This window comes from Danaus plexippus, assembly GCF_018135715.1.
Source record: "Danaus plexippus chromosome 18 unlocalized genomic scaffold, MEX_DaPlex mxdp_35, whole genome shotgun sequence".
Lineage (NCBI taxonomy): Eukaryota > Metazoa > Arthropoda > Insecta > Lepidoptera > Nymphalidae > Danaus > Danaus plexippus.
In genome coordinates this window covers 550,464-608,393 of record NW_026869854.1, presented here as the reverse complement: position 1 = coordinate 608,393, position 57,930 = coordinate 550,464, and the positions used below count along the sequence as shown (strand labels likewise).

The following is a 57,930-nucleotide window of genomic DNA, read 5'->3' as shown; positions in this document are numbered from 1 at the left end:
TTTTAAAATAGTTAACCCGATAAAGCTCACTTTATGGTCATTACTTTGAAGCATGAAATGAAGATGGCGCTCAATACAAAGGACCACCCAAAACCAAAGAGATTTTTCATGTACGTGTTGTACTCTATATGGTCATAATTACTGCCGAGCCGAATAAGACAAAAATATCATTACTTTGATATTTATTTGCTGCTGTAATCATTATTGTTATTTATATCTGTTTTCATGTGTATTTTTTGTCATGAAGATAAAGGCTTTTATTAATCAAAATGTAAAAAATTATACTTTGTTCGGCTGAAAAACGATATATATACCGTACCTTATAAGGTACGGGAAATTGAAGGATTTTAATATTTTTTAAATATTTTAACTGGACTCTAATTACGAATGTAGTTTTTTGACTATTCGAAAACCTACTTAAATCGCTATTACATTCAGAATTTTTCAAATAAATAATCTTCAGGGTAACATTTTCTCTTTAAAAGAATTAGACGTTAGAAAGGGTATTTAGCTATTAATGCTATGGATTCTGGCATATTGGCACTACAGTAATTAATAACGAAGTGTCTAGTTACATATTATGGAATTTCTCATCTCGTTTTCTTACATCAAATCCTCTGGAAGATTTTGATTGCCATCAAACATTTATTTGCGATTAGTAAAGCAGAACATTTTAATAAAAATTGGACGAAATGGGTTGTTTTAGCTTTTTTTTGTCATGTAATTTTTTTTGTCATTTATTTGTCATGTCATATTTTTGAACCATTTTCGGAAGCTTAAAACGCAAAAATTATTGTTTAGCTTAGAATAAAAATACGAAATACAAAAATATTATTAACATAAACTATATTTCAACTCGTCTTTAAATAAATCAAAACTAATTACCTAAAAACATTTCAGTAAAATTATTATATAAATTACATAATGAGTCTATATAATTAAGTCTATTTTTTTTTAGCCCTTCCACCCTTTTTCTTAGAAACTCTATATGGGCCGAGTTGACGACGGACCAAGAGTCCTCTCCACCAGGCCTGAACCATTATAGCGGACTTGGTCATCTTCTCTCTGTAAGCGCGAATCTTTTCACGTTCCACTTTGAACTCGATCCACTCTTTCATCAGCTGGTCGTGTTTTTCGATCTGTTTATAGATTTTATTTTAATAATGGTCTGTCATTTATATAATTTTCGTGAAGAATTTTAATTAATGAGCATTGTATACATATACTGTATAGTTTAGAGTGATCAGGTCGGTCATGATATAGATAAGATGGCTGAAGAGATTGAAGGTGAAGAGTTGGAGGTTGTTAAGTAATTAAGTAGCCAGCTAAGTTAATATATAAATTATATAAATGTGTGTACTAATAAAATAAAAAGTGATATGTTCTAACCGTTTCTTCTAAATTGATTCTCTTATCAAGCATGTCGTAGTAATCATTCTTCTTAATTTGTATCTTTAAATCTATGTTCTCCATATCCTTATCGTATTTTGCCATCCATTGGTCTACTTTTTCGAGAGTTTCCTGTAACAAGAAACCACATTAATGTAGATTAATTACTAATACAAAGTTCACATATTAAATGTAAATTCACATTAATTGAAATGCTAAAAAGTAGTTCAACTTCCGCGTGAACCCGTTGTTCACTGTCAGTTCTGTGCTTGTAGTACTCTATGACGCTGGAAGGTGCAGCTTCCTTGTCGTGGATGGCCTGATGATGTTGTTCAGTTCGAGCGACTTGCCAGCGGTCTACATAACGACTGCATATCTCAGCGTGTAGTGTCGCATCCTATACAAAAGAAAATGTCAATCAATCGATTGATTGATCCACCAATTAACGATTAATATTTTATGTCTGCACAGGTCACGTCTAGTGACCAAAAGGTTTGTAATTATCAAAAGATATAAATATGAAAGAAAGAAAGATACTACCTAGATATATATTTATAAAAAATCAATATTCTTTTAGTGTCCCTAAAATACAAACTTCGACTTTCAAATTGAGTTCCTCAATAACAGCATCTGTGTCGTAAATAACAGTTTTCATGTGATTCCGTTGTTGCCTCAATTGTTTGTTCAATTCTTTTCGCATTCTGTGGATTATGAAACTTTAAATTTATTCTTATTATTGAAATAACCGTGCTGTAAATAATTAGTTAGAATGATCACCGACATTCTATTTCTCGTCTCCTCCTCCGCGAGCTCTAGTCTATAGTCATCAATGCCAAGAACACCGTTCACGTGATCCTCTAGGGCTACATAATTCTTGTTCTCTATCAAATTCTTGTAGGTTGCTATTATTACATTAATTACAGTCGACCTGTATTAAAAAAAAATGCTGGATTATCCAATCTAATCATGAGAATTTAATGTAGGAATACGAGGAGAAAAGTCATTGGAATCTTTGTTCTCTCATGTCATTTATCAATTTAATTCTTTTCATTAATATCACGTAATGCATGGTACACAACCGGCGGATGATAGTCAATTGAATTCGTAATTATAATGAAAAAGGATCACTAGGTAGATTCCATTGAATTTGCTGCAATAGTTGGAGCATGTACCTGTCACTGTCTAGTTTGTCTAATTTGTATTTATCTATTTCTAGATTGTGGGGATCTATGTCTTCTAGTTCATCAGTAACGTCCGGTTGCTTTATACAGAACTTTATTCTCAAGAGAATCGCCATGTCGGACTCGGCCTTTTTAGCACGCAACTCGTTATTACATTCGACTAAAAAGAAATTGCACAATATTTTACTTATGCTTTTCATAAATTTCGTATTATATTGTAAATATATTATATGAAAATTCTTTAGTAGTTATCTTACGCAATATACGCATTTCCGTTACACTATCTTCTAAAATTGTCGCGAATAGAGAAGATTGTAAGTATGTCAAACTGAAATAGAATTAATATTATAAAGTATATGCAATTCATAATGGCACAAACATAATTTATAATATTGCACTAATTCAATTGCAATTCAATTGCACTTCAGTGTAGTCAATTTTAAATTACTACTTCACTGACACCAGGTAAGCTTAGCATAACTTCGCACCGTCACCCTAAATATGAAGCGGGAAACGTTTTTCACTCAATAAACTACGTTAATACTATAATGTGAGGAGATTTATGAACATAAAATTGCAAGCGATCCGTACGTAGGATTTAACATGGGTTAAGCAATGCAGCAAAGCAAGATATCTTATGCCATGACTTCACACGAGATATCACAGATACGGAGCTTCGTAAAGATATTTTAAGTAAGTAATCTTAATAGAAACAAAAAATAATACTGAATTAACATCGTATTTTCTTAAGTAACTAAAAACTGCTATTTGATAGTCCAAACTCCAATGGCCTTAATTTGAACGACGTAACTAATTAATAATTTCCGTTTTATTTTGATTTATTTACTTTTTTAAAGAACTATATTTTTACCATTTTTTCTCTCCGTTGCTGACTTTAAAATTACTCTCGTATTCTTCATTCTCGTCGAATTCTTTTGAGACGTAGCTCTTCTGAAATAAAATAAATATTTTTTAAACTATACTATTAATTCAGGGCTATTTTATGTTATTATATGAATGTAGGCAGGTAGAGATTTTTTTTTGATGCTTCTTAATCTATATATTTACGTAAGTTTATAGTTAAAATAGCTTATTACCAACAGGAACTAAATTGAATACAATGTTCGTAAAAGGATTCCGAAAAATGTTTCTATTGTGATTCAAAATAATGACACAAGAATAAACCTTCTATTTCCTTCACCAATCACCAGAATCTACTTAACTTGTACACCACCTATGAAATGTTCCATAGGTGTATTAAAATAGACATACAATATTATAATATAAGAAGGCACCTTTTTTTGGAATCCATTCTCGTACTTATCAGTATTCGAACCGAAACTCCTAGTTTTATTTGGAATACTTAAACTCGGCATTGTAAAAAAACTTAAACAATCAACAAAAATCAGACGTCATTTGAGTCAGAATCGCAAAACAGCCAGTGTTAGCCAGCCAGAGCGATTTAATTTTAACAATAGAACTTTTCTACAATTATAGATTAGAGACAAGTTAGAGCCTTAGAGGTATTGTTTTTAATTTTTATTAAAAATTAAAAATAATTAGAGATTTCTATCAATATGCGTTTTATTTATTTAATTTCAAGTAACATTAATAATTCTCTGCGGTAGGCTTTTTTTAAAAAAATATGGCAATTCGTTCGAAAACTGAAATAATGAACGAATTGAAGCAAATTGGATGCTCATATTTTTATCCTATTTTGTCGGTCATAATTGTGTAAGGTCCTGAAGACGACTAAAGCCACAGTTTGACTTTTCTATAACATTATTTAAATACTTTATGATGTATCCGATAAAATAAACACAGATGATAGTTTAAAAAATCAATTTATTAAAATAAAATAAAATACAACAGTAGTCTAATATTTTTGTCTATTTTTTTAATCTTTAAGTTTATTTATTTAATTCCATTGAAGAATTTCTTAAAAAAAAATATATAATAATTATAATACAAATATATCAAATTTTTATAAAAATAAATCTAAATATACATAAGAATAAGCCATTTATAAAAAATAATTTAAGTAACATATAAAAATCTTCAATTGCGCAAAATCTATTTCTTCTTTTTTTCCTTCTCCGGTTTCTTCCTCAACACGACTTTGTAGGGTCCGAGCTGGTTCCTCACCAGAAGTCCTCTCCACCATGCTTGTATCGTGATGGCTGATTTTTGCATCTTTTCGTGATACTGCCGAGCGGCTTCACGCTCGTCCTTGAATTGTGTCCAATTCTTCGCAAGCTCTTCATGAACCACGAGCTACAAGAAATTATTAACGATTGATTTTGGGTAGAAATAAAAAAATAATAAGTATGTACTGGTTCATTTGAGATTTCTGTTTGATCCGTACAAAAACCTTTCGGTTATGATAAAATTAATGGATATTTTTTACCGTTTTTTCAAGTCGCAGTCTCCTCTCGTAAGTATTTTCGTGAAGGTTCCTAATTTTTTGTATTTTCAAATCAATTTTCTCTATGTCCGTGTCGTATTTCTTCATCCACGTCTCTACTTTTTCAATGACTTCCTAAAACATATATTTTTTTTGTAACCTTGATACCTTTAACCTTGCTCTTAAAGCACCTTATCTATATGCGAGAGCGAGTAGGATCCTCGTGGAACTGAGGCCAAGAAAGTCTTCCTACCCTAGTCCTTAGAAAAACTTTCGAGTCTGGCCGTTGAGTACCGATGACGATGGACGCGTTTCCATTTTGAAGCAAAGATAGTCTTTACTCAAAATGATACTTGTTTATTGCTAACAAATTCTTACAATGAATGTCAAGAATTACAAGAAAGATAGCAGAGATTCCACCACTGTGGCTCCTAAGAGCGACCAATGTAGAATGAATTAAATAGACCGAGGTCATCTCGGACCCCCCAAAGGGGGGGTAAGGGTTAGCTTTTCAGGGCGTAGGTCCCCTGAGCTAGCTGCGACTCCGCCGTACGTATAGTTCAAGGAGGCTTATATTAATTACTTGAATCTTAATATTAAACAGCAGTTCAATTTCCGAATGTACGTGTTGTTCCTGTTCAATCTTCATCTTGTATTCTTGTATTTTATTAGTCGGTGGCGTTTCCTTGTCTATAATAGTCTGGTCGTGTTGTTCGGAGCGCGATCGTTGCCAGCCCTCGACGTAGCGACTACGGGTTGCCGCTACTATTTCTGCGTCCTTGAATAGTAAAGAAAATCTTAAATTACTTGTTAACTTTATAACTAATAAGCATTTGGTAAAATATAAGAAATAGGTCCTAATTCGTAGGTACATTATGTTGTCTAACTCGATAAATTTGACAATGTATTGGCTGGTTTGAACAGGAATGAGATCGGAGGTAATTTTGACAAGAGCTGATACTCTTACACCGCTGGACTGATTTTAATCAAATATAGATAAGAACCAACTCCAGGATACTAGCTTACAAATGGAAAATCTTTATCAAAAACGGTCAATTCTTTTGAGTCCTACGATGTCACAGGCAGACACACAGATATCGACGTGAAACTTACAACAATCCTCTTTCTACATGAGGGTTAAATATGAAAATTTTAGTCGATTTTCAACGTTTTTATAGAATGCCAAAATTTTACCTACCTTTATTATACGTACTTACTTGTAGAGACGTTTTGAGGACATCTATGGCGTTGTTTTTATCATAAGTTACTGATTTGAAATGATTACGTTGCTGGCGAAGTTGGCGATTCAAATCTCGACAGAGCCTTAAAAAATAAAATATTTTGCAGTTATAAAAGCCAAATTATCTAGTTTTTTTTTTTCTAGCTATAATTCTCTCATTACACGACAGCAATGAGAGAAATATAGCTCAGAAGTAAGAAGATTTCATTAACGAAAGCCTCATTAGAGACCAATACATGTATTGCGCAAAATAGTTCGAGGATAAGGAGTATATATTAATTTGATTAAAAGCTTTACTTTGATTTTACTTCAAATTATTTATTTCTAGATATGAATACGTCATATTTATGTGAAATAACAATAACCCTTTATTTTTGGCCTCCTCCGTTATCAGATAGCTCAGTCGGTCGCGTCGCTCTTCGAACATAAACACGGACTGTGTTAGGTTGTCGAAGCTATTTTTTGTTGTTAAATTGAAGTACGTGTCGTTCAGAACCTTCATCGTTAGTTCCCTGTAGGATATTATATTGATAGACGAAGCACCAAAGCGATTGGAATCAAATGCAAGAAGCTGTTTTAGCTGTTCTATAGGAAACCAGCAACTTGAGTGTGTAACTGCTAACAACATGTTTGCATTTAATTGTCTTAATACTACTTCTTTAAGTGGCAATGCTTTCACAAATCCATTTTGAGTTGTTTATGCTTGTACTAGTTATTATGGTGACAGTAAAGGAATGTACCGTAAATTATTTAAACATATACATATATTTTATAACAGGACTTATTTCCGTGGTAGTTTTAAATTGTTCATAATATATATATTTTTTATATATAAATAAACAATAATAAATCAATATTTAATTTTAAAAATTATTACGTTTTCGTTTGGAAAGTATGTAATACATATATATTTTGAAAAATTATGATACTCTCCCTTTTTGGTACATTCTTTTACTGTGTAAAAATATATGTATTGATTTTGAGAAAAATATACAGACATATAAATATTGAATACCTATCCGCTTTAAGTTTGTTCAGACTATATTCAAGACAGCCGAGTCTCTTGGGATCTATTCCATCGAGCTCGTCCTTCAACGCTGGTTTTTCAACGTTATATTTGTTTGAAAGTAAATTAATCATGTCTAACATAACTTTTGTAAGCTTAAGTTCAGTGTTACATTCATCTATAAGATAACGAATATTACTTTATTATAGTTATCATCATTATTTATACAATTCTATATTAATCGTTAATCACCAAATATTCTCATTTGAGTGATGGCGTCTTCCAAAATGGTGGCGAATAAAAATGTTCTGAAATGCGGCAACCTGCGGCGGATGCGTCCATGAATTATCAATTAGTGACTTTTAAATGCATTTTGTAAATATAATATGGATCTTACTTAGACTCGTCTTCCATCGACTGCTGGTCCTATGATTTCATAATAGTTAGTTAGTTAGCATTATAGCTATAAGTATGGAGGTAGCATTTATATAGTTTAAAAATATAGGAGAGTTTCTGAACAAAAGTAAAGTAAGCAAATAGATAGTGTAATAATTTTATAAAAGAAAGGAATTGATATCGTTCTTAATATGAAACGGTCAAGAATAATATCTAAGATTGTAGTTTACACATTTAAAATGAAACTAAGTTTTTGGATGTTTACGCGATTGCATTATATTATTTTTACAGTTACCCCAAATTTCGATTACTTTCCAACCGTGATTCACGTATGGTAACGTCTGTCAGTGAGTCTATCTAAGATGATTCGTGATTTCTCAGATGATTCGGCCTAAGAGTGTACGTTACATTCGAGCATCATTTGGAAATTAGGTCAGCGTAACTTACTTCATATTCCGAGGTCTGGTATTGACTGGCCCGTCCCCAGTAAGCGCTGGCGGCGCTATACCGCGCCCCAGGTGGTGATGTCATTTTCATAGAATTTTATAAAAAAAACAAAATAAAATATTAGTTAGAAAACATTAAATGCGTACAAAAAAAAAACCTTTAACAATTAATTGTCACATTCGTGTCATTTAAAAGTGATTTCAGAAAATACTTATCAGGGTGAGTTTAAAAACAAAAAAGGTCCAACGTTACTTTCGTTGTCCGGAGATCACTTCGATTTTGATGAAGATAAAACTATTAAAAAAAAAACAACAAATTTCTGCGTTACGGGAAACTCGGTGGAAGCGATAATTTAAACTTTTGTGTAACTTAAAAAAAAAAATTACGTTGTTACTTAAACTTTATGTACATTAAATTGATAATCTGTTTTTGAAGAAATCGAATATAACTTGAAACACGTTAGCCGCATGCGTGTAATGCTAATGCTGTATGTGAGAGAAAGGGAAACCAGACTCAGAGGCGTTACGCGTTACGTTACGGAGCGGTGACCCTCCATGGGAAGTTATATTTATTAGAACTGTTTATATCTTTTATAATAAAACCATTCACTTACATGAATTACTTGACAAAAGATCTATGTACAGTCCAATATATAAGGGTTTAAATGAAAGATGGTTTATATAAGAGAAATTTATTGCCAGTTTCGTCCACATGAAACGGAATTCGTCTTAAGTCAAATAAATAGCTTCGGGGACATCATTTCAGATAACGGGTTATAAAATCATAGAAATAAAAAAAAACCGCTTTCAATACAAAGCAGGGGTTCACATCATAATACATCCCATACATCAATACAGCAATAGTATTTTTTTTTCAATTTAATTATACATATATGTAGCTAACTACAGACGTTATTTACATAATTACATTTATAAATTATTTTATCTATGATAAAAAAAAAACATAAATTTTGAACACACGTATAATCTGTATCGACAAAAATTAAGTATAAAAAAAATAATAATAATAATGATATAATAATGACTCGATTACCATAAAGTCATGTCCACATTCAACTGGCAACATTGAATTATAAACTAATTAAATACTGGCGTTGAGCTTTACTGGTAATGAGGCGAATAAATACAATAAATATATATACAGAGATATAGTCTTTATGATATTGAAATGTCATCAGTCTTCAATAAAACGACGCCCACTGACGCTAATACATATAGGATTTAAACAAAGAAACAGCAGAGTGAGTGAGATAAGGAAAACAAGATAACATCAGTGAACAACAGAAACTATAGAATAACATAATACTTTTAACATCTATGACTTTCAGAACTTATGTACAATAAGAGTGAAAACTATACCACATTCATATTGATTGGACACGGATGAGTAATTTTTCTAATTAATGTCAATATGAACTGTACACGAATGAGTAATATATATTTTTTTTAAACTTGCATGTCTCTCAGCCGTTTGTCGATATAGTTCATCATCTCGTAGATTATACACATAGCTATGAGATGTATAACTGTGTTTAAAATTTGTATACAAAGAGGTGAGATTGTGTACAAGTGACATGCAAGTACACGGTTGAGCAGTATCTGCTCGGAGGCCCGATATCACTTGCTTGATGAGGGCTGACCGCGTTCTGTTGATAAATATAAAAAAGCGTTGAATTAAATAAAGAAAAAAATAAAATACAAGTTATATAATATTTTGAAATTATAGACTATGTTTGAGTTTCTTTCTACGTGTTTAATGTCATTTTACCAAAAAAAACTTACTGAAATTCCTAAGGGCTTCTTCACGTTCTTGAGAGTCGAAATACCACAATGTGATCGCATATCTGTGAAGAAATACAAGAAAGATTTAGTAATCTGTGAATAAAATGCGAGATTATTAATACAATATCACAAGGTCGTTAGCATTGTACAATCAAAAAGCATCTTTTATTGTCTACAACACACCTCGTTGAGTAAGCAGGTTGCACTTCGTGAGGATTTCTTCGATCTGACCAGAAGAACAGCATCCTATCGAAGATGGGCGCGATGTCAGCCACCTGGTTGGTTCCTTCGGGGAAAACCCTGGAAATTAGAAAGATATGTTGGTCTTACATGTTATTTATGTAATGGAAATCCCCATAACTAAAACAAAGATATTTTTTCTTCACCAAAAATTTTAAGTACTTTTAAGCTAATAATAAGAGTACGTATAAAGGATAATTTAAATACAAGCGACTGTACCAATAATTGGTAATAACAAAACATTCGCTTTTAGATAATCTTATAATGACATTAGAAATTATTATTTTTTATTTTATTCTGATTTTATTTTAAAACGTGTTTTCTGTCGGGTACCAAAACTCTGTAATTTCTCTCAATGTGTTCTTCTTGTCAGCATTCCTACAATTAGTTATAATCAGAATTGTTCGAAATCATTATTTTTACTGATCAAAAAAAGGTATGAGTACATTAAAGTATTACTTCAAAGATTTTATAAAAAAATAAGACTAGACGGAATGGAACAGTACACGGAACGTGGAACCCAAGATTACATCTGTTTGAAACAAAAACATACATCACAGATAACGAAAATTCAAATAATATGTTTAATTATTTTTTATAAACTGTACAATAAAATACCACAGCCATACTAACGTATTGACGTTACGAATGTAATCTTAGAGATATTGATTATGATTAAAACTGATTTTATGCATAAGTTACAAATGTCACGTCCACAAATAACACAACAGTATCTCCTGAAAGTCGGTAAATCAGTTTTCTACTTAAGTGGACACAATGAAGCTTACATCATACAAGATGAAATTGTAACATATGCATATTTAATATATCAAAAACAAAAATATGGCGCAATTACTTTTATTTGAATAATCAATAATTGAGAGTAGATGAAATTATCAGGCGTCACTCGGATAACCACCTGCGTTGGTATAAATAGAGGCGAGAGTACAGATAACAGGGAGTTCCGCTGGAGCCGTTGCAAGAATCGGACCTCTTTGAACTAAGATGTTCTTCAAATCGTCTACGAGTTTACCTTCAATAGTCTGAGAGCCCGATGTCAATCAAGAATAATGTCATCGGTGACGTCAGTGATGCTGACGTCACTCTTTTAAAAAACGACAAAGTGCTTCTTACTCCGACAAATATTATTCGTTTAAATTTTTAAAATCATATTAAATTTGAATACGTCTTTTTTATAGTACAGTATTATCAAAATAAAACATCAACTATTGAATTGAAACTACCCTCACATTCACATCAATGTAAATAGGTATTTTGTTGTACACACCTGAGCAGACCCCCACATCTCTTGACATCCCAGTCGAGATTCAAGTAGTAAATTGCTGTGATGCAGCGGCCATCTTTATTCGGATTGTCCACGTGTTTGACGTAGTGACTTCCGGAACCAGGATAACATGCTACCATCGCCTGAAGGATATTAAGTTAGTGATACACAAATTAAATAAACAATAGTGAATATAAGAATCTAATCACACATTCTATATATAAAGCCCTACATAATTTTCGTATTTTTTTCATAATTTCGCAAATTAAATTATCAACGTTGGTTCTTGAATGACAAATGGAAAACGCTCTGTATGTAGTGGAGACGCAAACTTGTGCTAAGCACAATGTTATTATAATTCAACATACTCGTACACTATTTTATCAGATAAATGTCATGTTCCAAGAAGCTAAGACAATACAAAACACTCAATTGTACACCGCCGAGCAACATTATCATAATAAAATATTACGTTGCAAAATTAAGTAGTCGCATTTTTTAAGGTTATTATTGCACATTTTCCTGTAGACAAGTAATAAAACGATTGTGAAATTTTCTAGACGAAGCTCGCGGGTTTTTCCCTTTGAGTACACACATCCGCCGGCTCCCTTCACACGCGTTCCTTGACACACATGTTTGTTTTCATTATTTTCCTTGTAATTTTTTATTTACAATATTATCAATATTTAGTATAGAAGGATAACTCACAAATTAGATAAACTCCCGGTAATGTTTTGGGACGACTTTTAAGATGATAGAAATTAAAATATTTAATTATATACATAAATGAAATTGACTATGCTTTGTTTTAAGACTCTAATAATTTAATAGTGTTCGACTCACATTTATACAACACAGTTAAGTAAGAACGACCACAATCAAGAAGGACTACATCAAAAAAATCATGGAAATCGGTCGATCCGTTTAAGAGCTACCATGACACTTACACACACACATAAAAAGATTTCACACAACTAATCCTTTAAAGCCATTTACGTAAAAATATGCTTACACTTAACTTTACGTAATAAAATATAATGCAAATAGATTTCATTAATACAAAAATAAACATTAAATTGATGTGGATAGAGTTTGAATTGCGGTGGCTTGATAGTTGTAATTACTTGACTTACTAGCTGTTATATAAATTAGTGGTTTGTTTGTAAACATTAATTATAATTAATTAAATTTATATGTATAGATATGACATAATATGACTTTAACAATGAAGCAAGTTTAAATAGTTCTTGTATTAGAATTTAGAAGTATTGTATGCCAACATTATTACCTATATCAATCAAAAACCGTTTATTTGACGAAGCTATTTAAGGGAGTTTTTTTTTTAATTTTTGACTATGACGTAAGCGTTCAAGTATTTTTTACTCAATATAGATCATTATAAGCCAGACTGAATTGAGTAAATCGAAAATTATAACCTTATTGTGAATATTTCTTTAATATAAAATTATTATTTTTATTAAGCTATTAAAGATCAGATTACATTAACAACATAACACGTAGTTAATCTTCATTTTATTTGTTAATGCTTATTCAAACTTAATAAAAAATTAAGAAGTCCCATTACAAAATAAATGAGAGCAAGGTCGTTCGAAAATAAAAATAATAAGGAGAAAGTTTTACTGTTTACATGTTTGAATTTAGAATATACCTTTATATTAAATAGGAGCATGTTATGTAAACAGACTTAGGTATATACTAGTAAGTTGAAGCAAAAGTTAAAATTGTTCAAATAAATTCATTGCTAACATAAAAATAAATGCTTGCATTTTATTAACGTTATGTAAACAAACATACTGGAAAATGTTTTTTCCCTTTCAAACTCAAACAATACGAGACTGCACTTCAAATACTTATTACGTTTGTATAAACGATAGAAGCCAAGTTTTATATCTGTATAGTGTGTGTTGTATTTTGTTCGAACAGTGATTAAAAACCTTGTTATATAATTTTTTTTTCATACACAAATCGTTTAATTCTAAAATATTTTCACTTGAATGTAGCTGGCAGGCAATATATGACATTATCACAGTGAGCATTATATAAAAATTTAAGTCACATTCACATCGGTTATACCAAAGTGTTACCACAACGATTATCCATTACAATTTTGAAACAAGAACAGTGTTTGTTGTGTGACGATTGACGCCTCAACGTTTGTAAACAGAAGGGGCGCGTGTGTTCCCCCCACGCCCTCGCCCCCCGCGGCCGCCATGACTCTGATCACGTACGCCGCTACGAGCACGGCGCATGCGCACGCCCTTATCAATACAATCCCTAACGATACATTTTTCGCACAGATAACGTTTAGAAATACACCTAGATTAAATACGGCGCCAAATTAGTGCGTCTCATTGACGGTAGCAATTATAATTTAATTGTACGTATCTGACCGGTTCCAACAAGGTTTTACAACACTATCCGAGTCTAGAAAACATAAAGCCGGCAGCCGGCCCTTCACAACATAACTAGATCTGCGTCCTTGCAAGGACATTACATTCCATTGTAAATATTTATAAAATTCCGTACTTACACACACCGATTTAAATTACAAATTATTGATGAATCGTTTTGGTATTATTTACGATTCGTTATAGAATTAAATAATACCCTCATTATATTGTTTGTTTAATGACTTCTTATTTAAGTTAGAAGTCGACCGAATAAAATTGATTTACACACATACATCAGCACGAAGTTTTAACCTGAAATACCTATGTTATAGAAAAAAAAAATTTATTAACATAATTTCAATAAAAACACAAGGCCTTTCTTGTAGCACAGACGACAAGAATAATAACGATATTTTCATAATAACGTGCTTTTGTCACTCTGACAATGGATTTTTATATTTCACTGTGTTCTCTAATAATTTTCAAAGAGCACATTCATACGGATATCTTCGAGACCACACGAGCTCGGTGACGTGATACTAATTGGCATTATCTATTAATTAACAGAAGCCGAAGTAGATTATGGAGACGTGAGAGATTAGAAATAACACAAGCCTCGGTAGAAATACGTTTGTATCGGAATTTATCTAAATAAATATTTTTCGTTATGATTAGCGCGTGTTTGAATCGTACAACATACGAAGCGTTTCCAGTCTGTCACTGAATAACCTACGTTAATACTGTAACGTGCGAGGATTTACATATATATGAAAAAATGTTGACGATCCCGTTGTTAGGCCATAAACGGATTTTTATTATTAAATCGTGATTTAACGGACAAACGTATATGTTTATCTATATAAAATGTAAATCTTAACTATTATAGATTTTAGATTATTCTTTACAAACTCCAAACCATAATATCACTGTGTGAATTTTCTGTAAACCACAACATTGACGGTATTTCCGTTAACAATACGATCTTGTACTGTGCTCGTGACGAAATAAAATCAGAAATAGATTAAATGGAGTCGCAAATAACTTGCTTTTAGGTTGTTTATTGAGTGTATTATAACAAAACCTTTAGGTGTACGATAACGTTCGTATATGCATAGTTGAACCCATTTATAATTTACGAAATAAACTCAGACTAAGCATTCTGGACGTGCATATAACTAGTTATATTATTAACCCGTACCTTACCATCAGTTTAAAACTAAACACGGATGGTTATCAGTTTATCATTCATAAATCGTTTCATACTATAGTATTGACATGTTTATGTGAATGCACTGTATACCGTCTGTAATACGTTCGACGTTACGAACGCGTGGTAAATTATTCTGGAAAACTATATTCTAAAAACGTATTTTATTTAATATTTATATTATAATTTACCTTCGTCCTGCCATTGATGATGTAGTTCCCCATCTTCCCGTTGTTGGACATTTTGTTAGCTTTCAGTATTATACTGTCCACCTGGAAATTTAAATTGCAAAAATTAAGTCTATTTTGTACAGTTACATCGGTGATTTTTTTTTTTAAAAGGATTGCATCATATTTTTCACTTTCTATTATATAAAAAAAAAAACATAACAAAAAGGTAACATAATAGTAGCCCAAGAACTGTGAAATTATTACTGACTAATAAGTTGTTCAAGATTATCAGCGGCTGGTGCTATCCTAAGACTAAGAAAAATTCGTGATAGTCTAATTTAATTCTTAATCACACTAATACTTGTATTAGTTCGTTCATAAAATAAAATTGTAAGCATTCTAATTGAACGTGACCCTTCGTTACATCTATCGCGGAAGGTGAAGCCGCGTTGTATTATAATAATGTCCGTGAGTTAGTGAATGGGCGAACTGTCCACAGTCACGTCTGCATCTGAAGGGCTCAAGGTTATGTAACGCCATTAGTTAACGTAGACGTTGACCCAAATCATACACTTTCTAAATGGGACATCGTCGGATGTTCCGCATCACTTTCTATATTTGATTCTCAATATATATGTTAATACAAACTGTAAAATATTTTTCTTTAAGTCTCCAAGATTTTCGCGAGTACACATTCAATTGAATTATGTTTTTCGATAACTATCCGATTTTATTTTTATATTTTTTCGAAGTTTCTATTACTTTCCAGTTTACAGCAAGCTGCACTTTAAAGTGATCACGGGCGGAGATGAAAGATTTTTTTTTTAGTTTCGACTTGTCCGCAGCTGTTAGCCCTAGGCTTTGTCAGCGTAACCGGGAGCGAGATGAAAGTGTGACACACGAAGACATTTATCTAAGATATAACAATAAAAGCGCGTAACCATGTCGAAAGATTAGTTGCATTTAAAATTTCCTTTTTTTCTTGGGGTCTTTTAGTCTCTACGTCCAGTACGTATGTATATCAGAATGACGAAGCCCACTGAATTAAATTGAAGGCGTTCGAACTGCAGATTAATTTTATTAAAAAAATTCAACATAATCGATATATCATTTCCAAAGAGTATTAAAATGAAATTAATCAGCGAATATTTTTTCAACGAATATTTTTTAAACCGAGGAATTCGAAAAACAAAAATATTTATATACGAAATAAAACAGTATTTGTTTGTATTGAAATCATTTGTTTACTTTCATGACATTTAAACTCGTATGGAAGGTGACGCAAACGAAAACGTGTTCACACCAAGAGAATTTATGTAATAGAATGTGCGAAAAAATAATCTGAATTAAGAAAATTCAGCAAAAACTTCATATATATAACATAAGTTGAACATAATAAATTAATTGACCGCCGATGAGCACGCTGCGTATGGGAATTCCTTTGAATAACCGGCGTCAGTGTTATCTCTTATCTTTATTATCTTACAATCTCGTCTACATATTCTGAAGTTTAAAATACAATTCAAACTATCACTGATATAACCTTATTTCAATATAAACAATTCCTTATTAATACCTACCTTCATTTATATTATAAAAAATATTACGCAATAACAACACCCCCCCCCCTCATCACTGTTTTAGAATTCATATCTCAAATAAGGTATATCATTTGTCAATACGTGTGAATATTTCGACCCCATTCTTAAATAATAATATTTTATAAACACTGTCGTATCCAAAAGAGACGAGATTCGACAGAAACATGAAGAAGCTTAGGGCTTGGGTCTTGTATAATTTTAACAGTATTCTTTAAACATCAACATTATATGAAGAATAATGTTCAGGAATAAATTAAATATATTATTTTTGCATCTGTAGTAAATAAATAAATATTCTCATTCGTTTCATTCGTTAAGAAAATGCCATTAATATAAACGTATATATTAAATAGCTTGCCTAAGTTCTTTTGCTGTGACAGAAGATATGGTTAAGTAAATAAATTTTAAATCAAATATTCTACACAATGATCTGCTTCCATAACTTGTTTTGATACGGCAAACAAAGTGTAAGCGACATTCCTAAACAAAAACCGCACACATTAACATAGATACGCAATGCTCGCTGAATTAATGCGATGTTTTCAAACAACCAGCAACTGTCAGGTTCAACAGACACTAGCGTGGGTCGCAGACTGTAAATAGGACATCTAGGTTCGATATACGTTAGAATTATTCGTAGGCAAATTATAAAGGAGGTAGAATTGTAAAATATATCTGTACATATTAAAGTAAATTTCGTCTTCCATTACGATGAGGTGACCACCGTCTTTGACAACGGTAAACCAACATCCTTGTCGCGTATGTATTGGCGATTTGGTTTGCAATAAGTTTGGGGTATCGAGGTCACGATAAGAATATTTTTTTGTGTTCTTGACATAATTTGTGTCAACATTTATGTTAAAAAAAATATATTGTACTGTAAATAAATACGCGAAAATATTTAACACACACACAGTATTCATTTGACTAGAGCATTTTCTTTGCAAATAATCAAATTTTGCAATAAAATGTTTATATTGTTGGTCGTTGAGAAATATTTCCTTCCAGTATATCTGTAGGTAGACAAGTTTTTGGAATTTAGAATTGGACACGAATAAAACAACAATATGTCCAAATAATAGATAAAGTAAGCAACTAACTGGGAAGTCTAGTGTATATCATATCCCAATATCTTACTGAATTTACTGTAAAGTTACATCAAAATCGTTCAAGTATTTGTTTCATGAAAGAGCAACAAACATCAAGACATACTACATCCAAACTTACAAACTTTCTCATATATGCAATATCAATACTGTTAACTTCTTGCGGGTATTTTTAGAATTGTGAAATAAAATATACATTGTGATAATTACTTGTGATATTAATTGTCCTATGTGATGGCATTGAGGCTCCTTGCCGTCGATCCATGTTATTCTGTCCGATCTAATTGTCTGTGCTTCTGTGCTTCCAGGGCTAGAAACCAATTGACCTGCCTACAATTAGCACATGTAAAATTATTAACACCTTCAATCAATACTTTAATGCTAGTTACAAAAATAAGAGAATTAAATGACAATGTGAAAAATATTTGTACACAGTAATGATAGAATATTAATTGTGTGTGTTTATAAAAAATGAAGCAATTTAAATGAAAACAAAAATTCCTTTAACATTTCAACGTCTCATATCAACAATAACTATAACTGATTTTATAAAAATTCTCTATATATATATTGTTTATTTTAATATAAATGGAAGTATTATTTTAAAAAACCAGTTGTAAAATATCCTAAGGAGATATTTTTTATATATTAATGTTTAAGAACAATCTATGAAATTGAAAAACTCACCGTAAATATCCCCGATCTGTACATTTCCAGCACTTCATTCAATACAAGATGTCCCCGTTCTTTACCAAGGAAATTGTTTATAACGCACACACCATATTGTGTCATGTCTCTGATAACTCTCTGGCAGATCTCATAGGATGGATCACTGGGATCCATAAAGTAACTGTTCATTGTGGTATTAAATGGAGCCCCGCTACCTTTTAGTGAGGCCTCGGGGTACTCCTTCATTCTAGTTGACTGTTCAATAGGTACAGGTGGCATTTTCACATCAGCTCTGTTAATTGTTTTTAAAACATTTGAAGTGCTTGCACTCGCGAAATCAACGCTGCTCAACTGCTGAGCCTTTTCATTTAATATCTCCTGTTCCGACGAACCTTCGTAAGTTATGGCACTTATCTTATTTACGTCTTTATTAGAGTAAACTACGCTTGAAAATACACTTTTGTCCTTTAAATCGACTTTAACACTTGCTGTGCTTTCATTATTATTTTCTATAATCTGAGAGATATTTTTGTTATCACTAATAGTGTCACTACCCTCTTTCTTGGCAGTTTTCTTTTTAGATTTTTTCAAACGTCTAGTTTCACTACCCACTTGTAACACTTCTTTATTATTATTCACTACAGATGAGGTTATTAATTGTTCTTTTTTGGTTTCTTTCTTTTTCTCTTCTTCGTGGATAGATGATTTAATATTTTTTTCAATTCGCGAACCCTGTTCCTGTAACTTAGGTGCACAATTGATTTTATGCCTTTTCCAATCTTGTCTTTGATGTTCTGTGTTACAATAATAAACACTAAAACAACGACCACATCTCCTTTGGGTTTGCTGATTGCAAACGGCGCAACTCGCGAGTACGCCTTCTTGATTCATTCTGATTCTAAAATAATTTCCCACTAGACCGGCCCTTCTGAACTTACAACAGCTGTCATTGTAGAAAGAAACGTCATCTAATTTTCTTTTATCCATATTATGGATTGGAATCTGTGACTTTGAGGTGCATTATATATTATTTATCAAGATTTATAAATAATATTAAAATTTTATTGGTTTTATTATTTATAATTTAATTAGTCTTTAAACTTTTCTTTTCCAACAGTAAATTATGAATTATTGGGGAATTACATAATGTAATAGTTGTTTAGATAGGACACACTGTTTTAACCAGTTATATTTATTGTTTATAGCTTTACCAGTTTTGTTTCACAAATTAATCTAGATAACCAATCATTCCAAAAATACGATATTATTAATGTATTTTAATTAATAATTGATAAATAAATCTAAGATTTGAACAGCCTACTGAAAATAAATTGATTACAAAATGAAAAAATATTTTTCTTTAAGTATTTATTTCTTTAGGTTACAAATTGTTTTCAAATGAAACAAGGAGGTGTAAAATTAGATCTTTATTTTACATAAAACATAATACTTTATATTTAATTTCATATATTTTTAAACTACACTTATATATTATAACTGGAAAAATCTGTAATAATAAGTACATATAGAAATTATTGTGAAATAAATAATGTTAATATCTGAAATTATTTACAAGAAAGTGAATTTGAATTAATTACTTTTGATTAAATATATAAAAAATGTGTTTATAAAGTGAGAGACTAGATTAGTTCAACATCCAGTCGCGTTGTTGTATCGTAAATAACAACATCGGAACCGGACGAGAGGAACTAAGGTGCGTAAAGGCGTTCGTCGCTGTCATCGACGCACGTCACTTCGCTTCTTTGACATCCGCTTGAGCTGTCACATACTAACTAAGAAGACATTGATTTAAAATTTTATGAAGTTAAAATTACATGTTTATCAAAGTATTATACAATTTTAATAATGATAATTAATGTGAATATTATAAAGTGTGCTATTTCGAAAATGAATAGTTTTCTTATACTTGTAACATTGCAAAAACGGACCAAACTTAACAAGATACTAAATTCGTTTAAGGCCCATTTCGGTCTGTATATACAGATAAGTCACTTATTACTTTAAAGAAGGTTTAGTTAGAATAGACATCACGATTTTCTATCCAATTGGACCCTATTGAAGAATACTAGGTTTTTATATGTTATGAACACGTTTCCGAACATATTTATAATCACGATCATTTTTGTAAATCACAAATTGTTCTTGTGTTCAAGTCTGTGATCTCATAATATTTATATATAATCTGTACAAAGTGTATTGATTATACATGTCCTATTATATGAAAACATGTCGTTACATAATAGTACAAGATTAAAACTCTTAATGGTTTATAGATCATGTTGAGTACTTATAGTAGTCCATAGTTAACCGTCAGAGGAGGTGAAGATGAGCGAATGGCTATGTATTACACTCTTTCATCAGCGTTCGCTGGCGGTACCGGGGCTGGTGGAGCGTGTAGCGCTCTCGCCAGTTCAGCTTTCTCATCCGCCGATAGCACGTACACAGGCGGTGCGGGAGGCAGGAAGCGTTCAGCTTTATGCGGCTCTCGCTGCAGACGTGCGCGGTACAACATCACCAGCACACAGAGCACGCTGATGATGAACGCCGAGGTGGCCGCTAGAACGATCAGAGCTGTGTGATACGACGTAGCAGCCGACACCTGGACAATATACAAACAGGTCACATCATTAATGGCCTGAACATCAGACAACAACAATATACGATTTGTTACAGATATTATTTAAACATTTGTCTGGTTCAAGAGGTCTCAGTTTTTAATTAATGACACGTTTCGGTGCACAGCTTGCAACGTAAATGTCATTTTCAACTGACCGTCGACTCGCTGAGTATCTCTCTCTGCAGCGTGCGCGGCGGCGCGAGGCGGTACTCGCTACGAATAACATCAGCTCCAAGCACTCCATCTTCAGATTTGTTGGCGTTTAAAAGTTTCTCCTTCTTCACCTGAATGAATGTTATACAATTATTTTTATATACAATTATTTTTCATTTATGTATAGTCTTCATCCAAGTCTAACTTGCATATAATATGTCGCCGATGATAAAAATTGTAATGACCGTTTTTATTTTTAATATTTTTTTTATGTACCAGTGGTTAAACACAATCAAACTAACTGCATATTACACTATCAAATTTATGTTACTATTCCTGTTTCTGCTACGAGTCTTCAATAGTTTAATATAATTAAAGGAATTATTATATCATAAAGAATTGATGAGGCTCCTTGCTATTACCTGTGCTTCCAACTGATAGACCACGTCAGCGGCCCTTGACCCTGGCAACACCGCCCGCAGCCTCACCACGCCCTTCTCTCTTGTCATAGTCACTGGCACTCGAACGCCTAGCGCTGATAGCTTCGTTGTGAGAAGATTCTGAGTCTTCTTTCCGTCTTCCTCTGTACCGATCAATTCCAACTCTAGCAGAGCGGACTCTATTTGGGTGACCTCTGGAAATTACATTTCGCCGTTAATAGTGTTTGACAGACAATTCCTTGGTAAATGTTAATTATCATTTCAAATGCATATTGTGAATGTTGTTATTTATTAACAAATTTAACGTCTCGGCGACTTGACAGATGACAGATGAAGGATGGCAGATGAAAGATGAAGGATGGCAGATGAAAGATGACAGATGACAGAAACACAAACTCTAAGCGGCCGGATATTAGACAGTAGTTCAATAGACCAACTGTTACTAACCGCAGGGGTCGGCATGTGTGGTGTCATGTCGCGTCCGTCCCGCGGCGTCTACACACCAGCACCGATTTCTTCCACACTGACGTGCAGCGAACGATCCGTCAGGGTGACAGCGAGGACGGTAGCCGTCACCACCTTTTAGAAATATAGATAAAATACGCATTCACAGATAAAAATAATGTAAACCGTGGCCTGCAACAGAACATAAGATACCGAGTCTTTTATGTACATTAATTTGATAGCTGACTCGCTTGTGTAATTTGATCATGTCGTGTTAATTGATTTGTGTCCCTTGATAAGTCTAAAAGTTGGATTTCTGTCCTTAAACATGACTTGATTGGATAGTCGGTGGTAATTATCCTTCACACGAGTTTACACCTTCGATCCAAGCATCCAGCGATTGTTCCAAGATATTTCATTTACAAAGATCATTATACTAGTTTGACAAAACATATTTCGTAAGCTGTATAGGAAATGTTAACTATTAAAAAGTAAATAGCAAAAGAAATTTTATTAACCATTATCAACTTCTTCCTGCATCAGTTGACACTTTGTCTTAAGACCAGTTTGTTCTGACACCGGCGTCACCAGCACCGGGTGTGTCTTCCGTATAGTTTCCGCCAGTTTCGGGACCACGACTTCCGACAGCACGGAGCTGTCTTCGCTGGAAACATCCTGGAGATCATTGCCTTCACGGTGTTCAGCCTCCAGCTCTATGGAATCTTCTTCATCTTGTTCTTCGAAATCATCTACTCTATATGTTGTCATCTGCCTGATCAATTCTTCTAATACTGGAAAATTATTTGTCAGGTTAATATTCTCTAATTCCCCAAATAGATTGACTATTTGAACACTATTTCTCGTTATGGAGAACTAAAACTGAAAATCTTACATATAAATATATAGCTAAAATTTCAGTCTAAGATAAGTTGCTTAAAACCTACCTTCAATATGCAATATTTTCCTTAACTACTATTACTATAGAATATTTTGAGGTAAGTTTGTATTCATACCTTCATCAGCTCTGTCTTTTTCATCCAGCGGGTCGCGTCGTATCCATTTCCGTGCTTGTCGGAAGTTGCAAGACGGCTTCCCTCCGCGGAGAAGCGAGCCCTTTTGCGGTTCGCCACGAGCGTTCACGCACCAGCAGACGTCTGATAAACAAACGGTAATTGTTGATGTTAAATTAGAAAACAAATTATTTCTCCTGGAATTTGGTCGCTCGGTTGTTTTACATGCATCCTTCACCCGCGCAGAGACTTGTACGGTATATTCTGCCAGGGTCGTGAGAATAGAGGAGGAGGAAATACGTCAACACAGTCCAAGCTTTTGAAAGGTGTTTGTCGCATGTTTGCACAGATTATAAAAAATACATGACGTTTTCTAAGCTTTTCAATATACGTACCAATATGCGCCATACATTGCACGGACTGCCAAGCTCCACTTTCCTCGCACGCCGGTATGAAGGTTCCCTTTCCATACTTCAAGGCGGCTGCTTCGTTTTTCTCGCGTAGTCTCTCGCATGGACTTAACACTGCAAACATTAAATAAAGCAGTTAAAATAGTGTATTTTGTGGAAATATTACTTTATGATTCGTTTGGACACAGAAAAACATCAGGCAGTCAGTGACGAATACGAGGTGTTGCATACCATGCATCGAAAAGGTATCCAGAGTTTGTTAGTGAGTAAATGATTTTGTTAATATTTAAGTCTCCTAAATTTTTCATTTCTATATGTTAGGGAAAACATTTAAAGGTACAAAACAGCCATGCCTCCGGGTTCATTGCACTCGTTGGTGGTCTTTCTTACTTTCGGTGTTGCATTTCCAACTGTCAAAATATTACACCAGTATAGGTAGATGGATTTCGTATTTTTAATGTAAGTAGATGTAGCTATTAAGGGAATTAAATATTTAAAGTTTAAAGTTTTTGTATGGCACTTAAAGAGGAATTAAGGCAATTAAGTGGGAACTAAAGGATTAGAGGATTTTCTCATTCGTTCATCGTACCGGGACAGACGGCATTGCACTCTTCCTTGGTCCGGAAGTTGTTGTGATTCCCAGAGCAGCCGTGGTACAGGAAACGCTCGCATCTGTTCTTCGCCGAGTTGAAATGCCAGCGCGTCACGTTCAGACCTGACCCCTCGCAGATACCCTCGTCTTTATTCTCCAAACACACAGTTCCTAGAAATTGATTACACTGTAGTCGTTTTCTGTCAGGCGAAAGAGTTACCATGTAATTGATAAGACGTTTCACCGAAACAATATGACCCTTAGATACAACTTCACATTGACTTTGTCGTATTTCTTTAGTTCATGTGAGCTTTAAGCCGTTACCTTCAAATAAGTATCACACTATAGGTTTAATAGCTATTTTCACTTACGAGGCTTTGGACAGCAGACGGCTGGTTTGGCGTCGTGGGGAGCGAACCGACAGGCGTGTGTAGAGGGGCAGGCGGCGGCGCGGGGGCCACAGGGCAGGGCTCCGCCACCGGGGGCCAGGAGAGGCTCCCCTGACGGACACTGAGGAGACGGCGAGCAGCGGGCCAGCGGTGGACATGTTTCACCCTAAAGGCAATAAATTATTTTTTAATCAAATTTTTTAATGGTCACTGGCGTCTTATACTCCTGTTAACGATGTGGGTTTGAAATTTCATACAAGTTATAATTAATGTTTACTCAACGTATAAGAAGTTTGTAGGGTTTTTTTTTCACTATATTCTTTTTATTTTTTTTCTGTCCAGTCTTTGTTTAAACTTTAAACCGTCGAACAGATTTTGAAAGGAAATTTTCTATCAGATGGTATTAACCTCGCATTCTAAAGGCACCAGCTCGCAGGTCTCGTCTTCTCTACATTTGGCATCGGCGCACGGGTCCTTACAGATGCACGTTGGACAACCTTTCTCGTTTAATTCCCGGCCGTGAGGACACATTGCCTGTTCATCGCACTTAGGGTCTGGACACTGAGTTGGCGCGGTGCAGTTTGGTGAAGAGTTGTTTGTACGAGTGCCAGGGATCTGAAGTGAAAAGAAATTTCCTGATGAGTACGTCTTGATTCAAATGCTTTTCACAAATCTTTAGTACAAAAATGTTCATCTAGGTTCACTTCTCCGCTGCAATTTTAAAAATATTAACAAAATGTATACGAATGGTAGCAGGTACATTATTGTAAAAACGGTTTTTCGAACCTCATTGCCAACGCCGTCCACGCACCAGCAGATGTTGGTGGATCCTCTGCACTGGATGCTTTCATACGAGCCGTCTTCCTTACAGCGAGGGACCCACGACCACGAGGGTGGGTTTCCGCTTTCCGCAGCCGTGTGTAAAGCAAGAGCACTAATAAAATAATTATTGGAAAATATTATCAGATGTTTTTATAGAATTTGGTGATCAATCTGTGATGATTAAATCTTTTCAGGATGCTGTTTTTATAGGTAGAATGAATGATACGGAGAGGGCAGCTTGGGCAAGTTTCAAAAATGTGTGTGATAACTTTTGAGGAAATAAAAGTAAAAAATACGGGACAATAGTCGAAGAATTAGAATTATTTGAGGGGACTATGGGTTTTTTGCAATTTAGTCGAAATCGATGGCTGGACGTCCTAGACTGACTTGAAATTCGTATTCAGCGGGTCGATAAACATGCCCGTAGACAGATGGCGCCCGGTGCACAAAGAATTCTTTTTTGTGTGCCGGAGTTTCCAATGGAACTCTCTATACAGTAATACGTACCGTCTCTGTTGACAGCCAGTCTGCCTCAGCGGCTCGGCACACGCTGTTCCGCAGCCCGTGGCACAGCACCTCGCGTCACCGGCGCACTCCGCGTCCGAGCGACACGACCATTCACACGACCCCGTCCACGGCACCAGATACGGACACTGACCTGACTTCCGCGGAAGACCTGTCTCATGGATATTTCGTTTTAAATTGACGCGCTATAACACAGAGTTCCCGTTTATATCATATTGGATTACTTAACAAGTGTTGTTGCAGCACTTCAGCATTTTAAAATAAACATTACCTAAGCTATCTCTAGTTTATACAGCTTTAAATAGTATTTCCTTTGACTCGAGGTCAGTCGTTAATTATTTTTCATAATGATAGTACTCGTATCGAACTCACACGCAGGTACCGGAGGGCAGTAATCCGCGTCGCAGGCAACATCTACGAGGGCGCAGGCCCGGCCCGTGGGGCACGAGACGCCGGCGCAAGGGTCGCGGCATTTACAAGTGGGACAGCGCCCGGAGCCCAGTTCGAAGCCGTAGTCGCAACCCATGCGACACGTCAGTTCGAGGCAGGAAAGCTCCGACCGCACCCTGACGGGACATTTGTTTCAATAACTTTTAATTGAAATAAATAGGTTTTTTTTTGCAGATAATCCTTCAATGACGAAGACTCACTTGTCGCAGTCCACGGCGGATGCGTTGTTGGTGCTCGTTTCAGGTATTTCAGTGCCGAAGGAGTCGACGCACCAGCACCGTCCGCCGGCACACTGCTGCGGCGTGAAGCTGCCGTCTGGGTTGCAGCTCGGCGCCGGAAGAGCCAGCTTCATGCCGTCCACCGTACCTTCCATCTTTTCGTCGAAGTCTCGGAGGTATTCGCACACTTAAAGGGTACACGGAACCTCTATTAATTTGTCTAATGTACCAAAAAAAATAATAACTTACAACATTGCAGTACAATAATGTTCAAGTATTAACTGTAATTATTCATATTTTGTTATTAAATTCTGTGCAACGTCTCGATTACTTTAATTTGAAAAATCACTTCGTCAGGTCACAAATGGAGGCAGAAGCGTCGTTTGTTAACGCGGCCTCATGACATCGAATAAATATATATGAATAATAATAATAAGGAATTAGAAAAAAATTAGTTATTAAGATACTCACTAGAGGGCGTATCGTCAACAATGTCGGTCTGTAGTCTTAATTTGTCTTGGTCCACACAAACAGGCCCACAGCCCGCCGTCACGCAGCACTCCAGGTCACCGTCACAAACACCGTCCGAGCAGCTGGATGTGGAGTTCACTCCGCAGAGCGCTTCAGCCTCCGGACCACACGCTTCGAAGTTGATCTATACAACAATATATCTTGGCTGACTATCCCTAACTTTCTCCGTGATTCGTATTGATAAAACGATTTTAAGATCCATGGAAATATACCGATTTCTTCTTTTATCTGAATTCAAAGGTCCGTGATGCTCGAAATGCTCGGATTATGTAATTTGAATACTCTATTTTCTTTTTTCTTCTTACCTCGAGTATTTCCGGTTCAGTAGTATTATCCGTGTCAGTGTCCGGTTGCGGACAGCAGACGGCTGGCCCGTGTCTCCCCCCGCGGGTGCAGCTGTGTCCCTCCCCGCACTCACCCCCTTCCCTGCAAGTTAACACCGCCCCGCGCTCGTCCGTCGCCGGCACACCCACAGAGCACGGATTCTCATACGAGATTTTAGGACGGCCTGGTACGAAATATTGTTTATTGTTATTTAAATATTTATAGTTCTCGTTCCATATTTTAATCTTCAACATTGGTCGACAAAAGTGCGATTAGTTTAATAAATACCGTTATATAGTATAGACTTATGTGTGAATCACTTACAGACAGGATAACCAGTGCAAAGCTCTCCAGAGCAATCGGCGTCCCGGACTCGCACGCACTCCTCTCCCTCAGCGCAGGGGAACCCAGCACAGGGATCGTCACACTCGCAGCTCGGACACCCGTCGCCGCCGGTCTTGTAGCCGTACTCGCAGACCCCGGCGCAGAGGGCCCTCGCACAGGAACTAATACTTCTAGCACCAGTACGAGCTGGATGGGGTTTGGCAGAACACTTCACGGTTTCCGACGGTCCCATAGAGCCTCGCAGTTTATTGCCGTCTGTGTCTACACACCTTGTGCGATAAAGTTCCAGTTTAGTACATTATTTAATTGTGAACTTGTTTTTAATTTGATTCCTCTTACCAGCACACGAGCCCGTTCCGCGAGCACTGTCTTGACAGGAAGGACCCGTCAGACGTGCACTGCGGCACGTATCCTCTACCTTCTTTCTCGCTTACAACCAGTAATTCAGCGAGCATTTTCTGCTGAGTGCAGATAGTGACGTTGTGGGGCAGAACGCAATGTTTCCCACATTCAGCACCGTCGCAGCATTTCTGCATTGACGGACATTCGAGGTCATGAGCGCAGGGAGTCCCACAGTCCATTCCAGAAGACTTCGGAGCGGGACAGGTACCGGCCTTTTGTAGTTCAAGTGACGCTGGACAGCAGACGCCGTAGTCGTTGCCTAAGGTAATCACCGCCATTAAGATCATCTCGAACAACAGTCAATTTAATCGCCCACAACGTTGCGCTGTGGGAATTAGCATAAAAATGTCTTTGTTCCGTCGAGGCGCATAATACATGTGAGGAACAATGGGTTCACGAATAAAATAACATTACCAGATTCGACGAGGCATTTATACAGAGGCGGGCAGTTCGGTTTCCCTGGATCCGTACCGCACAGGAATGGACGTCTCGTTTCCGATATGAAAAGTGGCTCGCCTACCGGACATATGTTTTGGAGGCTGCGACCCCTTTTGCCTAGAAATCGTTCCCATATAAATATACATATTCACATAAAACTAATCCAAAATAAAATTTTATACAAGACGTAATGAGATCTAAGACTTTAGCGAGTTTTATTCATTTAAATGAAACTAACATATTTTCGGATATACTACGCGGATTTTATTATTTTAAAACTACATTATCCCGACGTATCGGTTACTTTACAGCAACCGTAATCACGGGCAGACGAGATGTGTGTGTGTGTGTGTGTGTGTGGGTATGTGTGTGTGGGTATGTGTGTGTGGGTATGTGTGTGTGGGTATGTGTGTGTGTGTGTGGTTAGTTTCATTTAAATTTACACAAGACATTTTATCAATGATATGACGTCATGGGGTGGAACATTAACTTGTGCGCGATGAAACCGTGACCGTTAAAGTTCTCGCAGGACGTAACTTTGTACATTAAACGAAAAGTTTTAATGCCACGAATTATTCGAGACAATGTCAAATCTCTCTTCAGATGTTTTAAATAGTTGTGATGCTTTATGTTACGCCGCATAAAATGTGTAACGAATATAAAAAAATATAAAGTAGATTATACACAGTTGAAATTAAAAATCTTTGATCTCAAGATAAAACAAAATATTGAAAGCGCGCACGGACTAAATGGGATATACTTACAAGTGGGTACTGGGGGACAGGGTGGACGTAAGCACGGCATCTCCTCCAACTGACAGGATAGCTGATTGGGACAGGTGATGGTGGAGCAAGGGTCGCGACACTTGCAGAGCGGACAGCCGTTAGGATCCAGTTCGAAGCCGAGTGGACACAGCATGCGGCAAGTGTGCGCCGCACAGGGCGCTGTTCGTGAACAGTTCACTAAACCCGCTGCGGGAGCGCGGGTACCCGGCACCTGGTGAGCATTTCGTTTCATTTGGGTTTTTCCATACTTGTGAGATTAGGAAAACGTAACAATTGTCATAACTATATAGTTAATATAATAAAATTAGCAGTCATTAATAGTTTTAATTTGTCTTCTATGATATAATCGATTTCGTTTCACAAGAAAAAATATTTAGAACGTAATCAACAGTTATGTTCTTGTTGGGGGATGTAATAGATGGTTATATTGAAGGATTTTACTCTCAGAGGAAACAATGTACCGAGGAGAAATCAACTAGTGACGAACGTGTGATACCTCAAAGCCTGCGGCGTCCACGCACCAACACGAGCTTATGATCTCGTTATCACATTGTATCTCTTCGAACTCTCCATCAGAGACCTTGCAGCGAGGAGATCGCAGCGACCTCATCACCCCTCGGCCGCTGCGTGTGTTCTCAGCAGCTAGAGCACGGGATATTCGCTCCGAAGACAGCTTTATGTTCTCACATCCTATTGACAGTTGAAATTCATGAAATTAATGATATTGTAATTATGTGTATTATTTAGAAAAATTGTCGGCTATCACAGAAGTTCTTGAGTCACAACGTTATCTTTCCGCTCGAAGAGCTCGTGCTCGTTAAATCAAGTTCTTTTATTAGCATAGATTCGTATTCCAGGTCACTAGCCCACGCTCTCAACGCGTCAAAAAGTAAAAGTAAAAATTACACCACCATCTTGCATTACGAGAGATATGTTTGCTAGATGTATATATATTTTTTGGATATTTAAGCCGTTGTTTTTTTTAATATTATATAAGTACGCTAGTGTCTATTACAAAACCGAAGGCAATGTTATGTATTGTATTCAATAGTTATATTTCACCGGTGTAGAGCGGCTCTACACAGGATCGCCCACAGGAGGTGTTGCAACAGATCTGATGCCCGCAGTCGTTGTCGTCATTACATGGCGTCGCACGAGGAGGACAGGTTTCCTCGTCAGCCGGACAACGGCCCTTCAATTCGGCGCTCACTATGATAAGAAATTTATAATAATAAGTTAAACTCTAAAGTACTCGAATAGAGGATCAGGAGAAAGGATGAAAAACTATGAAACAAAATCTACTCTTAGATATTAAGGATTGTGTATTATATTTCAAGTGAAAAAGGGATTCGTTGAAGAAAAAACATTAACAAATATTCTAAGAAATTATTTGCATTTTTAGAGTAATACGACCTTGAGTCTCATATAGGCGAGGTAGAAATGTTTAGGTGGACATGTTCTTCTTTATTTGGGAGAAAAGGTCATTATGATTTATGCTGTTTGTATTGAAATTTACAACTCACCTTGTAGTATGACTAGGCAAGCGCAGAACAACGCCACCCTAACGGCTTTCGGCGCCATCGTTGCATTACAGTTACGACCACTGCAAAAACAAAAATGTTAAATGCACTCTCGGAGAAACATAATGTAAACTTTCATCTCGTCTTACTGTTAAAGCAAATACTGCAGAATGGGAACAGTAGCATAAAATGCAACTCATATGCAAATTATATCTTAAAGTATTGTTCAACTTCGAAGTGCAAGTACTACTCGTGAGATTCTGTGATGGCATTAAATAATGTTATTTTTGCTAACGAAGGTTTTCTTTTTCAATTCACATATAGAAATTTTGTTAAAAGAGAACAAACGGAAAATTTTATTGACTTTTACTTCGTACGATTTCTTTGAAACCTTAAATAAAAAATCAAAAGTATTTAAATACCAACAGTATAATTGAATTATACATTTAGTATGGTGTAGTTCGAGGTATTTGTAATTGCAAATAGGACAAAATTAGCTATTTCTTTCAAACTCATAATCTGTAAAACGATTCCCTTAACAAAAAAAAAAAAACCAAAATATTATATAATGTCAAAATTATGAGAAATTTCTCTCAGACATTTCGTACCGCTATAATAACGACCGATATTACTTCTAAAATATAATTTGAACGAAATGAACGAAATTAAATGATAATACGAATAAATTCTTATAACATTGGAGTTTCAAATCATTCACAGCGTTACTATTTAATGGAAGTGTAAATGTTATCTGTGGTTCAATATTCTGAAGAGTCAAAACCAATTCAGTTTAGTTGACGTTTGTGTTGTTCAATCTAAAAGCATAATAAATTCAAAATTCGTTTATTCACAAACGTAAAGTGTGCCGTGATGTCGCTCTGTTAATTTAAATGTTAATTAAATTTATACATTCTAATACAATATCATAATATACGTATATTTTTCACATTCCTCGAGCCAGCGTTTACTTATCTAAGTTTGACGTGCGTGTTATGTGTAATACCTACTTACACAATTTCACTTCAAGTGAAAGTTGGGATAAGAATGTTGCTATTTCTATTTTATAATTGTAACAATATCTATAAATTATCAGTTAAATATATATAATATCCATCTATACTTAATTATTTAAAATATATTGAAACAGTGTAATAATTATATAGGTTCTTATCATCTCACCACTTATTATATCTCTATTCATTTTAAATAATAAAATTGAAAAAGAAAATATAACTATTAGGTATTCATGTGTCTATTTTTTTATAAGTTTCCACGTTTCCAAGTTTAAACATCGTGTTCCAAAACTAATATTTTGGAATGAGTATATTTCATAATTATTCTATAATTGGTTAATGATAATAATATTTAAAATACGTGAAGCAATAATATTGAAATCAAAATTCTAAATAAATACCAATGTTATCCGTAAGCGGATTTCTCTATTAGGTACAATTCAAGAACGCGCTTGAGTCACTTCGACTGTTGACTCCAAATGCAGTCGAGGCCATGTTGAAATCAAATGAGTGTCTTAATTACTAATAACAAAGAGACGTATTGTTTATTATAAGTATAAATTATTTATTAATTTTATAATAATACTTTTTGCATGACTGAGACGTAGCCGATGAATGGGGTTTTTGTTTTTAAATCAGTCATACATAATATTCATAAATAACTATATTATGAGGTTTACACATTAGATTCAGTAAAATTTTTACCAATCACGAAGTTTACTTCGTTAACTCTTGGTGCCAATGTCACTCTGGACGTCTAAAAACATGGAGGCCTTAGAAAAAACTTAAAAGAAGAAAGAAAGGCAAAGGCCAGAAGGTGAAGTACATTTTTTTTTGTTGAAATCTCATTTAAAAGTGCTACTAGGTGATAAAATTTAAACTGAACTGCAAAATGGTTTGTATAAAAATTTAAAACCGATCTCTGTAGTTTGAAATAGAAAAAAAAACTGCTATGAAAAAATACGAAATTGTTGTATGTAAAGTTAAGAAACAAAGGCTAATAATAATGATATAAAAATATATTAGGAAATTTATAAGTTAATTTTATATTCTTTTACCTATTTTCCAACTTTTTATTTCGCGTAGTTCAAATTCAGGTATTTATTTATTACACGTTAACTTTAAGATAATTATTCGTTTCGTTTATTATAAAGCAATAAATTTATTTTTATGACATCCGGAATAAATTTAATTCCGAAAAATATAATTTTCTTTAGATGTTGTTAGTTTTATCTTAATAAAGCCTCTGAATAATAAATTAAGGTTTATTCAATGCAATCACAGTGTATTTGGTTAATGAAACATGAGGTAATTAAATTACTAATCTTGTGAGTTAAACCTTATTCAAGAAGCAATATGATTTAGTGAGGGCAATCATTATTAATTGGTTTGGATTGATTAGTTATGTAATTCCTGCACGTGACCGACCTCGGACTGATCCGTGCAAAAAAATAATTATCCGAAGGATAAAGTAATAATAAGTTTAGATAATCATATCTAAGTTTTTATAAACACTCAACATATTTGAGAAAAATTATTAATATTAATGTGAGTAACCCTTCAGCCAGATTAATAAAAGAACGATTTTGGTTTTTACTTATAAATGAAATGTAACGTTTTGAATTTTCGTATAATCTGTACTAAATGTCAGTAGGGTTTGACATTGATTAAGTATTTTAATCTAAAATTGTATCAGGTAAGTGGATTCACTTAACTATTACGGCCGGACCTTAATTGAAGTAATGGCTAGCTTGTATATTATAGGAAACTAATCTAACGTTTTAAAATTTACAACTAGTTATTATAGGATGTAAGTGACGTGTATAAGATTACATTTTTAATTTCAGCCGATGTTTCGGTATGACATTGTCGTATGACATTTATGATTTTATCTATCGCATTATTATATTACCTTCCCGCCAACACGTTTACTATAAATTTAATCGAAAATAATAAATTTAATAAATTGACATCATTTGTAGTGTTTATTATCTTTAAATTAGTAGATATTTTTGCAACATTATAAATATAATATTAATGTTACTATCGTAAATCGTATTCAGCCGCCGAAATGTTTTTATTGACATTTGTCATGACACCCAAATACCACCTTGGAAAAGGCTATATTTTACATTTTTAAACGGCAATTAATAACATAGACAAGCATAGTCCTCTTTTGTTGCTTCGGAAAACAATTGTGAAGTCTTTGAGGTCGGTTATATAATTTTAGGCAGAACATTGTTGTCGTGCTAATCTGCTTTCTCCTTATTAAAATATCAAATTCACTTTTGTGGGTCACAGAACCACCATTGTTTATATCGAACCTATGTAGGAATATTTTCATTTATTATCTCATTGCTTCCTTAATATACTTTGAAATTAATATTTTTAACTTTTATTTGACATTTCTTTTTTAATCCAACAGATTATTTTAATTTAATCAAATCAAAAAAATATATAAATTTTTTGTTAAATGTAAGTCATAAATTTTCATTCCAATGTTTTAAAAAATCTTACCGCCGACCATAATATTCCAAATTCAAATAAAAAAAGTTATTAATAGCTCTTGTTTCACTTAAATGGTCTCCCGGTTTAATTTATTACGTAAAAACACATTTAAAAAATTTCTAAAATATTATAACACCTGTGTTTGTATATGTTTTATGATTATGAGCAGTAATTAGTATTTTATATTATTTATTAGTGGAATAAGTTATTATTCATGGATAGGAAATAAATAAATAGCGTAATCAAACATTACATATGAAGAAACAAAACGCTACTTCATAATGAAATAATATCAAGAATATAGTTAGCTCGTATTAGAAAGTGAATTACTTTTATGGTATGACGGTGACGAATCCGACTCGAGAATGAAGTTGACAATTTCACTTTGTACGAACTCTTAGCAAACGTGCTGGTCAATGAACTTTCCAATAAATTATTATCCATTGTGCATTGTTTTTTTTTACTTTAAAGATATTTGAAAGCTAAGGTTTTGTGTAATCTTACTCTTTTAGTAACTATTAAGTTTAAGTCGTTCAACTTAAATTAAAAAATATATATATAAACTTTTAATTTTTTTTTGAGATTATAGGATTTCTACAATATTACCTGTTTAGGTGTTACATATTTTTACATAATATATTTTTAATTTATTCTAAATAATTTTGTTCATATTTATATGTAAATACCTTGTACTGGTCTAGGTTAATTAAAATATAGGTTCCTATATTTTTTCCCAAGAAGTAATCCTTACAGTAAGAAAAAAAAATGTTTTGGTCTTTTTGCCCTTACATTTAATTTTTTGTTAAAGTTGTTAATAAAAACAGAATTTGAAAGCCATTGTTTTTTTCGTTGACAGAAATAAGGGTCGATCTATTTGAAAACGATATGGAGAAGTTTTGTTTATTGATGTAAAGTTTTTTTTATAATTTATTTCTGAACGTGATGTACGTCTATAATTTTATTAAATTATTTTGTTAAAGCCACTTTTATAACATATTTGCATTATTAATCCTTACTTATATTATAAAAACAAAATGGTTTTGGTATGACTGGTATTTAGCATTTATATTTCATAAAGTAAAACTTAATGTTAAGCTGGGAAAAACCTAGTTCCAAGATACTTGGTGATGCCAAAGCATTACGGCACCTTCATGCTTTGACAAGAGGCGGTAATTTTTTATGAGAAGAAGTAGACGGCGAAGAACGATAGTGTTATCCTGGAACAAGACCTCTTCGTCTGTAGAATACAGTGATAATATCGTCAAATGTTAAAATTTCAGATATTATTAATTGTTAATGACGTCGCTTCTTATTCACGGACTAACAAAATATTTTTCTAGTAAAAAGAATTACGTCTTTAGTGTAATTTATACTGATTAGTATTTAATGAGAGTCTGCGAAAAATAATTTTGATTATACAAAATGGAGGAAATTTAAAAATTCCAGAAATTTAAACATTTCAGAATATTGTGATATTTGCTGGCTAATGGCGTTAGTTATTTTTTTTTAATTAAATCGTCGAATCACGCTTAAATCTTAATAATTAATAATCGAAAGCTGTTCGTTCGTGACAAATAAACTTGACTGCGGGTCATTGCTGTCAGACGGTGCGCTTTCACGATTTCTCTAACTGGATGTTGGTTACATATTTTATCTGTGGATAAATCGCTGATATTTAAATATATATATATATATATATATATATATATATATATATATAAATTTGGAGTCTTGGAGAATTAATTAAAATATTTAATTAATTCTCCAAGACTTTAAATGAATAAATTGTAGAATAATATTAAACAATTATAAATTAGGTCTAATAAACATCAAGATAACGAATGCATATTATTTGTTTAGCAAAAACATTACACCTAACACTGAAAAGTTTGACAAAATAAAGTGATTTTTAAAAACAAAAAATAAAGACAATAGAAAAAAAACTATAATACTAATGTCTATGTAGTATATATATAGTTTTAGTTAAGATGTGATATTTATATACAACGCCACATTAATCATCATACGTGCTGTGCGCCATTATACGTAACCACACCAAACTTTGAAACACGTAGTTCAGAAGTTTCCTCATTCTTTAACGGAAGCGATGTTGCTAATGCGGTTTACTTAGAAAATATTGTTCAGCTTATTAACGAATTAAAAGTTAAGAAAATCTATTAAAGTTTTAAAAGAGATTAATAAAAATGTTTTTTTTTTTTTATTGTATAGTAAAGTTGCCAGCTATAACAGAGTCTTTTTGTTATCTACGTACAAATAAAAAAAATTATATACTGTTTATGGTGCCCATAACAAATAAAAGGGTTTATAGACGTAATGTTTTTTTGTTTCTATAGCATTCTGTTTCACTGTAAACGACATCGCGAAGTTGGGAATAATCTGTTTATCCGATTGTAATTTTGCGTGATAATTTCAAAGTAATTAAAAGTTGAAATTTGAGGGTTTCCAATATTAATTGAATTATTTTATGTAGGTAGTAATCATTGATATGTTTGCTGATCGTCGAAGAAATAATCCTCGACATTATAAAAGGCTGTGGCAAAGGTTTATTGGCGTGAAAGTGTCACTCAAACGAATATATACCATCTCGTATTACTTGTGTTTGCTAAACGGCTATGTCGTCATTGGCATCTTATGAAGCCGAGATCCCGGCCACGGTAAAATAAAATCTCAAGCTCCGGGATCAGCGTCTTATCGAGCGACGCCCGCAGCGACGAGATAATGTTAAAGCCGAGCCATTCCGCTGGAAATGACAAATTTTATATTCAAAGGATTTCATATTTGTTTATTTTTCACTCCCGGTTTTCTGTTCAGCTTTGTGGTGAAGTACTATGATATTTTCTCTGCGGTTTAGTATAACCATGTGAGTGAATATGAAAAGCTGGAATTGTCACCGGAATATATTATTTTGCTGATATTTAGTTGGAGGGAACTCTCACGTTTATATCAAACATCATTTTAAAACGATAACAGATATTTTTTTTTTCTTAAAAGTAATTGTATTTTCTTTGTAAAAATATTCAAGACTTTATATTCATTATTGTTATAAATATATTAATGAGCTATATATTTATGTTTATTCGTTGACCAGAAATATCTTATAAGCGAGCTTTGGTTGGAGTCTGATTGATTTTAATTTTGATGTTTAAAACTTATTAAAATTGTTATATCAATTCTCGTTATTTTGTAAACGAATCAGTTGTGTATTATTTTTAACAGTTAAACAAAACGGGTTTGCTTACCAAATACCTTTCTATATAAAAGCCTTCGTTTTAAGTTAGTTTATAATAAATTCCGCTATACGTTTATACGAAAAAGAAAACCTAGGGACCTAACTAAGGATTTGATTTCCACATGACATTCTCCTTCAATAGTTCTCAACGAACGACGGTGAAATTTAAGTTTTCGTCAACTATGAAACGCGTGGTAAGAATATGTGTAAGATTTAACATGAATACGTCAAACACAATTAGCGTATTATCATTAGCTTCTACGTTTAAGAAACACTTTATACATAATTCCGTTTATCAGACACTTTCACTTTGACTCACACAGGCGTCTTCAATAAAGGTCTGTTCATGGAATGGGCGGAGCGGGGGCGATTTACCAAAACAAAATATAAATTAGCCTGTTTTTGATTACACATGTGTATCTTCTTCTTCTTCCTGGATATCATCCCAGCTTTAGCCAGGGTGTGCCTTCCTGCTTAAACTCCTCTACTTTGCACGCTCTTTGGCATGTATTTGTATGCCATTTTTATATATAGAAAGATATATATTTTTCCATGACTTTTGTGATAATATTTCTTAGATTATGTTTCTTAATAAAAAGTTTATTATATTTTAATAAAAATTTCGCATTTGATAAGAAACTCGATACTATGTAATGATTGGTGATCGTTAATTTTTGCATATTTACCGTCTAGAAAGTGAAATGTTTAATTTCTTGCATGTAACTAAGAAGCATAGAAAAAGATCCGGCGATTGCGGATAAAAAAATATCACAAAAAAAAATAATTTCAGTTAGAAATTTATTTAATTATAAAACAGATAGTTATCGGTCCATTAATTAGTAATTACATACGATTTCCATGAACGCTAATGTATTTGAAGTAAACGTAAGAGAGAGGCTATGTTGTTGGTTTTAAAGATAAGTTAAATATTTCCTGGCGAATATTATTTAACTTAATCAATAAGTGATCTTGAGTAATTTAAGCGTCTAGTTGATTTTGGACCGCTTGAAGAAGACGAGTATAGACTCGAAAGAAGCTATTTTATTCAATTCAATATTTATATATACTTGGTTTTACCTATCAGCTTAGGAGCATTAATATCAGCTTCGTTATATTGATATTGTAATTAAAATAGTATATAGATGTATCCGTACTCAAGTAACATGTATTAACTCATGATTTTTTTTTAGAAACACGGTATTTATGTAACTTGAATAATTGAAAGCTAACACAGATTTATGTCATGACATAATACTATAGTATTGAAACCAGAACGTGACATCGTTTAAAATTAACATAAATGCTGAATTCTTGGCAAAAAAATAAAAAAAATATATATGGATCTCTTGACCGTCGCATAAGAAAGAGATCCTATATAATTGTATAAAAATATTTAATAGGAAACTTTTAAAAAGTTTGAGTCAGTTGTTAAAGTAATCGCAGGTTCATCTTTCGTCAACTGTCATATCTATGCGCTCACGAGATACCAAGTTTTAGCTAGGGCCCTTCAAACAAGCCACCTTCTTGGTGCAGTCGCTTGACCTCATTCTTCAGTATCTTGTATGAACTTTTGACTCCATGAAACTTACTTATTTTTAGTCTATGTTTAAGAATGCACTATCTATTTTCTTATATAAAGACCTTTTAATTTTATAATCTTTAAAGTTAACGCTATTTAATTTCCTTCGCTTTTTTTTTTTGTAAAAACACAAATATTTTTATAAAACGAATTTATATAATTTTGATACATATCTAAGCAGGAGCTCAACTGTCGTTCAATTACCTGAAAAGAAAAAAATATATTTAAAATACATTAATTATTCATTATAATCACTCCAGCTATGAGTTAAAGGGAAGAAAAGTACCCGCTTATATTTCAGTGATTTAAATAAATAAATAAAAAAATATTTGTCACTAAGTTAGTTTGTTCGTATATATTTTTTAAGTTATCTTAATATTTATTAGACTGAAAATACACACACACACACATACACACACACACACACACACACATATATATATATATATATGTGTATAGTCAGCATAGGGTCGCTTGGAGGGCAACAACTTAAACCTATAATACTATTGAACTCAACAACATTATTCGTTTATATTTTTGCGCACTAACATGTATAATAATTACCAAAAATATATTCTTGTTATAAAAACATTTCTTAAAAGTAAACCCCTTATATTTCTTACTCTTCTATTATTTAAATAATTTGCTCCCAAAAAGGTCAAAGGCCCATATTGAATCTTGAATTATCCCAACGATTTATTTGTGTGGATACATTCTAATGTTTTGGAACAAAACATAAAAGCGTTGAAAGAGAGAAATATAAAAGGATCATGTACATGATATCCTTTTTAAAGAAAGCTGTGAAGAGAAAGTGATATTTTTTAAGATATTAACATCATTCCGCTGTAACACTTGCCTACATTTCATGTATTTACTCGCATTTGAATGAATCATAGCCTAGAATGTAATTACATAAGACTGTATACATCTGTATCATATAAGTAGTTTGTACTAACGAATATAGAGATATTTAATATTTTCGTGAGTACACATTTAAATTTAAACTTTGTACAATGGATATACTATTCAGTTTTCGATTATAGCGAAACCATGATCACGGGCAGACAGTTCGGACTATATTATAAGTCGTATCGCCAACGATTCGCGTATAAAAAACGATTAAACTATAGGTTTCAAGTTGCCGTCAGCAATTTTTAAAAATATTATTAGTACCGTAAGCATTTATAAGAAAGACAAAATCATATTTAGATCTGTCATGCTCAAAATAAGAAAAACGTATTTGACATGTTCAGTTAAAAAAATATATATTTGAAATCAAAGAATTTTATATCCATTCTAAATATAAAAAATATATTTAAATTATAACGTTGTGAATAGTTTTTGTATTCTTAAGAGAACTCTGAATTCTTGAAAAGCAATTGAGAAGATTTTAAAGTGTGTTGCCAATGTCATAACATTAAATTCTATATAAAATTTCATATTTCGAATAATGGAAATATTTTTTTCTATCTCCTTAAAATATTAAACAAAATAATCATTATCTTAAAACAGACAAAACGCATACTTGACTATCTGCTACAATAAAAAAATCGAATACGAAAACAAAATTTTATAAAAACAAATGGACATAGAAAAGTCTTTAATGTTATGGAAAAAAAGCAAAAGTTTCGTATCATGTTTTTGGCAGTGCATCGAATTTGGGTCAAAGTGACACAGCGGACAATAAAACATTTCCTTATACACAACCAGACAGCTTTAATGCGGTGCCGGAATTGAACTTCTTGTGAGACATTCAGTTGTCATTAACAAAATGGCCGACTGACATTTTAACACAATCATTGACTCTCCTCAAAATATACTTGAAAATTGATGGGATACATAATTTATATGTTAAAATTAAAAAATGAAATAAATATCAAAGCTAAACTTTATAATAAGATTTTTTTTACCCTAAATAGGTATAAAATATGAACTAAAATTGAAAACGCGCTCATTCTCAGCAATACCTACTATACATTTAATCATTTTATACGCAAAATAATAGCGGCCTACCGCTGTGTTATATCGCTTCCCGTTAGCAATTTCGTCCGGATAATAAAATGGCGGTAATTAATAAAGTTATGTCTAAAATATGATTTTCAATCAAAGTATTTACTACAAAAAATAAGTACTTCGTTTGCTTCGCTCGCTAGTGTTTATACTTCATAAATTGACTGAATATAATAATTAATATTAAACCTTAAAACGAGACTTCATATTCTGAAAATGTAATTAATAAAATAGTTTTTATATGAGAAGGTTATTTTATCTATTGCTGGCGGAAACAATAATTTATATACAACGATATCACGCAGTAATTCTTAATTTATAATAGCTCGTTGATTTATTAATCTATCCGACGTTATCTCAATTAGGAACGTTTGGATAGTAATTTATATGAAGCGTCTAATGTTTCATAGTAGGCCTGGATAATGAAACAACAAAAATGACATTTAGTACAGTGATTTATCCTCAAAGCTGTCGGCTTTTACCTTTTTAAAAATAAAGTATTTAAAAAAAAAAAAATAAACGTGTCCTTCATTATGATAATTAATTCTATTGGAATTATTATTTACTTATTATATAAAAAAATATAATTACTTAAAAGGATTTTTCATGAGGCATTAGTTTTAATGTATTATGTGTGTAAGCTCATAAATTCTTTATGAACCTCATTTGTGTCAGTGGATAAAATTATGTCAAAGCGACAGTTATGTAAAAAAAATATTTCATTTTATTAATAAGAAGTTAATAAATATATCGAGATGGATGATTTGTCTGTAAGAAGTGATAAAAATTTTGTGTATGTGTAATAAATTTATATGATTTTTTTCCTTTTTTATATTATTTTAATGACATACATGAACAAGACATAGTCTTGTATACGGTATAAGGAAGTTTAGGTCTAGCTCAGTAGACTGGTCCGTTACAGCGGTAAACCGAGGTATCACGCGATCCAACGATTGAATCACGGCTTTTGATGCATTCACTTTAATATAGAACAACATTATTTCACACAAAATTGAACGCATTTTAAAATTTGTACTTACATTCTCTCAAATACTCATGATAATAAATAATGCTTCTTTATAATTCTTAAATGAATGATAACGTGTTATTTAAAATATATTTGTGTAATATATAATAAACTTGTTTAAAGTAAATTTTCTAAGGTCATATATATTATTGTAGATTTGTTCTTTGTTTGAAAAATATGAAGATAATATATTATTTGTTTCTTTGAATTTTATATTTGTTTGTTTTATCTGTGAAATTATTTATTTGAAATAATCAGACTCTGGTTGTTAATGAAAAAGAGAAATAAGATTGAACCGTCTTATGTTTTTGTTTCGTAAATTAAAACGATTAAATTTATACAAAAAGGATCCATTTATTTAGATTATGGGTGACATTTTAAAAGATTTTATTACAACAGCGATAATTCCGAGTTCAAAATGGTGTTATTAATCATTCTATCTTATTCCTGTATCAGAGTAACATTCTGTTTTAACTGAAGCCCTCAGACCGGACACGATAAGGCCACCGTTACGATTAAATCTCACTCTAAGATAAGGATTAACAGTTTTCAAGAAAGTTAAGAATTTCAATGTGGTTTAATTCTTTTAAATAACGATGGATTATGTAATGGCATTGTCTTTTTCAAATATCAAATTTTAAAAAACTTATCACTGGTCTTTTGGTCATTCTAGAGTCTTTGGAAATGATTTAAAATATTCAATTTAAATTATAAATATATAATACAATACCGGTGTTATATATCTATAATAAGGATAATGGAAAACTGTTATTAAATTATTGCATTCTCATCGGTCCTTGATAAGTATGCAGAGTTTCAAATTATTCAGACTTCTATGAACCGGTGAAAATTAAGCTCAAAGATTCCGTTATTTACATACATACAACCCAAGCTACTAGAAGCGTGTTAGAAAGGAAGCGGATGCTGACATTTTTCAATAAAATTGTTTACAATATGCTTAATGCATTATCTGATATAAACAAAAGCCAAAACATGATATGAAAATGTTCATATAACGACGTAATCTTCAGTACGAATCCGTTATAGTTAAAACATATATATTTTTTTCGTATAAACAAACTAAGTTAAAATATTTAACAAAATGGCGTATCGTCACAGGATTTTTCACTGGAATTGGGTCAAACGATAACTTTTAACTGGGTGCTTACGGAAACCCAAACATCTACTTTTTATACACATTCAGCAATTTAAAAAAAAACACTTTTTTCCAACATGCTTTGGCATAATTTTTTGGATGAAGTCCATCAATAAATGTATATAATTATGTTCATATTTTTTTTATAAAACCATATAGTAATGATCTTTGTGATATTAAACGAATAAAATATATAAGAATATTCTAGAGGAATCCTTAAGGGCAACAAAAATTTCCTAAAATAATTCCACGTAACCTTTGAGAGAATTGTTATTTTTATTAAGTGGAATGCCTTTGTGATCTCTAATACTTCAAAGACATTCTTGGGAATAGTTTCAGCCCTTGTACAAATACATTTTCTCCTTTATCGGTAACACAAAGCTTGGATGAGGGCCAGTGAATATATTAGCGAGGTAATACCTGGTCACCAGAGACACGTTGGGACATTAGAATACATATTTTATTTACTATTTAAAATATGACAAACTACCTACCATTCTAGGTACAATTCTCTTTTGTATGCATGTGTGTGTATTCGTACGTGCATGTGTACGTGAATGCATGCGCCCGTGTGTATGTATGTGCGTGTGTGTGAGTAAAAAATGTTTAATTAGAAGTTAACGGCCAAAATCATCCAAAATTATTGTGACTCTAATTAATTGTAAGAAAATTTTTGTGCAACATAAAACATTTTAATCCAAACATCGCGAGGTTTTAGCGTTGGTATACTAAAAGCAATTTGTGTGTCATAATTTTTTCAATTTACCTTTTTAAATTATAATTGAAGTTGTTTGAGCTAATTAATTGACACTGAAAAAATCTTTTCAAAGTGAAATATTTATGACATTCATTATTTTTCTTAATGAAACTAGAATTTTTTTTCCGTAAATTATTTAAACAGTTAAACAATAAATTAAAAGCTTGATATTGGTAAAATATTCCACAATACCTGTGTGAATGAAGCCATAGTAGGAAATAAATAAATACCGAATGATTTTTTTTTTTTTATAATAAACACGACTAGCGCTAATTTTATATTTCAATAACAGTAGTAAGTAGATAAAGACAGTATAATCTTATGCACGGTATATGGACCAATTTCACCAAGTAATCGGGTATAGAAACTTGATAGTCAATGATATGATATGCAAGTTAAGGTCAGTGGAACAAGCGGACATCGGAACCGCTGTGAATATGTACAGAAACGTGTACCTTTCACTGAAAATACCCTTAGAATTATCTCGCATAGCCGACACAACTGGGCCATATTGAGGATTTTTCTTAATGTATCAGCGATTGTTGATCTGATCTATATAAAATCTTTTGTTTTATAAGTATGAGTGAATTCAAAAAAATATATATTTTTTTTAAATTTTCGTCGAATTATTATTAAATACTTACTCGATAAACAAATTTCTATGTCCTCGACAAATAGAAACGAATTTGTTGATAGTTCAAATTGCATATAAATTTAATTTGTAATATAATATAATTGGCATATCTTCTTTTAACTCATATTTTTTATCTCTCCGCATTTGAAAAATGTATGAGAGCATTCAGAAATATTTCATCTTTAAGTGGCTTCGGCGTTTTGTTCGAGGCCGTATTAAATTTATTATAAAGCATAACTTAGTGAAAATAAGGTTAAGTATCGCATGCATCCGTTGTTTTTATATTATAAAGAAAATGAACAGAAATTCTTTATTATTTTGCAAAATGTTTTCAATGTATACATCGGTTTATTCCTTGTTAACATAACATATCAATGTTATTCTGTCGGAGTCACGAGGATGGGGCGGGCCGAATCTATTATTTCCAAATAATCAATTAGAATATCATTTGCTGGCTGTCGCATGAAAATTCAGCGATCTTACAAAACAACCATGTTACTATATATAATATATATTTATTCCATACATAATACAGAATAAATTCTTCATGATATATAGTGGATTGTAGTTAGTAAATAGGAAAAATAACAAGTTAATCTAAACACAGTTTTTTTTTAAACCATTATTATATTCTGCTATCTACTACTTACGTCCAATATGACTGCGTACTTGCAATATAGTTTACACTTAGATTTTTGTTCACGCTAAAACAGTTATTAATTAAAATAGTTTACAGGTAAAATACTTCTATATAATACAAAGATTTATGTCTGCTACCGGTATCAGTTACATTAACACTTCAAAAACTTCCCAACTGCGACAAAGTTAGTGGTCTGAAGTGACATTTTCTCTCATTACCTCTATTTCTTGTGTTGGTTACGAATAGACGTCAACTTTACTAAAGTTTTCCCCGTCAACCAAAACACAAACAGTTATACGCTTTTTACTGTTACGTGACAAGTTTAACGTCTGAAAAACTACGAAGTATTTGAAAAATATACCGTCTGTAATTGTGTTCATGAGATTATATATTAATCGTTAACATGGAGTAAGCGTCTGTACGCTTACCCCATGTTACAACACTACAAACATGGCGTCTCATACATAACTCTTTACACATTAGCTCTAATATTAATGGAGGTTATTGTATGAGAAACGAGTAATGCTTTGTATTTAGTGTGACGCTGCAAGCCTGTGATAAACACACTGCTTGCACTGTGTAAAATAATGTACCTATTTGTGAACAACTTCAAAACAGGGCTAATGGCTTGAAGCTATTTAGGCTTTAGCTTTATTTTATGTTTCTGGAATTACATTTAAAGTGTTCTGTACACGCGGGAATTCCAAGAGAGCTGATTAAGGAAAAATTATAGACATTTATGTTTCTCGTTGATCCATAACTCTTGTTCTTAACAAAGTCTCATAGAAATCGGTTCATACTTTCTATTTCTTCGTGTTTAGAAATGCACACATATGTACAAACATAAAAAAATTAAAAAGAATAAAAATAAAAAAAGTTCTGGCAGTATTCAAAACCGATAGGTCTCATCTCATTATAATATTTAAATCCAAAAATAAATTAGAACTCATTATGATGTTTAAAATATTGAATAAATGTACTGTATAATTTTAATAAATTAAAAGCCTAGAAAATAACCGTGTTTCGTATCACGCAACACAAACATTTAAACTAGGATTTATAACCGTTTAAACGATTAACTAAATGAACTGGGTAGTTTTCATAACTTAAAAACGAATTCAACCGTCATGAGGCATCGTGATTTATGACCGATATCCTGCATAATATAACAGATAGAATTGATTACTCAATTTAATATTTATTTGCTAATTAAGTATCATTTTAATGAGGTGAGTTTTTATATGATACGGGAAAAAATTCTTGACAGCAGTATTCGGTAGTACATTAGTAATTAAATGTTCCAAGAACATCAGTAATTTGTGTAATTGAATTTTCTTAAACGCTTAAACGCAAAAACCTTTTCTATTAAACACGCCAAATAAATAAGGTAGCATGTATAAGCATGGTTATTGGACCCTTTCCAATATTAATATCAAAGTGTATTTTCTAAATCCATGTCGGTTTTGGGATGCCCTTGTACGATTTGGCATGGTTTTATTAAACACCGATACTTTCTTAGTTTAACATTACAAAAATAATCCAACGTTTGGGTTTGTATGTCGAAATTACGCCTCCGGGTTTCACCTGTTGAAAAAGTATTTAGTCACTTGAATTACGCCCATAATAATTGATGAAAGATTACCGTTAAACAGTAGTTATAATTTTGATGATACGTTTTCACAGAATATTATTTCGCTTCTGTCAAAATCATAAATAATATTTTAATTTTATGTATCCGCGGAACAAAAGTATAGATAATCGGATAATATAAAATTTCAAATAGATATATTATAAACGACAAAAAGAAAAACTAATAAAGACTACGTCGCTCTAGTTCCGACGGTTGAGTTCTGCACTCAGCCTTATTCTGTGTAAAATGATTCACACAACAACAATGTCTGTGTCGCAGATTGTGTTTACAGTGCATTTTATCGAGTGTCATTGAGATCATTTCATAGAGAGCACTCTGAACGCTTTCCAGTTCATTTAACAGTACATTCGATGACCTCAGATGCTTTAAAACTGAATGCATTATATACTACTGATCTCATTATGAAGTTATTTTTTAGGAACCATATTAATTTACGGTCCAGCAGTGTAGGGCTACCCTTTTCGTAACGCCTTTTCGCATAACATAACTCGAATAAACGTTACATAATAACTATTATGTTGCCTTTTTCATAACATTTGATTATTCAGATTGTTTCATTCTTTTGTACAGTTTAATGGGCAAAAATTAAAAATTCTCGAGAGAGCAACAATACGCATTTAAAGTAACGTGAATTAATTATTATATTATGTATTTTAACTTAAACGTGACAAATGATAATAACATTCAAGGGCAACAGTTGAAAAACCGTGATATTTAGTTATAACTAGTAATCTCTACGATCCTGAATTAAGAAAGGCATGATGAAGTGACGCCTAATCTAGCGATGTAATATTTATAAAGAATTTATTTAGAACAAATTTACTTATCCTCTTTATATACATACAAAAATATTATTAAAAAAGATAGTTAGATGCTAACAAGCATTCTCTGACAGTCGACTTTAGGGATGTTAAGGACGAACAGGTGTTTGGCTGTTCAGAAAATCAAATTAAAATTAAACATTAGGACAACCTATAAAGACTATAAAATCTTAGTAAACGTGAATTTTCATATCAAAGAACGATAGTTTCAAATTTATATTCATAAATCGTCCGATAAATATGAACCGAGACCTTGTTAGTTTACAAAGTTATAATGTTCTAAGTGTGTACATATTATATATTTCTTATAACATATATATATAGAAATCTCAAACAGTTAAGATTGTAGGTGTCTATTTTTTTTACTAATAAATCAAAAATACCATTGTATTTGTATATTTTGTAACTATTGGGTGTGTATGTAGAAATTACTCCTCCGGGTTTCACCTGTTGAAAAAGTATTTAGTCACTTGAATTTCGCTATAATAATTGATGAAAGATTACCGTTAAACAGTAGTTATAATTTTGATGATACGTTTTCACAGAATATTATTACGCTTTGTTTTGTAATGTATGTATGTCACTGGTTAGTACGAATCATTCATATTATGTTTTTTTTAATAAACATCACATTTGCTGTAGCCGATGACGATAGAAGATGCTTATGTTCTCACAATCACAAAGAACCATGATCGCTATTCAAAGAAACGCGGCCAGCATTCTCGCCGCTTTCACGCTGTCGTAAAAACCAATAGTTGTGTTTTAAGGTTTATACCCGTATGTTGAACGCGTTTTATTATTAATACAGATAGACAATATTGATTAAAATATATTAGAACAGTAAATTTAGTCGCACAAAGACAAAGTACATACTTAAAAAGCGTTTTTTGTTCGTCGCGTGTAGGTATGTAAAGATTTCTAAGTGTTACTGGCAAAATCCACTCCAAAATTTTGTAAAAAAATAAAAGTAAAGGTATCTCATATTCTTCATTAACATTTAATATATTGTTATGTGTCGTGCCGTACTAATAATAATATACCCTACTTAGAATTATTTTTATGACTGATTATAATTTATTATACTACTAATACTGAACCAATGTAATTTTGTAATGGCAACATTTAAGTATCTACTTGTACTTGAAATTTATAAACACTGGCTTCAGCCATTTTGTAAGACATTACTGTAAGTGACGCTGAACATTAAAAATCAAGATTGAAGCTGTCTCGAACAATATCTCCTAATTTTTAGTTCATATGTATGTATTTTTTTTATTCCAGAGATCATTAAGACGAACACGAAGGTAAAACTCTGTTTGTGGCGTAGCTAAAAATGTTGACCCTTTTATTAACATAAATTATTCAAAAGATACGTTTAAATACTTAATATTTCTCATATGAATTTGGTAAATCGTGTCTCGTTCCGACGCTCGATCCCATTTATCAACGTGTGGTCATGTTTGAAGCGATAATATTGATGTCATTGTACGAAAAAAAACCTTATTATAATGTCGAAAAGATTCATTTTCAGTTTCTTTGTCGTTTCCAAAGCATACTAATAAGGGTACCATGAAGGGAAAGTATTATACATAATATATCACAGGGGATTGAATTCGGAAATTGTTTATGATATTTGAAGAATTATAAAAGCGATCATTTCATTACACATATAAGATTTTTGGTTTAATTTTAGGCTTTTATTCATTAAAAAATATATATTTCTTTATTTTATATCAAAACTAATTAAACAGTGTTATTATTATCAGTGAAAACTAATATTTTTTCTTAATATTCTACGAGGAAAATCTTGATTTGAACGGTTCTATAATCTATGTGTTCTTCTATATTCACCTGCGCTCGTTTACTTTAAAGTTACATTTGTCTTTGTGTTTTAAGTTATGTTAATACGTGTACCTTAGTCACTGAAGGTAACATTTTAATTTTAAATCGTAAGCAAGCTTAAATAAGCTCTTTTCATTTTATATTATACGAATATCTTAATTTGGACCTTAAAATGAAAACATATCATGCGCTCAGAATTGTTTAATATTCAAGTCAAGTGAAGTCCATGTTTCTAGATAAAAAACCTACATATTAATTGTTTATTTCAAAACATTTTCTTTCAATTAACTAAATTATCGAGTGCTTTAATTTATACGAGCGATTTCACTTAATAATCCGTTCACTTTAACCCACCTCATCCGCTGTTTGTTAGAAGTTACAACTTTTTAACGATCCTAGATCAATACCTACATAGTACAACTGTACATACAAAATATGCCATCAATTGCCATCCACATACCTCCGCGCCCTTAACGGAAACCACGTGCTTGTGCATGACACCACTGACATAAAATTATAAGAAATATATCATTTTTACTATCCATAATATCCATTTATTACTCAACAATTAAAAGTACAGCAGAGAATTCAAAAAAAGTTTTTGTTGTAAATAAAAAATATTAAACACGTCGTTTTTAACATGAGAGATTATTGTAATTACTGTGAACGAAATCTTGACTTTTATATTTAAGTAAAACTGATTAAAATAATATTTTTTTTCCAACAACCAAAGTGTCATTACAGCACTGGTAATAAGCCATTATGCCAATGTACCAAGGAACAGATTATTTTATTATCTTGATGACAGTTAAGACATATTTGGAAATAAATAAAATATAATAAAAATATTAAAAAACATCATATTTAATACATAGTTCCTAATATAGCTATTGATTGTTACTCGAATTTGTTAAAATTACAAAATTTTCATTTTAGAAATTGGATGATAGGATTAAATTTAAAAAAAATAAAGGAGAAGTGTACTTGGTAGGGATTTGTATTTTATAAGGCTCTGTTTTTAAGGCCTCTCCCAGAAATAGATCTGTAATTAATAAAAAACTGATAAATCATTTGTAACGTTAATATTTAAACCAAAAGGTTTTAAACAGACTTTAATTTTTTATATAAAATAATATTTTTCAATAACTCTACGCTTTAAAAATTTGTGGAACATTTTCTTTAATTACCTTATAAAGAGGCTGTAATCTGTTATGTATAAAAAGTATTTTATGAATTAATTTTTGAACGTTTTCTTTGTCTTTATTGAGCGAATCGATTACTTAGTACGCGTTAAAACCAGTCATATTCAAATAAGGATTTTTTTTTCAAAACCTGTGCAGTTTTAATACATAAATGTAAAAAATCTACAGAAAATTTAAAAAAGGAATAGAATTAATCTCAACATTACGTTTTAAGTCACATAATTCATTAATTTCAATGTGAAACCGTAACCACGTACCTACATTATAAATTGCAACCTTTTCATACTAAGCGTTACTAACCATTATAAAAGTTCTATTAAAATAGAAATTCAAAACACGTCGAGCGTTTAAAGTGAATTGAACGTGAGAGGGAAGTGCAGGTTAAGTCTTGTTTTATAGAGTTAAAACTTAAAACCTTTTTGGAATCATCTTTTAGATTGGAAGAATGAATCTAAAAAAAAAATGAATACAGCGATTTAATTTTCATTATAAACTAAAAGAATATAGATTGGATATCAGTTCTGCTTAATGGGATAATACAATATAGCGAATTTTCCACGCTATTAAACCATTTCATCCCGGAGCGAGAATTTTTCTGTAATGGCAATCCTCCGTACAATTAGCCGTAACGCGATTCCTTTTAACAGCTATTATATCATTAAAAAAGAAATAAACTCAGGAACAAAGTCCTCAAATAACTTATATATAGATACTAGTAACGTGTTGATGTAATTAAGAAATACATAAAAATTCCGACCGCAATCAACGTTGTTCGTAACAATGTTATAAAAATGGGTGGATTTTTAAATTAAATGAATTTGTTAATGTTTAAAAATGGTATTTTGTGTGTTTTTTTTTACAGGGAATTTGATTCAAAGAAAAGAATCGCTAAAAATTTCATGACATCGTCTAAGTAATTCACTTTTAAGACAATCAAACCCTCGCTTTAATTAAAGCAACTTTGTTCAAGGAGAAATTTCAAAGAAACGAGATAAATTCGTCACTGTAGACAAACGTTATTTTCACGCAGAATAAATACTTGCCAAAAGTTCCTAAAATAGCTAAAGGAAGAGTAAGTTATATAAACTTAAAGTCAGAATAACTAGCAAAGATGCTTATTCCTAATAATAAATAAAAACATTCATCAAACAAAAGCTATTTGAAATTATTAAATAACATATTTTTCTTGAACTAAGCGACAGTTAAAAACAGTATTGTTTTTTGTTAAGCAATTTTAAGGGAACCAATCACAATTTTACTGTAAGAAGTAGTAGTTCTGCGTATGTATTTTGTATCTGTTAAGTTATGAAAGAATTTATTATCTACGGAACCAAAACGTACAACGTCTTTTTCAGTGTTATATGTTATTATGTTATTTTAATATACATGAACCTTTTCAAAATCAGACTGTACTCAATTTAAATAATCGACACAATCGCCTTATCCTATGCTTCGATTTTATTTGTCCTGGTTTTGACCAACATTGAGCAAATTTGTTATAAAGTAAAAATAAAAATAGGTACAATTATATATATAGTTAGTTAAGATGTTTAAAATATAGAATTCAAGATAAGTCTCATCCTGTATATATAATTTAAATCACTCGATAGTCTGTGTGTGTAAATTTAAATTTTGTCTAATGCTATAAATGCGAAAGCGGAGTTCCTTGTTTTGTGCCTTCGACAAATTGAAACGTTGTATCACCTAAAACTCTTGCTTTGTTATAATCATATAATATACATGTGCTATCTAAGTATTTATAATAAACAATACATTTTTATAGAATTTAATAGAAAAATTCCCGAGACAGCAGCATTAAGGTCTTCACTTGAACGAAGGCCTGTAATGTAAAACCTAGTATGTAGAATTTCTGACAGTTTATATAAGTAGCAGATATATACGAGTATATAAATATATATATATATATATATATAATGTAACTATGTTATTGAAAAGTTCTACTATTATTTTGCATTGTGTTCTTAGTTCGTACTCAGCGTTTCCGATTATCGAGACAAAAGATTCGTATCACTTAGTTAGCATGCGAATGTTATATTATTTTCTTTAATAATAATATTAATTGTGACCTTCGTCGCATGCGAAACACAGATTAAAGCAAGGCTGGTCATGATGAAAGAGATAATGAACGTGATACAACGGTATAGTTATTTACTGTTGTTGTATAGTTTACTTTAATTAAAAACAAATAATATTGTTTTATACGCCGGCGTCATTGTTTACATATCCGTCTCTAGAAGCTCATACGTCTCACACCAAGGAGCTGCTGTACAAAGTAAGTCGCTTATATATACTTTCTAGTGTGTAATACATTAATTCGATTGTAATGCAATATTCCACATATTGCTAAACCAACAGCCGTGACGCATCTCGGCTGACTTTCACATATATTTTTTTTAACATAAAAATGTAATCTATTAACGAGAACAATCACTGTAATAAAATAACACACCTCCACAAAGACACGCTCGGCTCCAGATTGTTAAATCCCGAACACAACACAACACTCGTTTTCACAAAGATTTCGCGCCTACAAGACTTGGTAGCAATGCGTGTTGCTCGTTTCACGGCTTAATGGAGACTAACCATCGGTAGAGACTACGGTCTTCGGCGCGCTGGCTTCGAACAAGGCCAACAGTCGCTCCCATTTCCCCCCAGTGGAAAGTGTTCGTATCCGTGATCGAACAGGTGTGGGAGAAAGCACCAAAAAAAGTATTGACTGACTCATTCGCTGATGGCTCTGTGTGCCCAGGGCCATGGAAAGTGACGATACCGGTTCTGTCAAATTTTGATATGTTTGTTATGTTGGCAACTGGTATTATAAGTTTTCGGGATGATATTTTAAGTTTAGTTATATTGCTTGTATGGACGAATGTTTATTTATAATTTAATTCAAATTTGACTTTAATTTAATGAAACCTCACAGTATAAAGTTAATCTTTACTTTGTAGGCGTATAACTCGATTTGATTTTACTATTTGTGAATACGAATGTATAGAGGGTTTCTTATAATAATTTATTAGGAAGATTAAAAAAACTTACATACAATTAAAAAATACACTAAAATTTTATAACTGTCCATGATTGAAATATGAACAACAAGAATTTTTTCAAATTTAATTTTGTTTGTCATATGTTAATTATACATACACTTAGAAATTGAAAACAGACAGCTCACCAAATTTCTGGTTAGGATGTTTAAAGTACTTACCTATTAAAATATGGAGGAAACGAGTGACTAAGAATAATAATTCTTATATCGCACACGTTACCGTCCAAAGCTCTGTAGCACAATTTATTTGGTATTGAGATTAGGACCATAAAACGTTTGACAACCCAGGCGTTTCGAGATATATTTTCTGAAGGACTATATATTTTACAATCCTTGTTTTATAGCTGAATCGGAATAATAGGATACATTTTTACATAGTTACACAATTCCTATGAACTATTTAACCCTTTTCACGTCTATGAAGGACTAGTGCGTCATGTGGTAATTATAGCTATGGTGACAGTCACAAGCCTTCGGACCGCAGTCATAACTTCAAGTCCTCAATCCGGTTGTCATCATCACCAATGGGGTCATGGTTAAATGACGTTGATCTGTCTTATAACGTATTCGTGACTCTGCATTTCGCCAACTACGCACGTCTACGCTTTGGCAATATTTAAAGTGGTTCTGCGTTTTCTTATGAAACAGTAAACAGGATGCCATGTTGAACAAAAGTTTTGGTGTTCTGCAATTAAATTCTTTTAAACGACTTAAAAGTGATTATATTCTGGAAAAGTAAACTTTTGCCGACTGATCTTTTATTAACGATTTTTATGTTTCAAATTAATTACAAAGATCGGAAATAAATGAAGCTTCTGTCTTAAAATCGTTCGGGAATACAACACCTTTTTAAATTAAAGACATTTCTTAATTTAACAGAGTCGTTAATATTTTAAATTTAAAATCGTCGACACGAGTTTTTTTTTTATTTTAATTAAATTTTAATTCATGATAACTGTGTCTCAAGTTTACAATGTCAAAGAAACTGATGAGCTAATCGATAATTATTCAATCGCTTCGCCTTGTCAGCAAAAAATATTTTTTGTCAACGTTCGCCTCAAGATAACGACTAATTGAACGATCAACAACCGTAAAATAAAATCACACACAAAAAAAGAAAAAAGATTTTCCTCTGTAATAGTATTTAACTGACAAAGCAAAAGAGTACTTTTTATTTTATTTTCTCAATAGTCACTTTACAATTAATTTTGTAATTGGTTTAGAATGATTGAAAACTTTCATTATTTCCAGCTTACGTCAAGTAAGCCATACATCTATATATTGATATGTAAAAAATAAATACCTATATAAAAACGTGCTTTAAATAAATCAGAATATTTTTTTAATGTGACTTATTATAACGAAAAATCATGTCAGTTTTTCTACAGCGAGTCTGAAATGAAGTGGTTAAGAGTTCCCTAGACTGTTGATGTCAATGTGGCAGTGACAAATTGGACGGCCAAAGAATTGAGGGTGATCATCAATTGCGCCATGGATGCTCCTGTCAGAGCTGATCGATGAGGTTTTTCCATGTAACCAGGCCTGGCGTTGTAACACTTAGATTCGCCGTGACACTTAAGATTTTAAATGCTACTTTATATTTATTTCACTTTCAGACAAACAAAGGTCAAAGTATTAGTCTATGATGGAAAATAAAACTGTCTTAAATCGTTATATATGAAAACAACATCATGATCATTTTAACAAAGTTAAATAAGAATAAACAGTACATACATATACATACGTTCAAAGTTGTGACTACCCAGCAAATACAACCATAGTAATGAGATCTAAGATTTTCGCGAGTTTTATTCATTTAAATGAAACTAGTATTTTTCGGATGAACTACGCGTGATTTATTTTTCTAAAAAACTACATACTCCCGACGTTTCCGTTACTTTTCAGCAACCGTGATCACGGTTTTTTACAAAAATAAATCACGCGTAGTTTATCCGAAAAATACTAGTTTCATTTAAATACAACCATAGTAATTCTATTACAGGACCAAATAAAAAATATAAACAAACAGGCATGTTTTACCTTTTTAATTACTTAGATATATCTATATAATATAAGTTACATATATATCTCTATAAGAACTTATTAGCTTTTGTTCTGAAAAATTATATGTACATAAGAATTAAAAATAAATCTAATGTATTAACATGCTAAGACGAGGTAGAATCTTCTTTCACTTGTCTATTCACAACTGGCTTAAATTACGCGAAAGGGAAATCCTTAGAATTTTTGTAGTAAATAATAAAAAAATAATATCTCAAAATGGACTAAAATGTCGTTATAATAATATACCGAAAGTAAGTTTTGAAAGATGTTTAAAAATATATTCTAATTGACTCCAGTTTTTTATCAGCGGTCACACTCCATTAACACCGAATATTGCTGACTTTCATAAAAGAGCCAGTCTCTGTAAGGATATGACGAACTTATTTTTCATGGAAAAATTAAAAATTAAATCAAAATTCAAAGCATCATTATTATAAAAAACCTTTTTTTGCTATGATTTAGGGACAAATTGTAGTAGCTTTAATCAGTCAGAAGTCAGGCTTTTGGTTTCATTATTGTACACACCCACTTACACAGAGCTCGTTGGATCCCTTATAACCAATCATCCTTTATTTAAAGCCATCGGTATTACGGGTACAGGTAACATGGGTACTAAAGACCCTTCACTTGGTCAAAGACTAAACACAGTGTAGATGTATCATTATCATTGCAATAGATAATTGGTTTAAAGTTTATTTTATTTTATTAAATAGATAATTGGTTAAACGTTTAATGTACTGGATTTGGATGTGCTTCTACGATAACAGAAAAGGTTTTTGTCATCAACTCCTTAAACAAAAAAAATAATAATTAATCTGTGAACTGTAGGAGTAACTCGTATTGTTTAAGATGGTCTATAGTCTATACAGATACGAAATATTTTAATTTGCTTGTCTATGGACAGTTCCCGACGACTATATTTTTTTATTTCAGCAGTTTTTCAAAGTAAAGGAATTAGTGGAAGACTTATGCACACATTAGTTAAAGAACTTGTGTTTTGCCTCGATTATTGTGAGAAAATATCACAATTCCTGACTTTGACCGCCAAAAGCTTTGATTTTTTTGACCTGAATAATTTCGCCTTTGAATTCTTACATGGGCTTCTGTTGAAACATTTAAGTCCCTCTAACTGTTTCTTTAACCACTTGCGATGGGTTCCTCACCGTTCTAATTAAAATATTAATGATTAAGGAACGATTCTTATATATTATTATTCATTAACTTATAGTATTTTTCCTCCTTGATATATTTTCTTTTGAAGTGTTTTAATTACTAATTATTAAGTAACAATTTTGTATTGATATTATCGTTTTATGCAACAAAATCCTCCCGAGGTTTTCTTTGAAAGCTACATTATTTATAAGAGTGTTTTAAAATTTATAGAGAAAATATCGAGTTGCAAATATGTTCTATATTATTATGTCATCAAACGAATTTCTCAAAAAGCTGTTACAGTCGAAAAAAGTGTAAACAATAAGTGACTTATACAGATTTAGGTAACCGCGGTTACATAACAAATAAGTTTGTGATATCAAATCGAAAATAATGATAGGGGATGTAACTAAAAATTTACTATAACATTACTTATTCTATATAATATTGCTTGTGGTCAAATTTCATACTTCTAAGTGCATGTCGACCTCTTTAACTATCGGTTTCTTTTGACAGTCAAAATATGCAAAATAAGATTAAAACGGTTCGTCTATTTTTAAAATT

General features: G+C 32.3%; 3 protein-coding genes across 4 annotated transcripts; all 3 read right to left on the bottom strand.

Moving 5' to 3' along the window:
• Nucleotides 1–821: 821 nt before the first annotated feature.
• Nucleotides 822–8,550, bottom strand: LOC116773212 (uncharacterized). Its single transcript, XM_061528607.1, has 18 exons — nt 8,064–8,550; nt 7,618–7,646; nt 7,473–7,543; nt 7,230–7,398; nt 6,580–6,726; nt 6,192–6,297; nt 5,558–5,752; nt 4,978–5,109; nt 4,647–4,844; nt 3,866–3,973; nt 3,442–3,521; nt 2,828–2,898; nt 2,562–2,730; nt 2,171–2,317; nt 1,985–2,090; nt 1,592–1,786; nt 1,390–1,521; nt 822–1,139 (listed from the first exon to the last, which is right to left on the bottom strand). Exons 1-18 carry the CDS (start codon nt 8,151–8,153, stop codon nt 945–947), a joined length of 2,340 nt encoding a protein of 779 aa, XP_061384591.1. The 5' UTR covers nt 8,154–8,550; the 3' UTR covers nt 822–944.
• A 188-nt stretch (nt 8,551–8,738) lies between these two features.
• On the bottom strand, nt 8,739–19,498 carry LOC116773091 (egl nine homolog 1). Its single transcript, XM_032665475.2, has 7 exons — nt 18,573–19,498; nt 18,096–18,215; nt 15,200–15,280; nt 11,394–11,533; nt 10,049–10,165; nt 9,866–9,927; nt 8,739–9,729 (listed from the first exon to the last, which is right to left on the bottom strand). The coding sequence occupies exons 1-7, from the start codon at nt 19,443–19,445 to the stop codon at nt 9,701–9,703; spliced, it is 1,422 nt and encodes a 473-aa protein (XP_032521366.2). The 5' UTR covers nt 19,446–19,498; the 3' UTR covers nt 8,739–9,700.
• A 470-nt stretch (nt 19,499–19,968) lies between these two features.
• LOC116772858 (uncharacterized) lies at nt 19,969–53,726 on the bottom strand. 2 transcript variants are annotated; one of them, XM_032665146.2, is made up of 25 exons: nt 53,551–53,726; nt 30,994–31,073; nt 30,533–30,679; nt 29,967–30,160; nt 29,450–29,681; nt 28,662–28,802; nt 28,185–28,506; nt 27,825–28,114; nt 27,482–27,684; nt 27,117–27,300; nt 26,628–26,832; nt 26,350–26,543; nt 25,960–26,128; nt 25,417–25,564; nt 25,039–25,245; nt 24,613–24,796; nt 24,239–24,412; nt 24,003–24,059; nt 23,635–23,763; nt 23,243–23,383; nt 22,748–23,020; nt 22,233–22,364; nt 21,768–21,979; nt 21,348–21,476; nt 19,969–21,174 (listed from the first exon to the last, which is right to left on the bottom strand). In XM_032665146.2, exons 2-25 carry the CDS (start codon nt 31,049–31,051, stop codon nt 20,920–20,922), a joined length of 4,380 nt encoding a protein of 1,459 aa, XP_032521037.2. In that variant the 5' UTR covers nt 31,052–31,073; nt 53,551–53,726; the 3' UTR covers nt 19,969–20,919. The 2 variants fall into 2 exon arrangements, with proteins under 2 accessions (XP_032521037.2, XP_032521038.2); XM_032665147.2 differs by lacking the exon at nt 24,003–24,059 and having other exon boundaries at nt 53,551–53,725.
• Between the last annotated feature and the right edge of the window lie 4,204 nt (nt 53,727–57,930).

Coding starts and splice junctions, on each gene's coding strand:
- LOC116773212 (XM_061528607.1), bottom strand. CDS start 8,153: ATGAAAATGACATCACCACCTGGGGCGCGGTATAGCGCCGCCAGCGCT. Junction 2,899..3,441: donor AGCAACGGAGAGAAAAAATG/GTAAAAATATAG, acceptor ATTCTATTTCAG/TTTGACATACTTACAATCTT. Junction 2,318..2,561: donor GACAAACTAGACAGTGACAG/GTACATGCTCCA, acceptor TTTTTAATACAG/GTCGACTGTAATTAATGTAA.
- LOC116773091 (XM_032665475.2), bottom strand. CDS start 19,445: ATGAATCAAGAAGGCGTACTCGCGAGTTGCGCCGTTTGCAATCAGCAA. Junction 18,216..18,572: donor ACAGATCGGGGATATTTACG/GTGAGTTTTTCA, acceptor TGCTAATTGTAG/GCAGGTCAATTGGTTTCTAG. Junction 11,534..15,199: donor TCATCAATGGCAGGACGAAG/GTAAATTATAAT, acceptor AATATCCTTCAG/GCGATGGTAGCATGTTATCC.
- LOC116772858 (XM_032665146.2), bottom strand. CDS start 31,051: ATGGCGCCGAAAGCCGTTAGGGTGGCGTTGTTCTGCGCTTGCCTAGTC. Junction 25,246..25,416: donor TGGACGGCGTTGGCAATGAG/GTTCGAAAAACC, acceptor TTTTCACTTCAG/ATCCCTGGCACTCGTACAAA. Junction 21,477..21,767: donor TCTATCAGTTGGAAGCACAG/GTAATAGCAAGG, acceptor ACATTCATTCAG/GTGAAGAAGGAGAAACTTTT.